Raw genomic sequence first — 72,089 nt, forward strand, 5'->3', positions numbered from 1 at the left:
AGACGTGCTCTCATGAGGAGAAATTCCTCTCTCCATGACAGCAGGTTTTTATAAAAAGGTGAAACAGGAAACTGGATGGGATTACTCCCGTATTGCGATACTTTCTCTCTGTCTTTAATCCCCTTGCAGAGAGTATCCCTGTGCAAACCCGGGATAACAGATTTATCTGGGATAACGTCCGTGTTGTTACATAGTCTCCCTCCTCTCAGAGGCCACGGGGAGAAATAATCCGTCTCTCGTTACGACGGGGACGTTAAACAATGCTAGCAGATGTGTCTGGAAGCCCGCGGAAATGAGGGCAGGCTTTCCAGCAGGTAGTCTTAATCTCTTTATTTTCCTGATCTCGCTCTCTCTCCTATGCACACACACACACACACACACACACACACACACACACACACACACACTTTGTCTTTCCCTGCACTCTCTGCCTTTGAGTGCCAGGACATGAACCTGTTGTCTCTAGCCGCTAAGACTAAGAGTCCGGTGGTGGAGGTTGGGTGCTATCAGCTGTATATGTGTGTGTGTGTGTTGGCGAGCATTCATGCATAAGTGTACAAGCGCAGTTTAATGGCAGAAAACTGTGCGGGAAAAATACATCATGCTGCCGGTTCCCCTTGCAAAAGCCGGATCAATACGGAATGCGAGGTGTTCGTGCCCCGGCTGACTGCAGGCGGGTCAATACCAAAAATGCAAGGAGACGCGGAGAGAGGCTCTTTGCAATTACAATTCATTATTATTCCATTAGGATCCATAGAGAAACACTTCTGTCGATACAGAGCGCCATGCAGCACCTGCAGGCCCGTTCCAGCTTCTGAACAAACTGTAAATGTTGTCCGTCCTTCCAATGGGAAAAGCCTTCAATCCCTCTAACTGTGTTAATCTTGGAACTTAAAGGGGTTAGAGGGTGTGGCTCAGCTGATTAGCCCGACCCTGCTGCAGCGCGGAGATGAAGCCGCGCTGATAGTGGCGTTGGCACCCGCAGTAGGGCATTAGGGCAGATTAGGGTCGGCCTGCCTAGCAAGCCCATTAACCCCCCACCCCCACCCCCGCCTGTTCTTGAGCTCTGGAGGAGGAAGCGTGGGGCAAACCACAACCCCAGAGGAAGGCATTGGAAAGATAGAGGTTACAGTGAGGCAAACAGGTCAGTGTAAAGGTTCACAAGACAAGGTGGCGTCCGGCCACGTCCAAAGACGAAACGGTATGTGGCGTTTAATGGTTACACTCTCACGCTGTCATACCTTTCCCCTGACTTTCATCCCACTGCCTTCTTTTTCCAAGAGCTCTGTGTCCTTTGCATATTCAAGGTTCAAGGTTCAAGGTACATTCTACAACCCAGGGCTGCACAATGGAATTAGTGGGATGGGTCTTTTAAGTATCCATTGGGCTCTGCGCAGACACCTCGCCTATCTGATATCACTGATGCTAGGTAAATGGGTACCACCATGATGCTGTCCTGGCTCCCCAGGTCCTGGGCCGTGCACACCCCATGCCGGTTTGTGATGTTTCCAGTCCAGGTGCTTTCTATTGCTCTGTAAAAGTTGTCCAGAACTCGGCACGCGGAAAGTTACAAAAACTGTCGGATCCCTTTGATTGGTCGGCGCGTAGGTCGATAGAGAGCTGGCGGCTTGACTGCGAATAACTGTGGACTGTGAAAACAGTCCAGTAGCCAAATTTGCGCAAGGTTGAAATTTGTTCCATATTCAGTCGCAAGCATTGAATTCAGAAAGGATTTAAAATGCAGAACTTTTTAAATTAGGTTTCTACAAAGCACATTAGCTTCAGTTCGCCATTAATAGCACAATAGTGAGTTTCTTACCAAAACGCTCTTGCGAGTCATACTCCTCCCATTACGTACACAGGCTTGTACCTGTGCGTATACCTTTTTTAAATTTATTTTTTCAGCCAGCATAGTTTTAAGCCCATTCAAGCCTCGGAAGTGCTCCAATACTGCAGAAAATGAACACGACTTGTGGCTTCAGCGAACCGCCAGACTCTGACAAGAAAAGGCTCAAGTTTTCATCAGGGCTTTAGAAATTGTGACAAGTGCTTAGACTGTCAAACTGTTTGATTACAGCTCTTCTCTTTTTTTTCCCCTTTCCGCTGATTTGACTTTGAGCGTGTTTTGTTTAGTGCTGTGAGTGGCTCATTACGGCCCAGTTCTTTGGGATTGGGGCATTAATAATGAATAAGAGCAGGCGTAGCCGTGGTCACAGAGGAACCTTCATCTCGGCAGAGGTGGACAACACCAAGCGGCTGATATTTAATAGATGGGTTGAACTACTCCGCTTGCGGCTGTCGCCTCGTACATCTGAGAAATGAATGTAATAATTCGCTGTATAGGTCTGAAAGGCTCACAAATGTAACCTGGCCACAGCCTGCAGACTTACTTAATTGAAACAGCTCAGTGGATCATTGGACCATGACCTGTATTTTACAACTGCACAATAACCTCATTGCAGCTACGACATGGAGGGGTCACAGAAGCACCTTGCTCATTAAAACCAAAACCATATACACATGAAAAGGCCTGGGGGCTCACACAAAGGAATTGCTCAAACACACACACACACACACACACACGCACACGCACACACACACACACACACACACACACACACACACACACAAAGCCCTCCCCAAAGCAGCATAAGTAGAGCTTATCCCTTCTTGGATCTGATCTGGTACCTCTCATCCCTCTTCACCCTATGGGTCAAACGCACACTCACTCACACACACACACACACACACACACACACACACACACACACACACACACTTCATCAGGGCACTGTGTGGCTTCCTTGCCAGCATGTGGATCAATGACAGGTGGACAAGGTGCTGGGGGAGCAGGAGGTGCGGGCCTCTGATCTGGGTGTGTCCCTGGCAAGGCTTAGTGACCCTACAGGCCTCCAATCCAGGGACACAAGCAGGACGTCGAGGGTTTTCAAGGGAACTGTGGGCAGTAATTATGCCACCGCTACATCACCTATTCATCCAAGACCCGGTTGAACAGAAACGTGCGCGAAGTTACGTATAAAAAATAACCCACCATCTCTTTAACATCCTGCAAAAAAAAAAAAAACCCAGTTAAAACCCTAAATTCACCACATGCTCCAACAATCATCAGAATCACATCACAACATGAAAGAACGTCTGCAACCAACACGGCCTTGTGCGAGGACCACTCACGTATATGTGGTGGGGGTGGGGTTGGGGGTGTAATCACAGTCCCTGTGTGTGTGGGTAGTCGCGTAGTTCATGCGTCAGTGTATTTGTGTGGGTGGGTTGCACTCGCGAGACCTTGACAAATTGAGGTTGGTCGGTCAGCTGTCGTGCCCACTACGGACATCTATACCGGTTTGACCGAATCGCCCGGTAATCTTAGGCTAAGCTAATCCCCTAACCCTAACCCTAGCCAACTGTTTGATCCACTCTAGGCTGTCTGATGGCACTCCAGCAGCCTGAAAACACTGAATGGCAACGGGACCTCTCCAAACAAGGAACATGGCTTTAGTCACTGAAATTACGCCGAGAAACAACCGTATTAATAACCAAAGCCTTCACACTGAGATTTGAGGGACATAAAGTACATGAATATGCACTGTCACCGTGGTAAATGGCTAGATTTACGCTGACGGAGAGCTAGCTAGCTATTTATACCTACTTTTAACCACATTTATGGAGGTAGAAGTCCATTCGAACTGATTTTTCCTACCTGACAGAATGCGCTACCCTACTTTTAATCCTATTTATAGGGACTGTATGTCTGCTTCTTGCGAATATCTGACATGAGTAGCTACTGAACAATGTTTTTTGCGAGGGTAGGTCCTTACGAGTGAGAGTGATTCATCCGACTAGTCTAGACAGGACGAGCTAGTGGTGGTTCATCCTGGGCGGGTAGCGTAAACTGTCAGAACACCGGCACCACGCCAATGGAAAGTCAATGGGGAGTCCTTCGTAGTGGTGGCCACACGAATTGGTTCGACCCTGGTTCAACAACGTTGCGCTGTTGCCTTCGTTAGGATTTTTTTGTTCTCTCTAAAAACAGTGAATTGTGTGTGATATAACCGCCATGTTGACTTCATGAGGTTGTTTTGAAGGAAGGAATTGAACATTTTCCATCCCTTACAGTTTTTTTTTAAGTCCATGGCACAGAAACAGCTCCTAATGTTGATCTCCTCTTTAGCTCTCGGTCATTCTGGTTTGTTTTCTAACCCCCCCCCCCCCACGATGCATGCGTCTCTGATCGCTCGGAAACCCAGATGATATGTTCCCATAATCTCCGGTTGCACTTCTCGTAGTCTTTTTTGCCGTCTTATTGCTAATCTCTGTTCTCGTGGTTGCACAAAAAGATCACGAGCATTTGACAATAAGTCATTTTGAACAGAATTGACTGCATAAAAAAACACTATGACATGTGCCACTAGTGGCAGATCGGGTTTAAAGGGCCAGCTCACCCAAATCAAATGATTTCCTCTCAATGCCACTAGGGATAAGTAGAAAAATATGCAGTTTTTTGGGGGTAAACTGGGTTAACTGACCCTTTAAGAGCATGGCCCGTGGCGCTGCAAGAAGTTAATACCAGGTCCGTTTGAAATGGATGGTCAGGGCAGCGGTCAGTGAGTGCGGTTCATTAGTTTGCGACTGTGATTGGCTTTGCAGGTATAGGGCTCTCCACTGAGTGACTTATGGCTGTAATTTAGCCTTGATTACATACACCATTACTTTAACTCTAATTAGGCTGTCACTCGGGGGAGGGGTGAAGGATGCAGACAAACTCAGATGCAGGGTTGATGACGATGTATGTTGATTTTAAAGAGGATCCTAGAGCTTTGCAATAGGGAAGCGTTAGAAAACTGAGCTCAGTTTATTAAGACACACGTCTCTAAAACCTCCTCATTGCACACATTGGGATGCGGGAGCGTATTAATCAGCCTGCCCCGTCCCCGCGTCGGATAATGAAGTACTGCCTGGGCCCCCCGGCCCTGACCCCGGGAGGCGCGGGGGGGGGGGGGGGGGGGGGTCGCGCTTTTATAGACGACCACTTCATCACGGAACAATCTGCTGGGCGGCTGCAGACAAAAGACGTGCAACCTCACCTGATGACCTCGTCTCGTGATCCATGGAGGGGCGCTGGAGAAAAAAAACAAACAGCACACAATAGGAAACACATCGATTTTATAGGCGGACACTTTATTACGTCTGTGTATAAATTTGGTTCTGCCCCGCTTCATAAATGTTTGTCATGTCATGGTGGAGCACCGGGGATACTTTAGGGTGACTTTGGTGGTGAGCGTTATTGAGTAATTGGGGTCACATAATGATTTTCTTATTTCAGGGTCAGTTGAGCACTGCATAGAGTTTTTACTGGACTAATACTTCAGAGTGTTGGTTTTGGACGTTTAAAAACTTCATTACAAAGTCATCAGACTTTTTTTTCGGGGGGGGGGGGGGGGGTGGGTATACATCATTCGGTTCAGTAAGCCCCTCGGAAACTAAACTCAATTAAACAAAGTATATAATTAGTTATGAAAACTCCACCATAAACAGGCCACGTGCCTGGAGCATTCCTTCCTTTTTGGGGGGGGGGCAATCTCAGTCAGGTCGGGGCTTGAACTCTCTTGGTTTAACTGAGGAAGTGTGTCCAGTCTGATGGCAGCTGATCAATAACAAAGTGTTAATGAGACGGCAGCATTGATAGATAATTGATAATATCTCCCTTTTTTCTTTCAGCACGTAGTTTTATCTTGTTGAAAACGGGCGGCAGATCTCATTGCAGGACAATGCAGTGGTTTTATGGCACGGGTCACATCTGCTATGGGATAATGACAGGGGGTAAGCCAAATGGAACATCAAGTGTGTGCGTATTTGTGTGTGTGTGTGTGTGTGTGTGTGTGTGTGTGGTTGGAAGGGGGAACTAATGAGTCTCCCATGAGCTATTATACGTACCTTAGCTCCGCACTCTGCAATAATAAAAGCTCGGCATTGCAGAGCTGCCCTAACAGGAGGCCGCAACAACACAACAACGCACGCCTCCCGTTAACACAGGCGACAAAGCGTCCACTCAGGAGGCGCCGGCCTCCTCCTCCTCCTCCTCCTCCTCCTCTGGATCAAAACCAGTGAATGGGCGGATCGTCTCTCACGGAACATCACTGTCACTGAGTCTGAGAATCCGCAGAGAGGAGGAAATGGAGTGGAATCGCCCCATCTCACGTTTGCTGGTGTGAGTCTGAGATGTTGTGGCTGATCCCGTCCTCTGGGGCCAGGATCAGCCCACTATCGGCAGCTGCACTATGTAGTCTAATGCTGCCTGACCACTAAGCCAATTATGCGATCAGTCTTAGAGACCTGGGTGTGATAAAGAACAACAAAACAAAAAAAACCCCAGCTCCAAATGGCACCAATGACCCACACTTGTTTACCTACTGATAGATCTGCTCCTGGATCTGCTGATCAGAGCGCTCCTACGGGTATTACTCATCGGAGAGGCAACAAAGCTGCAGAAGACCCAGCACAACATGCGACAGACCCAAGACCAATCAGTGACGTTAGATGAGAGCAATGATGGCACGTGTGAGGGTATGGGACTGACTATCATCTGCGCACCCATTCCCAATAAATAACACTGGAATCATAGGAGCCTCAGGGCATGACCGTCCAATCTAAGGTGGGGGGGGGGGGGGGGGGGGGGGTGGAGAGAGGCAGAGTAATCCAGTGAGAGAGAGAGAGAGAGAGAGAGAGAGAGATCCCGGCTCCAACATTAGAGCTTTACTCCCGGGTGGGTGAGTAAATGGGCGCACATTCTGGATGTCACGCAAAAACTATAGTTCCCCTTTATTTACTAAAGCGGGCGCGTTGGGTTGGCTGTTTTTTGTAGGTGGGGGCGAGGAGGAGGAGGGGGGGGGGATGCTCAATGCGCTCTGGGCTCGCAACATGAAGGAAGCGGAGAGCAGCGGCGCGCGCTGAGAGAGAGCGAGAGAGAGACTCTCCAAGAGTTAGCGGTGTGTTCACGGCGTCGGAGTATGACGGGATGTGAGCCGAAGTTGTGGTAGAATGGCCCCTCACCTCACATGGGTCTCTGAGGGATGGCAGCCTTTCACCACCACCACCACCACCACCACCACCATCACCACCCGAGCGCGGACCTGCGGCGGCTCTTCCACCGGCTCACCATCGCCTCCTCCCTGAGCGTCCTCTGCTTCTCCCTGGTCTATCTCCTCACCGGATGCTGCGAGTCGGAGCTGGCGGAGAGCTCCGACATCGGGCCGCCCGCGCGCCAGTTCCCGGCGTCGGGGTCGGGATGGCCGCGCGAGAGAAACGCCACCGAGGAGGTCACCGCCGCGGTCGGCGAGGGCGCGTTCAGCGGCCACCCGGGGCCGGAGGCGAACGGCTCCGGGAAGGAGTGGACAGCCGCTCGGAGGTTACCCCAGGCTCTGATCATAGGGGTTAAAAAGGGAGGCACCAGGGCCCTGCTGGAGTTCCTGCGGCTCCACCCGGACATCCGCGCCCTGGGGTCCGAGCCGCACTTCTTCGACCGGCATTACGCACGGGGGCTGGACTGGTACAGGTACGCACGCGTTACGCAGGGAATCCATCTCACTGAGGTCATTGAATGCACCACCGAGTGTCTAGATTGTGTTGCTCTATTTCTTTCCTTCCTTTATTGAACTTTGTATTTAAAGGAGAATCTGTCTCATTGTGGCCGAAAAACTTAGTGACAGACGCCCCCCACCCACCACCCACCACCCACCCCTCGTCATTCGCTTGAGTCCTGGCTTTTGTGTGTGTTTGTAGGAAGTTTTTTTTTTATTTTTTATTTTTTAACATCATTGAGTCGCAGAGCCAGTTACACCCCCCCCCCCCCAGCTTCCACCATGGAAGAGACGAATCTCTTTGTGCTGTTTGCATACCCAAACATATCCACAGCTATTCCGCGGAGGGTTAGGTGACAGTCAAAGAGACTCTAGCCATCTGGCCACGCCAATCTGTGCATGTGTACACGCGTGTGCCTGCGCTGCTGGGGCGTGTGTGTGTGTGTGTGTGTGTGTGTGTGTACACAGTAGAGAGAGAGAGAGAGAGAGAGAGAGAGAGAGAGAGAGAGACTGGGGCCTTGCAGGATGAGTTCGCGCAGAGCAGCAGAGTAATCATCTCCGGAGCCTGGGCCAGATGTTACTGTTGTCATGTGGCTTTGTTCTCAGCCTTTTTCCATGAAAACTTGGAAATACACAGAACACACACACACACACACACGCCCACATGAATAAGATTCAGGGGAGCCAGATTCAAGTCACTCAAGTCAACTCTTGAGGATGGAGGTTTTCAACAAACCCTGGGATTTTGTGACTGCACCTGCTGTAAGTGTGTGTGTATATATATATATATATATATATATATATATATATATATATATATATATATATATATTTATAGGCCTGCAAACTGCTCCAAATATGCCAGATTAAAAATGCATCCAAATATGGGCCACGTGGCGTGCTGTTAACCAGCTTAAGGTATATTACTGGGGCTCAATGGTGGCATTGGCACAGCTCTGGGAGCCTTTTTTTTTGGCATGTCAGCAACAATTTAAGCTATGACAGAGATAAAGTGGAGGGATGAATTTTGGGCTTCCTGGACGGGCGGTTCTGGCGTTGACGTGACGCGCGCACGCAGACAGGCGGAGTTGGAGAAACACACTGCCATGTCATGGGTGTCAACAGAGCTGGAAAACATGTGGAGGTCCTGGAAAAAAAAAACGCTGTGCAGCATGACGGCTGTGTGTGTGCGTGTGTGCGTCACACCAGGTGATGCGAATGTGACACCAGATTGTCACCCCCACCCCCCACCCCGGGGCCAGATGGGGCTCGCTGGCATGTCGAGCCACTTGACATCACTGTCAGCTCTGTCAATTGACCTCTGACTCCGGGTCACTTTACGCCGGGAGTTAATGATGTGTTCACACCAGCTCATAACAAACAGAGCACGCAGGCTGACAAAGGATGTGCGTCTTCATGTCAGCTCAAACAGAAAAAAGATGTTGCAAAATGCCTTTAAAGTTTTAGTGTATGTTCTTCTTTTATCACTTTTCTGCATATTTTCTCGTCTCTCAAAGTTCATGACAACTTGGGGCGTTACCTCTGCGGTTTTGTCTATTGCGTCTATTAGTTATGATTAATATTGTTTTCGCCAAAGTAAAAAAAACAAAAAAAACAAAACATAGACAGCTTGTAAACAAGATGAGCCGTTTAGCCGGATTACTGAACCACTTTATGCAGGCGGGAAAATAAAAGTACACCCGAAAGTTGTACCAGAAAGTCAGTCTGTGAACTGTGAAAGAAGACGAACTGCCACATGCTGCTAGCTGAGCTAGCCCTAATGCTAACTGAGCTAATCTGCTAGCAGGTTTACAGCCGACTGGCCACTACCTGCTGTGTGAGCTGTACAGTGTCTTCTTACGGACCACGCTGGGTGGTATCCGTGGAGCCAGGAGTCCGTGGTAGCCTTTAGAGACGGATGGACAATTCTGTCCGTAAAGAAATGAGAGAGAGAAACTCCCGAAGGAAACCTTTAAATGTGGTTTTTAAATGGGATTAACTATAAATTACGTTGGCTTGAACATTCATGAAAGGTAGTTTTTATTTTGTTCATTTGATAGAGCGCTGCGCTAGACTGAAGAAAAAGCCAAAAACAAACACACTTTACTGCATTTTTTTCCCCTTTGCTGCAAAGCCTTTTAGCTGTGTTATGCGCTTCTTAACGGAAGCAGTCTACTGACTCGTGACCCTCACCTGGCAGGTTGTGGCGGCCCATCAAGAGTCTCTGAGAGTGTGATGACGCTTCCAGCAGACATCGTGCGCTATAATTGTCTGTTTTGTTTGGCAATCAACTCATTAAATGCAATGTGTGTACTGCTGATATGAGCTATGGCCATAAAAATGTAGTTCAAACTAAACCAGAATCATCCCTCAAGGCAATGGTGCACTTTGATGCCCAGCAAACGGAGGGTCAGCTGTAGCGCTCACTGAGTCGCCATTACGTGCAGATACTGTTCCCTCTCAAACCCCATCACGGACGACATCAGAGAGGATGAGATGCAGCGTCTCTTCCTCAGAATCTGTCCGAGAGCAAAGCAGCATTTATCTTCACCGGGGCAATTGAGATCAGAGCCCCTGACAAAGATCCACTAATGGCGTTTGGAGCGGAGATTGGATCTGGAACAGCGCTGCGATGCGCTCCGAGATGGCCTGGAAGTTTCCCCCCTTGCTGTGCTGTCTGGGATCGATAGCTCTATCTCCTCGCCCTGACCTTGGGTTGACTCCAGCATTAGAGCGGTTAGCGTCGGTCAGCTCGGCTTCTGTTACAATTAGCAGGAAGCTTTATCCTACATTGGCATAACCCCCCCCCCCTCCTCCCGCACAGGCACACAGGGGTCATGTTACACACAGCCTTTTCTCTGACTGTAGCTCTGGAGGAATCCATTAAAATTGCTCAGCTGGAAATTCACATCTCACTTCTTTCTGAAAGATGGCATGACGGGCGGACGGCGAAAAGAAGGTTGAGATAAAATAGAGGGAGACGAGATAAGGCTCGGGTGAGCTGGAGGTCAAAGGGTGAAGTCAGTGTTGCCGCAACCTCACACGTCTCCGCTGACCTTTGCTTCAACCCGGTGGGACTGTCATCAGAGCTGGGCTGTGTATTTGTGACTTCTTCAGGTTCTGTCACAGTCTGGGGGCCGTGCTGTCCTGCAGAAAGTGGGGCAGGTTGTATTTTGTTCCCGAGGTACAGCGAGATTTATCGATGTTTTATTGAGCGAGAGTTACTGGCACGGCCTTAACCTGATAGGTTGCATTGTCAGTGTTTGCTGCTCCTGTTCCTTTCCAAGAAGTCACATTTTTCAAAAAATGCTAACATTGAATCTCTCAGCGTGAGTTTGTTGAACATACGCACGTGATTATATGCTGAAAGACTGAAGCGAAAGCTGCAACAGAAACAGATTTCAGGAATAGCCGATGACTTCAGCAAACGCAACTTCCAAAAACCAAATAATGTAGTGATTATTATTCTAGTTGTGGTGGTGAAAACCCGGGACAGATATTTGTCGGGACTTGGGACTCCCAGCTTGGAAGCGAGACAATCCCGGACAAACCGGGACGTCTGGTCACCCTCGGTAGTAAGCTAGTTAGCCGGACAGTCTAACGTTTGCAGCTTACATTAGGGCATCCTCACACTTTTGCACTTGTTTTTTTGGGTGATACCACTCTCTCTTTGGTTTCGTCTCGTCTCACTTAGGCAACACGTCTCTTTCATATGTTCTTGGTGGCGTCGTTTGTTTTTCCTTTCCAAAACCTTTAAAATTCCACGGGTGGGACCCTCGTCATTTCACCCTCCTCTTCGTTGCAAAAGTTAGTGTTCATCAGCTTGGGAATCGTTGTGGGTTGCAGGGAGAAGATTTTTTCAAGCTACCGTACATGAAGATGCGTAGCCGGGAAGTCCCTGAGCTTTATTTGTGTTTGGATGTTAACGACATAGACCATCTCTCAGCCCTCAGTTAGTTTTAATTCATTTGGAGACATGATGCCTCTCAGGACATACAATGACGAGAGGGGAGGGCCGAAATTACCCCCGTCTTTTTGGCGTCAGCTGCTCTGATGGCACAGCTCAATTTGCAATTCATATTGGACTCGTTTAGGGAGGCTTTTAAATTCATACCCATACATTGGCGGCTTTGTCCTGCTATGACGGAGCACATGGTGCTACTTGTGTTTTTGTGTTTGTACAATGGAGCATAATTGCCGCGCAAATCACGGAAGAATGGCTGCCAAAACATTTGATGTCCAGCAGGATTCAGTGGGCGGGAATTAGCAGCAAACACCGATAGGCAGATTTTTCTGATGAATCCGATTTGTTGACCAGCAAGAGGGGAATCCATTATTTTAGTCTTTCTTTTAGTTTCTTCACTGCAAAAAACAACAGCTTTGTGCTGAAGTGTGAAGTGATCCGAGCTGTAAGGACAGATTTGATTTTGGCTGCCCCGCTGAGTTTAGTTTGTTGTGTGTGTAACTGGGGTTCAGGTGTGGTCTGTCCTGTCCCCGTACTGTACTGGAGGTGATCACCATAAGGCCCAGACGGGTGGGGCGATCTGGCACTCATTAAGGCCCTCCCCTGGGGCATGGGAAGCGGAGGCGGTGGGGGTCTGGGGCCCCTCTATGATGGATGTCTCCTGGAAGTGGACAGGGCACAGCCACAATGGACCAACCCCTTAATGGTCCCCCGTAAAGAGGAAATGGATGAGCGGTCCCCCAATAACACACACGGTAACACACTCATGCATGCAAACGGACACGCAAATACACACTCAAATCTTACATCTGACTCATGAATAAGCAGTCAGGTGTATATAATGAACACAGCCAGTACTCTGCTCTTTGATTGGTTATTGTTTCCTCCTTGGATCAAACATCAAAGATAAACGGACCAGATTTTACTTTGATCCAGCACTCCCTCAAGCCCCCCTATCCTTTGCCTCATATATTCCTGCTGTACATGTGATGAACAGTGCAATTGCTTCACATTTAACACACACACACACACACACACACACACACACATCACATGACACAGCATGCTACTGATGGCTCCAGAGGGTCCTGGCTCCCCCGGTCTCCACCTGCCACTCTTGGTCCCAGCTGAGGCCCAGTGCGGCATTACCATTCTCGGTCCGTCCCCTTACATTTACACACAACACCTTCTCGCTTCACACACCCCCCCGAAAGCAGCGCCCATCCTAATACACACAATTCCTACTTTTCCTGGTTGCACACCATCCACACCCGCCTACGCGTAGTTACCCTAAGCCCTCATAGGATCAATAGCCAGTGGCCTTGGCTGGCCCGAGGTAATTCACCGGGGAGGCCTGCGGAAATATTGGGGAACGGACGACACAAGAGAGGTTCCTCAAAGGCAAACGGAGGCTTATTATAAGCTGTGGGATAATCCCTGTGTTCATCATACTGGATGTTTGATCTCGCACTCAATAGTAAATGAGGAGTGTAAGGATGTTGGTAAAACAGGCTTTTTAAACTGCCAATTAATTGAGCCATCTTTTTTTTTTTTGGTGGAGGGTGGGGGGGGGGTTTCCTCTGTAACACATGGTGTCACCAGCCGGTTCTATTCACCTGCCAGTGATGGGCCTGAATGCTCGGGAGGTTAATACCCACCCCCCCCCTTTTTTTCCACTCCCCCCACTGTGCAGGCACCCAGGCCAACCAGTAGGAGTCACCAGTGCGGTTAACAAGAAGAAGATCCCTCACTGGCTTCCCACCCCGGCCAGTAATTAACACTGCCGGGAATCGACCCCGCCCCGGCGGAAGCGGGCAAGCACTTCACCCCCGCTACCCTGAGACTGCCCTCTTCAGATATGCGACAACATTGACCTTTTGTTTAGGCTTGTAAAATCGAGTGCCGTATGTTTATCCTTTTTCACGACAAGCCAGAGTAATTCACGGCCCACTCAAAGGTGGAAGTAGCGTGATGTTTGGTGCACCGTTGCAAGACATACTGGTTGGGTTAACAAGTCAAGTGCCTTCGATTTAGGAAACTGTCGACAGTCAACACTGATGATGACTGGTGATGTATTCTTACCCCGGACCATGACCATGATCGTCCCCTGGCCTCGACCAAATGCTTTCAGCTGCTTAGACTTGACCAAAGCTTAACCATAGACTCGGCAGATCATGACCTGTTTCTTGGAACGTTCACATTCCAACGTGACAAGATGGGATGGCCCCAGTTTTGATTGGATGCGCAGTAGCCCGACTCGCCGGACGTAGACCGCTGGGATAAGTCTGCCATTGTCCGACTATTTCAGTCAGAATCCCCCTCCCCTCCCACTATCGGCGCGTTACCATATTGCAAGGGCACCGTCCTCCTGCATCCCGGGTGCAGCGCCACCCAAGGCGATGCGTGATTGTGGGAGTGTTTTTTCCCCTCTCCCAGAATGATAGTGGGTTGAGCCAGACCTTCTGGTACTAGTTAAGCCGAAAAACTTAGTAAGTGAATGGCCGCGATTGCTGGGAGGCTGTTAGTGATGCAACACCGACCAATCGAGTGCCAGTTGAGCCATCGCTGTGCAGCAGGTTCCCCAGTCTCGGTCCACCCACAGCATGGATAGAAATGAAAACTACCCAGGTACTCGGGTCAGTTTTCCATTTTTAGTCCATAAATCTAGAGTTACAATATAATTACATATATAGCATAAAACAAGTAAAACATTTTAATATACACTGACCTGATGAACAATACAATACCTTTTTTTAGATTTTTCTCACCATTTCAATTAATTCACGACGTTGGCAATCATGAACGGGCTAAACTAATTAGCTGACACGCAAAGCAATTGTCCCTCAGACAACTTTTTGCTGTATTTGTTTGTAATTAATTTTTCACACGTGAAAACCCAGGAGTCACGAGGAGTATGATGTTAACGACGTGCAGGGAAACGTGGCGCTAACACAGCTCCAGTCTGCATTTATTCAGGGAAAGAAATGGAACCCCCCCCCCCCCCCCCCCCCGGACTCACAAAGTTTTCTATGCCAAAAGTAGGATGAGGGTCATATTTAGTCATTAGAAAAACTAACAGCCATTTTGTCCGTCAATTAGTGTGTCTGTGCTAATCTTACGGCAGAAGCATATTTATAATAAATCTTTTCTTTTGACGGTGCTCTTAGGGGCGGTAATTAGCTCTCTGTGCCTGGATAATGGTGTGGGGCTCTTGGCTCTGAGGCTGCTCACAGACAGATTGCTAATGGAGGTGCGTTTGTATCCACTCCCATCATTCCTTCATCCGTCACCCACTCCTTTCATTTAAAACACTCTAGCAAATGTTCTGAGACACGCGCACACGCACACACACACACACACACACACACACAGTCGGATGAGCACGCACACACACACGCACACACACACAGTCGGATGAGCGCGCACACACACACACATGCACACACACACACAGTCGGATGAGTGCACACACACGCACACACACACAGTCTTTAAAAGGGTCTGGTAAAAATCCAAAAATATGTCTTCAGAGTGTTTGTGTGTATGTGTGTGTGATTTGTTTTTTTTTTTGTGTGTGTGTGTGTGTGTGTGTCTTTTCTATATATATGTGTGTGTTTTAGAGCATGAGAGATGGGGTCCATTTGGAGTCCAGAAGCATGATAGCAAATGTTTGACTAATGAGTGTATGTTTGTGTTTTGCAGTGTGTGTGCGTATGTGCATGTGCTTCCTGCCTGTGTGTGTGTGTGTGTGTGTGTGTGTGTGTAACAGACTGTGCGGCTCCTCCTGCTCAGGGTATTGGAGTTAAAGGGGAAGTCTTCAGGCTAAGTGGTGGTAAGCGCTGCCTCACACCGATCAGATCCAATGAAATCACTGTGTGTGTGTGTGTGTGTGTGTGTGTGTGTGTGTGTGTGTGTGTGTGTGTGTCAGATTCATAAAAGTGGGGCCGGTTTCGGGGCGGGGGGGGGGTGGACGTATTGACAGGAGGTAACGTTGCAGGCGCATCTGAAACCCGAGCCGATACCAGGGGACAGCCAGAGCATCCTGTCCTCACTGTATCAGCCGTGCGTGTCCCCTCTGGTCTCTTTTTGTCCGCCCTTCTTTTAGTAACGTCTCATTTTATAACTCCTCAGGAACATTATTTATTGACTCTCCCAGCTTTGTGACACATCCCTAAAATAGGAGACTGTGTGAAAGAGACAGAAACAAATGAAAAAAAAAGCGAAAAAAAAACAATAAAACCATAAAACCTCATGTAATACATTCAGCAGCTGAGGAACCATGTTTTTTTTTTTTTCAGGAGTTGGTAGAGACCAAAACAGAGGCAAAAATGTTGGACTTGTATTCGTTAGGTGGACGCAAACAAAACTCAAAATGAATGCTAATGTTGCTCTGTGTGGGCCGGGTGTTTAAATAGGCTTTTGTTACAGCCTGCTCCACTGTTTGGAAATGGAAACAGCAATTTGCGACATCACCTTTCACGGGGGGGGGGGGGGGGGAGTGGTCTCTTAATGGTGCTGTGCCGTAATGAGTCCATTAGTAATCAACGTCACGGTCAGTTGCAGTAATAAAGTCAGTTTCTGCTCTGTATATTTCATTTCAGAGGATTTCATTGATTGGGTGGTCAAATTCTGGACAAGTCATTGTTTGGCCATTTTCGACAACCATTGATTACCGTTCATGTCTTAAGAAAATGAATGGAAACCAGTGGCTGAACAGCAGCCATTAGCTTCTACTATCAAACTATAACTGTATTATGTAATCCGACGCAGTAAATACACACACACACACACACCACACAATATGACGTATACATGATTTCTAGGTAAAGAGATAAAACCGTTAAACACACACTGGTGTGGACCTTCAAGCTCAGTTTACGTAATCAAGCCGAGATGCTGATTCAGAGCTGTGTATGGCCACGCCGCCGAGGCTGTGTGTGTGTGTGTGTGTGTGTGTTTGGTCAGACAGTCAGGTGTGTTGGCAGATGTCCCCGAGTCCCCAGACGGTCCTGTGGGCCCTCTGGAGTCATTTATCTCTAAATGAGTCCCATCTGCTGTGCTTCTGGTGCGGAGGTGGAGGTGAGCAGAGCGAGACAGATTCAAGGAAAGACTCCTGTGTTTATGTAGCACTGGGGATCTACTCTGTTGACACTCAGTCTGCGTCTGTCAAAGTGACTAACGGGAGAAGGTGTTGCCGCAAAGGCATCACGGAGGATGTGCAGTTTTAAAGCAGCAGTTTGACATTTTGTGAAGTACACTCACCGGCTTTCCTGGCGAGAAGATCGATAGCACTCACATATCTGTCCGTTAATAGCCTAAATATGGATAAGAGCCAGGGAGCTTAGCATAGCGCCTGGAAGCAAGAGGAAACAGCTAGCCTGGCTCTGTCCAAAGCTAAAAAAACAACAACATTTGCTTAACCGCGCTTCTAAAGTTCACGAATTAACCAATTATATTTAGCTGTTTCCCCTGGCTTCCAGTCCTCGTGTTAAGCTAAGCTAACTTCTCCTTTACAACCAGCTTTTCTGTAGCCTATTGCCACCATATGTTATGGTGAATTATGAAATAAATTAGCACAAAATGAAACACAGTATGTCTGCGGTGTTTCCATTTGATGGAGTGGTGCAAAACAATCTGCCAATTTCTTCACGATTTAATGGTGCCTGCATATCATATCAGCTTCATGCCACTCATGAATGTAAGACTACTGTGAGGTCAGTCTTACAGTAACCCCGGTACAAACTGCAACTGCAGTCCGATATAAAACAATCAAATGCTGCTAATGACCGAGAGACCGGCTTCTGCTCTTCTTCTTCTTCTTCTTCATGGTATTTTGCCCCTAATTTGCCTTTGCAACATATTTTTCTTGTACTTCCAGAAGTATGATGCCCAAAGCCCTGGACGGCCAGATTGTCATGGAGAAGACGCCTCGTTACTTTGTGACCGTGGAGACGCCGGCACGAGTCCATTCTATGTCGCAGGACGTGAAGCTGATTGTGGTGGTCCGTGACCCCGTGACCAGAGCCATATCTGACTACACTCAGATCATCTCCAAGGCCCCCGACATCCCTCCCTTTGAGAGCCTCGCCTTCAAGAACCGCACCACAGGTACGGATCCTGCTGTTTGAGTTCAAGTGTTTTGAGCATGCGCGCTCAGTATGACGCTACATAAGACAGACAGAGCTGGTGTCTTCCTGGCTGCTCACATATGACACTGGCTGGATCCTGGAGCTTTTTTTGTTGTTGTTGTATATATCAGTCTCTTCTATCCTTCTCAACATTTTGATTTTCCTTTATTGTGCATGAGCGGGTAAGGGCAAAAACAGAGTCGTGCTTAAGAATGCGCTGAAGCAGCTTACTCCTCCTTAGAGCTAAGTGTGAGAGGAACATTTCGGAGCAACTCTCAAGTGTATAGTAAGTAATAATGTCTGTAATAGGAAATGTGTTGAAATGGAAACAAAAAGAAACCAGGAGCAGGAGAGAAATTCTACTGCTGGTTTATGAGGTACAGCGACGATGGTGACAGAAGCCACGATGATTTCGAATAAAGAGCTTTGGAATATCTCTGTTTTGTCTCTAGGTCAGATCGACTCTCTGTGGAGCCCGCTGTGGATCGGCCTGTATGCCCAGCACCTGGAGCGCTGGCTGGCCTGGTTCCCCAGGGCTCAGATCCATCTGGTCAGCGGAGAGAGGCTCATCTCCGACCCGGCCGGAGAACTGGGCAAAGTCCAGGACTTTCTGGGTCTCCAGAGGATCGTCACGGACAAGCACTTCTACTTCAACAAGACGAAAGGCTTCCCCTGCCTGAAGAAACCGGAGGGCAGCAGCAAACCTCACTGCCTGGGGAAGACGAAAGGGAGGACGCACGCCTCCATCGACCCGGAGGTGATGCAGAGATTGAGGGATTTCTACAAGCCGCACAACCAGCGCTTCTATCAGATGACGGGCCAGGACTTTGGATGGCAGTGACCCTTTTATCGTGTGGAACTAGAGGATTTTCTTAGCGTTACACTGCTTTGGGTAGAAGCCTGTGCAAATCGTCCATCTGACTGAAACAGATGCAAAGACTTGAGTGCAAAAGATTCCGAGAACAGAGGCAACGATCTGCTTCTGACCAGCAGAGGGACATTTCAGAGACTTGATAATGAAACCCCAGTGTCAATACGTTCACCCCTATCAACCGATCATCTTGTTCTAGTGTTTGAAAGACAGCAGAGTCAGTTTATCTATCATAGATGTTCAGTAAAAGAGGCGCTTTTGTGGTATTAAACAAGGGTGTCCCCTCGCACCTTTTTTGTTTGGTAGGCTACTTGTTCCTACCCCAGGTTGTTATATAAAGCATTTGTGTGCAAAGTTGGTCACGTGACTGTGGTTGCTATAGGTTACGGCTGTAAAAAGTTGAATGGTGAAATGCACAGTGTAGCTTTTAGTGTCTCTGGTCTGCAGTTTAATCCTGACGCTCTAGTTGGTAGGCTGTAGTGGCACAATGAACCCAGAACAGACGCGTTTTCACATTCCGCAATTTCCACAACTTTCTTTTTCTACCTGTTTGTTCTTCGGTCTCACTGCTTAAGAATTTAAGGGCAATCAGTGCATACATATTGAGTATCGTCCTCCAAGCATTGCTCCTGAAAGGGGGGGGGGGTGAATCTTTTATGTGGCGAGCAGCAGAAGGGTGAGCCAGAGAATCTTTATATGAGCTCAGATTTGACTGAGTGGTTTTGTATTCTTGAATAATGAATGTGGATAAATGGATGTAGGGGAACTGGTGTGGATCACTTGCCTCCTCGCCTGTTGGCACATTTATGTGCTAGGCTTAGGTTAGCATCCGGCTGCAAAACCACCCTACTGTACCCTGACAGACGTAAAGGGACCACTGGAGGACAACCAAAACAAGACCAGGTCAAATCAATGGGAGAAGGTCACCCTATCAATGGCCATTTCTCTGAATGTGATGTATGAAGCTTTCAGGCTTTACTGTTACTGTGTGAAGGCCTGTAAACAGGGTTGTTCAGTTTGCATGTATTTGCACTAGTTTGAAAGCATAAAAAAAAATAAAACTATTTTTAAGCAGAGGGCTTGCAATTGATTTTTTTCTGACACTCCTGATCTTTCTCACATTTGTTCTTTTCCTCATTGTTTCCTACAAAAATGCTGTTGTTTAAAGGGCTTATTGAGCCTTAATGAATGAGGTTTAGATTTATGTTGAATGTGAGTGCAGGCAACATTAGTGCAATTGCTTTGCAAATGTAAATCTGTTCCCGTCAGAGATGTAGGGCCTACAAACAGCCTTGTTGATAAAATGCAAGTCTGGTCCCCCTAACAATGCAAATAAAATGAACTTAATGGTGAATTGTAATGCACTTGTTTGCATTGGTTGTACTGTTGGTCTGTGTGGGTGATTCTAATTTTTAAAGGGTAAAAAAATGGCAATTAAAATGTTTCATCTGTAACAGAACTGTATGTGTGTTCTGTATATATGGCTGACTTTAAGATGATAAGCAGAGAGCAAATTTCATCAAAAACGTTTAAAATGGCCGAGAGAAAAGACATACGTCGCCTCTGCTTATGTCAGAGTTAGACAATGTCGCCATCTTGTGGACAATACAGGAAGCGTTTGAGAATGGTGGGAAAAGGGTCCAGCAGAAAACATGGTAAAAACAAGTTGCTTTTTGTTTTTTTATTATTATGATGTTCCCTCCTCTTTACCTTTAAATAATATTTTTTGTCATAGAAATGTAGTCATATCAATACATTAAGTTGCAAATAATTATCCACAAAAAAAATGTAACTAAAGAACACTACACAAAAAAGCACCACTGTAACTAAGTCTGACATACACAAAAAGACACAACAATCCATGCTTCGGCATATAATGCAACCCAGGCTGAAGAATTATATTATCTACAATACATTTCACTTTGAATTGAACAAATAAATAAGATACGCAAATATATAATACACATTTTCAAATGCACTTAAAATGACTGTAAATAAACAATCCTGGTCTGTCTTTCTCCACCAAATACAATTTGTGGGAATCCATAAGAAAAGTACCCCATTATCAAGTAAATATTACACAGAGGGCTTCAAAAGACGTGCGCTCCTCTCACTGACGGGTTTTGGCAGTTTGCACAGACAGCTACATGTTTCCTCTAAAGCACAGAGCATGCTGTTTGATCAGAGGCATGCTGCTGTAAGTAAAGGCACTCAGCATGACCTATAGGCAACCTCCACCCATGCAACACTCGCCCCACACTCCTGTGTGGGTGCAGCAACAGTCCCCAGGTCCACCTTCTGTCACTTCCCGCCTTCTACGGTGAGACAAATACTCTGTAAATACTGTAGTACAAGGGAGTAACACCTTGACGAGGTGTGTTCTAAGCTACTTAATGCTATTTGGTCCGCATGTTGGGTGGAGGCAGCGGATCAGCACTCCAATGCGCAGTATGCGTGCCACGTTAGAATCAATATGTGGAGCTCCTGATCACTGGGCTGCCTGGCGATGTGCGTTCGAAGTCACGGACGCACCGCTTTAGCAACTTTGTACATTTTCCCTCAATGAATAAGATCCAACGTGAGCAGCGAGCCAAGAGGCTTGAGAGTCAGTAGAGTGCGCTAGTTTCGGATGGAAGAGCGTTGGCTGAGGGGGACCACTGACCAGGCCACTGTCCTCTCCGCAGAGATTCATCTTTGTACTGAGTCGGCTCCGGGTTTGTTACTCCCGTCTTCAGCGTTACTCCCCTTTTAACTCACAGGGTTTTTGCGCAGTGACCCTCATAGCAGTATCGCTATGGTGTACTGCAGTGGCATACTGTAAGTTTACGCCTACTAACACAACTGTAGGGTCGACGTGGTGAGCGCCAGTGGCTAAAAGATATGGGTGCGTGGTTGAGCGCTGGTTCTTAAAAAGGTGCTACATGTAACATTTTAGCATCAATACATCATCGCCGCATCAATTCTGAGACGTCAGTATAGTCCCTGCAAACACCTGGGACCACTGCCGGAGAGACTGCCAACTCTTATCTTGCCATTTGCGCTTAACGCGTTTGGATTTGGTGGGGAATTTGTTGGAGGGCTTTGAAACAGCAGGAACAGGAGAGTTTACGGTAACCGTAAAAAAGACGGAGCGAGTTAAAGGCCGCTGGAAGAATCATCTCCTTTATAACCGTCTTCTTTGGAAAGCTGAACTTTCACCGGGGCCGTAAGCAGTACGTTAGAAACACAGAGGTCAAGAATCTTTTTTTTTTTACCTGGTTTGGTAATAATGCCTATGCAGTAGGTTTACAGTTATACTATTTGATCATAATAAAAAGGTCTAATTTAATGTAAAAATTATGCTAGCACAGAGAAGTACTGTGGGCCCCTTAAAACATTAGTTCCCAGTTAGTTAGTTTTTTGCTGTCCGTTAGCTTGTACTTAGCAACTCAATCTGTGCATTGCTGTTGTAACCTAGCTAGCTATATTGCTAGTTAGCAAGCTAACATGAGTAAAAACAAAGACATCAACAGTTTGACAGAAGTTGAAAGTCTCTTTCAAGGAGGTTACATAATACACTGTAATATCTCAATGTTTAGCCGACGAATTTGTATTTAAGCTGTAATACCCAACCCCCCCCCACTTCGGCTAGTCTGGAACAACCTTGTCAAAATAAAAACGGTCAATGGTGTGAAGGAGTACATTTTCCACACCTGATTTCCAACATTTAAAGTTACATGTAGTGACAAGTTGTCAAAAAGCCTCCATCCCCCTGAAATACCGAGGACACAACCTCAGTGTCCTTCATGGTGGCTCCGCCCCTGATTTTCACTGAAGAAGAAACATTCTTCACATAGGCAAGAAAGCCAAAATGGGAAATATATTTCAAACTTCAAACCAGCATTCATCCATATTTTCACATCAACGACGGCTGAAATGACTATGTGTAATGTGAAAGGTGTTGCTGGTAGTAGTACCAAACCCGCTGAGAATCATCACCAGACTCCATAGTTCCATCCAGCTCTGCACAATGTTTTAGCATCTTTCAGCTCATTGTTTTGGTTTCAGGGCCCTTGACTTTATTGTTTGGTTCTCGCATCATCCCCGTTTCCACCAGCTGTTTCCAGCAGAAATCCCTGCTAAACTCACCGTACGCCACCTACCCAGCACCAAACAGCAGACAGACGACGTTAGCAACTAGCTAGGGAACCTTGTGAAACATCTAGTGAGCGAAACACCCAGTTATTAAGTTAGAGCAGACCAAATCAGAGCTAAAAGTAAAGTGAATATATTTTCAGGCGGCCAGAAACATGACTTACCAAACATACCAAATTACTGGTAATGTTCCTCCGTATCAGCTAGGTTGAAGTTGTTTGCTAATACGTTAGCCACATTACCTTTATAGTATGTTATACGTGCCACTCAGCTTGATGTCGAGTAACAAATCACCAGAGCTCTCAACCACGGTCTCACTTTGTCTACAGCAATTATATTAGTGTACCACATTGAACATGACCATGACCTGCTGATGTGTGAAAATGCTACACGCTGGTCCTCTAGCAGTACTCCTCCTCCTGAGGGTCGGGCAGGTCGTTCAGGTCCAGGAAGATGGAGGTGTTGGACAGTTTACGACCATTGGACGACAGATCCAGCAGCTCCTCGGCAGTGCTCGGCACCGAGCTGATGTACATGTCCCACACCTGCTCTGGAGAGTCCAGCTCTAGCAGCTTCTGCTTGATCTTCAGGTTCTTCTCAATGTTCCTGCGCTTGTGCTTGAACTCCAGGATGGTTTTGGTGTAGCGGTTGATGGTGGTGACTGAGGACGCCATGCACGCTGTGAAGGAGCTCCACGCCAGACTAAAGTAAAGAGACAATATAAGTAACACAACAAAATATATCCTGGATTATGTATTAATTAAGATGTAATAGAGCTTCCTCCAAATTGGCTGAAAATATGGACCAGATAACAGTAAAGACTGCTTCCAGGACTAACGGATGAAAAACAAGAAAAAAGGCAGACTCCTTAAAACTTGAAATTCTCATGGAAGTTATTTTATGACCTTCACACATCAAGCTGGTTTTCTTGAAATCACAAAATAATAACTTACTGAAAACAGGCCGTCTTATTATTTCATTATCTTGACATAACAATTACTCCATTTCAGCGTAACAAGCTGTCAAGATAATTTTTGTCACGGTCGAGTAATAATTATTGTGTGATGGAAACAAAAAATAAAACTAAAAAGAAATATATTAAACTTATAAAAGTTGCTAATAAATATGCGCCGTATAAGACGTGTGCACTGGCCGTTTTTCACAGTTCCAATTCATTATCAACAGCGTGCCTCCAACGTTGTGCCAACAGTTTGTGTTTGGTCCTTCCCCGTGCGCAAAGCCAGGTCCATAAAGGAATGCTTTTCCCAGTTCCAAGTGTGGAAGAAAACTCGATTGACCTGACAGTCAACCCCATCCAACACCTTAGGGGTGAGCTGGAGCACGTACTGCGAGCCAGGCCTCATCAGCCAACGCCAGTGCTGGACCTCACTAAATGGGATCAAATCCGCGGAGCCTGGTTCCAAAGTCTGGCGGAAAAGCCTTCTCAGAGGAGTGGAGGTTGTTGTAGTAGCAGATTAACGCCCACGGCGTTGGATTAAGATTCAACTTTTGACCTCGTAGCGTATGTGTAGTTTAATATACCGTAGCTTTATATTATTTGGAACTTAGTTTTCTTTTGGTTTTGGACCGTTGGTTGGACAAAACAAGTAATTCTTCACTATTTTCTGACAGTCATTTATTTATTTTTTATTAAAAATCTCCAGCCACCTGTCCTGAAACGGTCAATAGGCTTTTGTCGCAAAGCTCATCTTATAAAAGCAAAGTACAGAAGAAAAACAAAAGACGTGCGTGTTTTGTGCGGACAGTCCAAAGCTGCAGGTGAACTCACATGTACGACCAGCTGTAGTCCCACGTTTGAGGTTTCCAGTCCTCTGGGCCCAGGCTGACAGTCAGCTGGAAGGCTGTGGTGAACATCATGTGGGCCACCATACCCAGCAGACCTGCCAGACGGAGAAGGGGACGAGAGACGAGAGAGAGAGAGAAAAGTCACATCCTCCCAACCCCGAGACCGGCCGCTGCACTTCTGTTCGGTCACCACTGGGTGGTAGTGTTACATTACGCCAGGCTGAGTATCCGCAGAGGCTGCACAGGAAACCAGCCTTCTGAATGAACCAACTACAGAATGAAATCGGTCACATACCACATTTCCTCCCATATACCAGAGCCCAGCCCCTATTTTATTTTCTGACAGGTGTTCAAATGAGTTTTCCTCTTTTGTGCCACCTTTGCTCGCCATTACCATCGAAGCACATTTACTCAAGTGCTATACGTTCCATTTCACTCCACTACATCTCAGAGGAAAACATTACAGTTTTTACTCCCTCTTTTTTTTTTCTTAGCTTGTGAAGCCTTGACAAACACGCAGCGTGTAGCTGGGGCCCCCTCGGCACATTTTCCCCTCTTAGCTCCCTGTTTCATTTAAACACCTGCTGGCGGTTCTTTAAGTTGATATGTTTACCTGCGTGCGTCTTCCACCGCTGCTTATTCCAAGTTAACACGAGGCACGCTCGGCATCGCAGCTGATTCTGAGGCTTGGCAGTGAGCCCTACCGCTGGTATCAGCGAGTCTACATCTTGGAACTAGAACTGTACAAGAAGGTCATTGCTCTTTCTTTGGTTGTTCAGGACACACTGAGGAGCGTAAATAAATCTTGCAGCAGATTCCGGCCAGCGCACAACAACGTGGACCGGTTACTTACAGTGCATCCGGAAAGTATTCACAGCGCTTCACTTTTTCCACATTTTGTTATGTTGCAGCCTTATACCAAAATGGATTAAATTCATTTTTTTCCTCAAAATTCTACACACAACACCCCATAATGACAACGTGAAAAAAGTTTATTTGAGATTTTTGCAAATTTATTAAAAATAAAAAACCTGAGAAATCACATGTACATAAGTATTCACAGCCTTTGCTCAATACTTTGTTGATGCACCTTTGGCAGCAATTACAGCCTCAAGTCTTTTTGAATATGATGCCACAAGCTTGGCACACCTATCTTTGGGCAGTTTCACCCATTCCTCTTTGCAGCACCTCTCAAGCTCCATCAGGTTGGATGGGAAGCGTCGGTGCACAGCCATTTTCAGATCTCTCCAGAGATGTTCAATCGGATTCAAGTCTGGGCTCTGGCTGGGCCACTCAAGGACATTCACAGAGTTGTCCTGAAGCCACTCCTTTGATATCTTGGCTGTGTGCTTAGGGTCGTTGTCCTGCTGAAAGATAAACCGTCGCCCCAGTCTGAGGTCAAGAGCGCTCTGGAGCAGGTTTTCATCCAGGATGTCTCTGTACTTTGCTGCATTCATCTTTCCCTCTATCCTGACTAGTCTCCCAGTTCCTGCCGCTGAAAAACATCCCCACAGCATGATGCTGCCACCACCATGCTTCACTGTAGGGATGGTATTGGCCTGGTGATGAGCGGTGCCTGGTTTCCTCCAAACGTGACGCCTGGCATTCACACCAAAGAGTTCAATCTTTGTCTCATCAGACCAGAGAATTTTGTTTCTCATGGTCTGAGAGTCCTTCAGGTGCCTTTTGGCAAACTCCAGGCGGGCTGCTATGTGCCTTTTACTAAGGAGTGGCTTCCGTCTGGCCACTCTACCATACAGGCCTGATTGGTGGATTGCTGCAGAGATGGTTGTCCTTCTGGAAGGTTCTCCTCTCTCCACAGAGGAACTCTGGAGCTCTGACAGAGTGACCATCGGGTTCTTGGTCACCTCCCTGACTAAGGCCCTTCTCCCCCGATTACTCAGTTTAGATGGCCGGCCAGCTCTAGGAAGAGTCCTGGTGGTTCCGAACTTCTTCCACTTACGGATGATGGAGGCCACTGTGCTCATTGGGACCTTCAAAGCAGCAGAAATTTTTCTGTAACCTTCCCCAGATTTGTGCCTCGAGACAATCCTGTCTCGGAGGTCTACAGACAATTCCTTTGACTTCATGCTTGGTTTGTGCTCTGACATGCACTGTCAACTGTGGGACCTTATATAGACAGGTGTGTGCCTTTCCAAATCATGTCCAATCAACTGAATTTACCACAGGTGGACTCCAATTAAGCTGCAGAAACATCTCAAGGATGATCAGTGGAAACAGGATGCACCTGAGCTCAATTTTGAGCTTCATGGCAAAGGCTGTGAATACTTATGTACATGTGATTTCTTAGTTTTTTATTTTTAATAAATTTGCAAAAATTTCAAAAAAACTTTTTTCACATTGTCATTATGGGGTGTTGTGTGTAGAATTTTGAGGAAAAAAATTAATTTAATCCATTTTGGAATAAGGGTGTAACATAACAAAATGTGGAAAAAGTGAAGCGCCGTGAATACTTTCCGGATGCACTGTACATGCATCACGGGGCCCCCTGCCTATGACAAAAACAGGATCAACCGGTGCAATGGGAGAGAGGCTGGGGGATAAATATGGTCATCGTTCGATCTCTGAGTGGTTTTGTTTGTGAGATGAGGAGAGAAAAAGAGTCAAAGAGAGAGGCAGAACCCCCCCCCCCCCATGCAGTGTAGCTGCTGTTGCTATGCTCCCACATGGTGCATATAGAGCTCTACAATGATAACAGGGGCAGATTTATCACTCTAAATCATACGCCAAGCCTGGTCAGCCAGTTAACGTGTGCAGTTTATGTTAGAGCAGAAGAAACGTGCCGTTCAGCCCGCTCCTTACAATTCTCGCTCTTTGTCTTTGGTTTTTGGAAAGGCAAAAAAAAGAAAAAGAAAAAATGCCACCACCACCTTTCAAACTATATACACAGAGTGGCACTGTTACTGCACAGTTTTTGCACGTGGAGAAATCCAGAGCTCGACAGAAACGGCGGAGCAGGTGAGCTGGTTCGAGAGCGCAGCAACTGGTTCTGTCGGTGCGTCTTTATCTTGGACTTGCTCATTGTCCTTTCTTTCCCAGCGCTTCCCCCTGATTTTCTCTACTCGCATCCATCTACAAGCACAGGCACTCTGAGGCTCTCCTCACACTGGACTTCTCATTGCCTATAAAATAGAGCAGGAATAAAAAAATAAAAAATAATAAATAAAATCAGCATGTGTAGCCTACCAATCCGATTACCACATAAGCCCAAATCCCTGGACTGAACAAGCGCGCACCAGATTCAGCACCTAACACCTAAACAAATCCCTATCAGCGCTCATGTTTATTCCTGAAGATATCCCGGCGCAGTATTACCATACTGCTATGCAGATCAGAGGCGGCTTTGTGTCAGCGTGAGTGGAACAAATCGAGAGACCTGCGTCTTGGCATGCTGTGTCGTGGGGAAATTATGCATGTTCTGCTCGCGCAAGGTCAGATTATTTCCCCGCGAAGTCAATAAGTGTCAGTCCGGGCCGTTTATTTTTAGTGCCAAAGCACTTAATAAAGACACCCAGCAGCACCACAGGCGCGACGCTCCGCACGCTGCTCAGCTGCATTGGAGACAGAGAGCGGTTTATTGTCATCAGGAAGCGTTGCCATGCCCGCCAACGGCCAGCAGAGGGCACAAAGGTTAACAACGAATGACAGCGTGAATCAACTAATGCATGAGAGGAATTTATGATCTATGAATAAATATACCACAAAAGTCCCCGTCTACCTTGTTCCTTTTTTTCCCCTGTTTTATGAGGACACGTTGTGCATAAGGCTCAATGAAAGCTATAACTCAATGTCACGTCTTCAATTTTATGATGTTGTGAATCCCTAATTTTATTTTGGTTTATTTTTGCATTGAATTTATCTGATGAAACATCTGTTTATAGAGAGACCTCGTCGTTGAGGTCGAAGATGATGCTCCAACGTCCGTTTCACTGTGTAATTCCTGTCGTAATTCTGATTGGATGGTTTGTAGATATGGGTCATAGCATTTTGTCCGAAATGTTGACACAGGCTGCCCTTTGTCACCAAAGTCCAAAGTCAGCCGCCGCTTGGACGCGTCGCAACGCGATCTGGTTCCACCATTTTGGGTTTGACAACCAGCCACCAACCACCACATTTCCCTTCTCGGCTGTCACCTTCGTTCTGGGACAGCCAGAAATTGCTCAGTGTGCCGGAATCTTTAAGGGAACACAAGCCAGTTCATTGTCATTCATTATTACGAAAGTGCAAAACATGCAAATGCAGGAGAGCTTGGGTGGCTATAAATAAAACCCAAAACTTTTTTTTAACAGAGATTGTAAAATTAATCACCGACACTGGAAGTTCCTTCTCAACAACAAAAGTGGGATCTCTTTTGTCTTTCTTCCATACACTCACACACCACCTCTTCACACACTCTCTCATCATACCCCAGATGATTGACAGCTATAATAAAAGGTTCGTCTGGTCCCTTCTATCGTTCCCCTGGACCTCATTACCATAACCCACTCTCAATCTATTCACCCCATTAAAAACAGAAACAACTTTTTAATGCCTTCCTCAAATCAAACATTTTACAAGACCACTGAACCCTTTGTGAGAAGCCGGGGGAAGCAGCTCAAATGCCAACAGGCTGGGACAGATGCTAAAAGAAAAAAAATCAAAAAGATAAAAACTACACTCAGCGTGAACTTAACAGGGTTCACCTCCCCCGTTTACGCAAACAGCTCACTCCTCCAGACAGTGAGTCACGTATAAATAAAACATAACGCATGCAGGCGGGGACGGGGGGGGGGATTTGACAAGTTCAGTTCAGCTGTTCGACTGAAAGTTAGAATGCCAGGGCGAGGGCATGAAAAGCACAGCTCACTCAGGCTTGAGTTTGAGAGGCTTCGGCGGCGGGGAGAGCGCGCCGGGGTTCAACTCCCGTCAGCTCAAAAAATGAAAACGAGGAGGACGCCGCGACTGGACGGATGGCGTCACCTCCCCGAACCTACGGACTGCCCCTGCCAGATGTAAAATGCACCTGAACCCAAATATTTTCTGGCAATTTTTCCTTGTCCTATCGTGTTGGGATGAGGAGAAGGAACTTGAAAGAGTTCCAAAAATTGTCACCACCTATTAAGGAAGGGAGGGATATGGGCTATGTTACATATCGAGGGATATGTAACAAGTCAATAACTAAAGGTTATGATGACTTACTTGATGGATATATGTTAATGAGCCACCGTCTAATAATTAGACATAGCTACCTGTGAATATGCATACTGAACAATTAGCTCCTGACTTGTCCCCGACTGGCTCTGAATCAGCCGCTGAATGACACATGGTAAATGGACGGCCCTTCTGTCCCTGCCAAAGGACACGGCGACATCAGACAACAAATTGGTTGTATAAGTGGTATTGTTGATGGAAAACAGGCTTTTCAAAATGTTGGTCATAAGAGCAGATGATATGTATTACAATAATGTAACATGCTGTGTGTTTACTAATTACCTGGCAAGCATGGAGCGTAGCTAATAATGGGACATTACAGATGTAAATATAAATGTATATGGGCTCTTGATAGGATGATTAAAATGTTGTTTTTTTTCTACAATTGTTTTTATAATGAATTTTGAAAAAAAGGCTAAGCAATGTCCTAAAACTGCTGGGCACTGTAGCTTTTACCAAATGGTAATCGAACAGGACTAAAGAGTGCATTTGTTGGGGACTAGTTTCAGCTGCGGACGAATACACACGCAGCGTACTTGTTAGCGTTTGCTGCAGCAGGATGGTGCGCGTGGGATCGACTGACGTGGTTCTTACTCGTTTCTGGGCGACTGCTCTGGATTTGATTTGCCCCATCGTGTCCTGACGTTAAAGGCGTAGAAATGTCTTGTCCAGTTAAGGGTACAACAAGAACAGATGAATGTCGCATGACGCTAATGAGGCACCAAGCAAGTAACACAAAGCTTGAAGGGTATTTAACCATTAAGGGCCACAGCCTGTTCATTGCTTCATATGCCAACAAGATCAAGGGGCACTTAGTTGACTCTGCACTTGCTCTGAAATCAAAGCATTATTCAGACTAGGAGAATCCTATCCCTCCGACTCCAAGCTGATCAATATGCAGCCTCGGGCTCAGCAAGGTTTAAATATCCCGTGTTGCACACAAGACCATCTAATCTTTGTTTGCTGATCAGGGGGCCTTCCTTTATAGACGCGGTGCTGGCTTTCGATTTCGCCTTTGTGCGCGCTCAGGGACACGTGTTCGCGATGATTCACTGTTAAAAAGGTTCCCCAGTGGAGTTTTAGGCCTCTAGTGGCGCTATGGAGCCGGTCCCCTGCGAGTGTCTCCCCGTTTTGTTTGTCTTGTGCACTCCTGATTCCGCTGACCAACAGGTGGCGGAGGATATGCTGCAATGCGCCAGCAAAGGCACGGGAAGAGGAACGAGGTCGGAAATGCACTCGGCACATTTGCTAGGCCTCAAGGACTACACGTTAAGCGTTTTGGTGAGTAACACTAAATGCTTGTTTACAAGAAAACCCCACAGGGCACATTTAAATTGAAGTTTTTAGGAAAGCTGTAGGAGGATCGTGCTCCATAACTTTTCAATGGTGCAACAACAAAACTCTTGCCTCCAAACATGATTGCTCCTCTCTGCCTGGTTGGTTCACTTTCCAGCATGATACTGACTCCATGCATGCAAGAATTCAGGCTACTGTGGAGTGAAAAGGCAGTGGAACTGCCGGGGTGTTTCTAATAAAAAAAAAAGATACCGCGCATGTGTTCTTCTTCAAAGAGCATGTTCAAAGTGTGGACCCCGGGCGTACAGGGGGGTACAATTCGTCAGCCTATGGCTCTTTTAGACATTTCCTGAGCCCCGACCTGTCGAGTCAGTGCCGCAGAGCAGAGCGCCTTTCACTGCTGATTCTCCTACCCAGAGTGCGGCGGTCGGGATCACTTCCACAGAGTGGATTAGAGAGAAGGTCATTGCTAAGTCCTCTGCCGAGAGCGGGGGGCAGACTGCGAACTGGCTGGAAGTCTTCTCGGGGGCTGGGAGGCTGCCACTGGCCTAGATATGTGATTGGCCAAGTGCCAGCATGGAGACAGAACTAAAGACTCAGTTTTTTTAAAAGAAAAAAAAAATCAGTGTTTCTTTTTGACTCGTGTCAAAATTGTACATTTCTTTTTTTTTTTTTCTTTTTGTACAAAGAATAAATGTAAACATTATATATACTGATGGCACCCCCTACATTAGTGTTCCCCGGAGAGGGGGCGTGAGTTTTTGTTTCCTACTGACAATGTAACTGCTAATTTGATTGGCGCAATAAGGGTGGGGGCGGTTCTAGGGTCAGTGGGGTCGTGTTTCGATCAATAAATATTGCAATAGTAACAAGTGCTATTACTATTACTTAAATTACATATGTGTAATTTAGCATAATATTACCATCTATCAGTTCTCCCCAGTGTTGAATGAAAAAACATTGTGGATCAGAATCCTTAGACTATACAGGGCTGTGACATTCTCCAGTTAGTAGCACCCCCCCCCAACAAAAAACGGTTTTATCCTCTTAAAGTTCATATTTCGTCACACAAAAAGTGAGGAGAATCTAAATTTCAGCTCGACACGGAGCAGATATTCAGAGATGGGGCTGATTATCTTGCTAATTCGGGCGTTGCTAATTAGCCTGACTAATTCCGACGTTTTGATTCGATTCGTTTAACTCATGGCGTCACGGCGCCGCTCACCTGAGAGCACAGTGAATATGGCGGCGAAGGCGTTGAGCTTGAGGCCGTCGATGACGTTGCCGAAGTGACACACCTCGATGGACATGAGGATGCCTCCGGTGGCCAGCAGGAGGATGTACAGGCACTCCGCAATGATGCACAGCCACAGCACTCCTGTGGGGAGAACCGGCTGTGACAAAAGGAATAGCAAAGAGGCAGGACATTCATGTCGTGGGGGTGGGGGTGGGGGTGAACACACGCTCGAGTGAATGACGGAAGGGGTGTAGTGATAGGAATGGAAAGAGGAGAGAGATAGAGGGGGCAGGGAATTGAGAAAAAAATATGGGTAAGCAAGGGCGAAGGGAGGAGACAGGGATGGGAAAAGAAGGAGAAGGAGCCGCTGAAAGGTGGACCACTGACCCCGTCACCCATATCATTAACCTTCGCAGTCAGAGACAGAGGATATATGATCTACCGGGAGACGCACAACATCCTGAGCTCATGTCGACGCGCGTGGTAGGACGAAATATCAACGGATTTAAAAACCCTGTAAGTGTAAGCTGTGGTGTAATCGCGTATATATTAGGTAGTTATTGTGCGGGTTAATGAATCACAAGGTGGACTAAAGTAATACGCCTGTTACCCAAAATACCCCATGCATGAATTATGAATAGAGTTACAGCCTTTAGTTTAAAAAAAAGGATTTTTTTTTTTACCTGCTCTACATTGAATCCCACACGTCATTAAAAAAGATTTCTTTAATCAAATTTCAATCCTTAAAACCGGCCGCAATTGAGTGCATTTCGCAAGAGTTTCTCCCTCTCGTTTTGCTTTGATAGCTGTGATATTTTCATCGTGTGATACCAGCATGGGGTAGAGCGGCATGCAGATGAAATTGCAGCGCCAAGAGGGTGATATGCCCACGCCAGTGTAGAGCGGACGGGATTGGGTAACAGCTGAGCGCTTCACTTTCTAAATGCTGTCGTTTCACTGTCTGAAGTCCTCGTTATTTCAGGGTCTGGTTTTTCTTTGAGGGGAAGTCAAGCATCCCAGACCCCCCCCCCACACACACACACACACAGCGATTTCCATGGGTCTGGCGTTGCGCTCACCGACAGTTGTTCCCCCCGCGGTTGGGAAAAGAACTGAGCCAATCGGAGGTTTGTGGGCGGGATTAAAGGGTAACGATGGTGTTTGTCAACAAATCCCATGAAAAGACCAAAACACAGTTTGTTAGTCCGTCTCTAAACATTATCTGACTTCCCCAGCCTGCCTGCGTCTCTCAGCTCACAAATACACAGACATATATTTTTAAAAAGGCTCAGTAAATTCCTAAAATGGCTGGGCGCTGTAGTTTTTAGCAAACGTTACTGCATATGCCGGGGACTATTTTCAGCGGTGGATTAATCCACATCTGGTGTTCTAGTCTTGCTAGTGGTGGGATTCTTGGGATGACAATAGTCTCGGTTAGGTCTGTAGGCCGGTGGCTCGCTCTCTCCAACACTTTGTTCCAGACTGACATATCCCGACTATTGGATGGATTGCCATGACGTGTTGCGCAGACATTCATGGTCCTCAGAGGATGAATCCTAATGCCTCTGGTGATCTCCTGACCTTTCTCTTGCGCTGCTTGTTCATAGATTTTGGTCTGTGGCACAGAGGCGCACTGGCCATACATAGGACATACTTGTTGTTTTTTTGTCTTCTCATTGGGTTTATTGTTGATGCGACATGTTACGTGCAGCCGTGTCCCTGAGGGAACTGATTTTGCCAAAATACAGTAATTAGGACGATGTAGCCTAGCGCTGTTGACTTGACGGCATCAGATGTAGAAAAAGGGAGCATTTATTTGTTTCAAGCCATAAGCGAATGCCTCGGCGCGGCGCGGCCGTCACACTTCCATTACCAGCAGTAAGCCTACCGAAGTGGCCGCAAATGTAAACGTACGCTTAAAAAGATAAAAAAAAGACAGCAAACACACGGCTCTCGGAGGTTAGGAACGACTCGTCCGATTGGGTACGGCCGTCGCCGGCGTTCCGTCACACCGATAGAAGACCCTTAAATTCCTTTTCTAGAAAAAAAGGCCCACTTCAGTCAAACTGGCCACCACAGAGCGCCACGCAGCTTTACTTAGAGCGACCGGAAAACAGCCTTTGCGAGTTGAGAGATGTCAGGCCTCCAAAAAATAAAAAGGTTTTCTTCTCCGCCCCTCATGACTCTAAAACCCACGGATTTTATTAGCGATCATTCCATGTTGCTTTTTGCGGCAGTGAGATGGGCATGGTTGCTGGATTAAGAAATGGACGAGGGTGCATGAGCTGTACGCACTGCAAGTGACAATATCATTAGATGCAATGCACGTGTTCTTACCTCTTTCATTCGAAGGTGCAACATAAAGGAAGCTTCTGCAGATTTCACCTGGAAAAGATTGCGAATCAGACACTTCAGTCTTCTGCAACATGCTGATAACATGGAGATGAACAATCACAGGTGGCCTGTTTCACTTTGTGTGGAAAAAGACAAAGCTGAGATGTAAACAAAAAAAACAACAACAACCAAAAAAAAAACAACCCCAAAAACAAATCACCACTTGATCCCATCTGTGAAGGGGATTTCCTTCCTGTGTTTGTGCAATAACACGCTCTGCCACTTTCCTCTTCAAGCATGTCATAAGAAATAAAAAAATCTCCCGCCTCAAATCAAGCTTGTAGCAGCGTGCTGGCCAAAATAAATAAATAAATAAATAAATCTGTGGGATTTCACTGCCAGCAGGACCAAAACGCTTGGTATGGCGGTTCTGGAGACGCAGATACCGTAGCCACACATTCCTAGATCCACAGTGGGGGGGGGGTGCTCTCAGCTGGCTTATCTGGAACTGACCCACAAACGAGCCCAACAAAGGGCTTAAACAGCACAGCAGTAAGCGCTGTAGCTCAGAGAGTCAAACATCAGTGCTGAAGTGGCATGACATTAAAAATACAGCTGCAAGGATCGACTGGGAGGAAGTTAATCAACTACTTTGATCCATTCGAGCCCAAACAAGCCAGAACAAGCTCTGAAATGTGAAAATGAGTTTGAACTGAACAGCTTGGGGGGGGTTGGGGGGGGGGGGTTGTTTAGACAAAACAAAGCAATTTGAACTTGGAAACTGACTATTTTCTGGACCTTTACATCCTCATGTTCTGTCCACTAAAACCGTGCCATGACAGTCCTGCTTCTAATATCCTTTGAATGACCACAAAAAGCTGAGGGGGGGGGGGGGGGGGGGGGGGGGGGTTTACCTGATTTTTTTTATATGGAAAATGGTACTAGAAGCATGACTTTGCCTTATTTTTTTCTGGGTAAACCCGCTGGATAGACGTGCCTCTCCGTGACGCACCTCCCCGTGCGCACAGCCCGCGCGCGCAACACCGGTCCCAACACCAACCCGGTTCCCTTACCTTTAAAAAACCAACAAAGAAAGAAAGAAAGAAAGGAAAACCCCCCCCCCCCCCCCCCTCACCGGTCATGTTAATGTTCTGCTCGCAGGAGAACCAGATGCCGGTGTGGAACTTCCTCATCAGGTACTTGTCCTCGCCGGTCTCCCAGATGTACTGCACCAGCCGCGTGTCGTTGATGTTGGAGCTGTTGAACCTGATGCAGAACGACTGCTTGGTGGTGACCGGGCCGGTGCAGAACGGCTTCACCACTTTGCGCGTGCCCTCGCACCAGTAGCTCGTGGTGAGAGCCGACACGGCCAGGAACAGCGCGAGGAAGTTCAGGGTGAGGGCCAGCGACGCTCTCCGCCGCCGGTCTATTCCCATGGCGGCGACTCGGAGGAGTGCGGAGGTGCCTAACTTAATCCTGCCCCCCCCCCGACCCAGCCCCTTCCCCCCCCTCCCCCCAGCCGCCTCGTGTGACACCGGATTTCTGCCGACTTCTCCTCCTTCTCCTCCTCCTCAAATCCTCATAATCCGGTTATTCCCGTTAATATATCCGCGGCTAATTATCGCCCGGCCCCTGCTGTGTGTCGCTCACATCTGCTCCTCCGCTGCAGCTGACTCTCTCATTTTGTAGACTGCGTCCCCCCCTCACCCCCACCCACCTGATACACCCCCCCTCTCTCTCTCTCACACACACACACACACACGCGCCTCTTCTCAGCCTCATGTCACCGAGGAGGAGATGAGCGGCGGAGCCAATGTGGTCCTCCTCCTCTCCGCCACACAACACCCCCCCCCCCCCCGCAAATGATGATAATTGTCTTTATAACTAACTTCTGTCGCTGGTGCCACCCATGCGGGGCAAAGCAGAATGCGCCTGCGTCGAGGCAATTAATGACTCTTATTTTGAAAAACAAAACAAAAGAAAGAAAAACAGGCTGCAACCCACTGGTGGAGTGTTTCTGTTGTTGTTAAACAGCCAATAAAAACTGTGACGCCGGAGACTGAGGTTCACGTTTGGAGCCATAACCGAGTGTTTTGCTGGTGCCCAAACATAACCCCAGGGACACAACTCACGCTTCAGCTGCCGCTATATTGTATTAGAAGAGTGGATATTGTGGAGGGAAAACAAATTATAGAAAGAAAAAAAAACGCCTTTGAACAACAAATACATTCATTAAAAATGTTTTCTCATTATGCTGACAAACAAATAAAATAAAAACTGTAATTCCGGCAGCATCGTGCAGCTCTCACAACATATCCGCTGTTGCAAATGAGTCGTGTTTCTAAGAGACAGAGGTGGCTGAGGATGAACCTCATCTTTTTGAAGATGAAGGATCCGGAGTGCACGTTTGGACGCGTGGACGTGAGAACCCATACAGCGAAGCGGCCCCCTGCATAATAAATGCACGGCTCTGTTTTGTTTTTTTAGGGGGCCAGAGCATCTGGGGCCTCCAGCAGACACCCCCGCTCCTCCCCAGTGAAAGGAAATTGCACCTGACAGCAAAAGTTTATCACTCGGCAAACAGACAGCTACCACTTCCGTGGAGCGGCCGCCAGAGGAATAGCTCTGCCGGTGTGTGGGGGGGGTCAGAGTGGGCCGGACAGCTTTCGATCGCTGACGGAGGCTCAGAGGAATCCATGGAGGGGGGTGAAAGCGTCAAACCTGAGCTCAGTAATATTTGGGACAGGGTTTGATCTTTAAAATCCTGCTCGTGTGAGCGTGTGTGTACGGCTGTCTGAGGATGTTCAGCACATTGTGACGTCCATCAGTGATTTCCTCTGACTACATGCTGTAGATATGAATACCAGTGAGGAAAATGGCTTGTGTGTGTGTGTGTGTGTGTGTGTGTGTGTGTGTGTGTGTGTGGGTGTGTGTGTTAGAAGGAGGCTGTCGAGGAACTGCAAACGTTTGTCCCGGGAGATTAAAAGTCATCATTCTTTCCTCCTCGCCCTCCCACTTTCTTCTGACCTACACCGCCCCCTTAAACACACACACACACCCACACCCACACACCCACACACACACATATGGTATCAGTGCAGCAGTTTCATGCTGCTGTAACCCCAGAAGCGATACAATACGGCCGTTCAATTTCAAACCCCCCCCCCCACCCCTTGACATTCTTCCCAGCGTCAAACCGGAATCATAATTAATATCAGAGATGTTCGCGCTGCCTCTGCCTCCCATCACTCCCATGAGGCACCAGAGGTAATCAATAGTGCGTCGCAGCGTCCACGGTGCACGGATGTGACACACACACACACACACACACACACACACACACACACACACACGGTTTGATCCTGCATCCTCAGGCCTGCTATCTCGATGTGAGGCAGGCTGAGAAGTGTCCCGCTCTTCGTGACCTTCAGGTTGATCTATGGCGGTACTGTAGAGGAGGGAGGACTCAACTCCGACTGGAGTATCATTTTCTGCCCCAAGGCCGCAGAAGAAAGACTCCCAAGGACGGCCGGACAACCTTGCGGGGGTGGGGGAGGGGAGGGAGGGGGGCAGAGAGATAAATATTGGAGATATCCACTCAGGTGATGAGGATGCTGTAAGAGGAAAGAGCGGTGGGGAGGTCAAAGTCCTCCGTTTCTCCTTTCCAACATTATCAGCACTCGATTCATACACGTGATTTATTTGTGTACATTTAAATTCTCATCTGCGCCCTACATCCAAACACGGGAGACGCGTCAGTGGCAAAAGGACAGTGGCAGTTGATTCAGTTCAGCTGACGTGTTTACGTGAAGGTGACAGCGCCCTCTATCAGCCGGGGTGTTTATGACGGGAGCAAAAGGAGGAAGTCGGGTGATGTTATTATAGATAAGTCCACAGAGGATGGTGGGGTGGACGGGTCAACAAAACATCGGACTTTAACACGGTTACAGCTGTAGTCAGTGTTTTTTTTTTTATTGTTGCCTAACCTTAACCCACGTCAATGATGGCGAAGGTGCCCTGACCTTAGAGAAGTACTTAATCTCGATCTCACGATCTTTCCCAAAACCTATTTGTAGCGTTTACTGAAGGCACGGCCAAAGGACGTCGTTCCCGCTGATGCGGCCATCAAATCCGAAAACACTTCCAAGTGTCGTTCTAGAGGGCGTGAACAAACAACTCGATCTGCTTATAATTCCGAGGACTTGTTGGTCTTTTTTTCGGCGGGGGATTGGGGCACTTGCTGAAACGACCGATGGCATTGTTCCTCTTGGGAGGATCTGTAAATAGTGTTCAAGTCGCGACTACAACTGATTGGACTCATTTCCTTCTTTTCGGAAAGCTTCGATATGTGCGACTTGGCGGTTCGATGATAGGGAAGTGCACTGAAAAACCAAACACTTTTCAGGGTTGGGGTTAGCAGATAGGGTTACTAGAATGGAAAGATCGGTCCCTCAGGTGCGACAGCGGATGTCTGGCCCACGCCGTCAAAATGTCCAGAAATGGCACTGACCCGATGAAACGTGGACGCCCCACATCAGCCAGTCAGTTATTAAACCCTAACATTTCAAAGACATAGTGACATTGACGTTGTGTATGTTGCTCATCAGATAAATAGAGGTTATATAGATTTATTTACAATTAACCTGCATAATATAAGCCGTTATGAATTACACCCTCAGTTCATGTCAAAGGTTCATAGCCACTGATGGCTTGTTCCTTTGATGCTAACGCTAAGGGTGATGCTTTCCCTTTTTATTAATGCCAACCTTCACCTTAAAGGGGTTTTACGGCGATTTAGTCGAAACAGATTTAGCAGAAAGGACGGTCAAAATTGAAGCAGCAGAGGCCAAGACATCTTGAGACTTTTTTTTACCTCTCGTTTAGGCCGCGCCCCCAACCCTAAACCCTGGATCCCAAGAGTCCCATCATGCAACTTGGTCTTTCGTTCTGTTCTCCCTGCCTGAACTCCACAGCTCCAGTTCGTAAACCTAAACTTCCCGTTATAAATTTGAAGTCTCGAAGCCGAAACTGAGGTAACCGGGGTTATTTCTTTCAAACTAAAAAAACCTGACAAATCCTGACAACCTCTGAGCGGCTTCCTGGTTGTAGACTTTCTTGACATTGCCTCCTCTATGCTATGCTTCCCGCTAGCCGTGGATTTGAACCCACAAACACATCCGCCTCACCTCCCTGCGTTGATACAGGGCGATAAAGAAAAAAAAATCGAAATAATGGAAATGATTATATAACGGGAGAAGTTGCATCTTTATTGGCGGTTAATTGCAATTTTACAGACCACTTTTATTGCAGCGCCCGACTGGTTGACTCCTTATGACGCGCGTCGTAAGCGCGGCAGACAGATTTACATAATGAAGATAATAAGACTGAAAGCAGTAATGTTTTATAGTCAGGGGCGTGGCGGCATTCTGGACACATTTTTCCCTCAATTATCTAACAGGCCCATTTGCATAAAAGGCGCAGTTTATGTGGCTGCAGAATACCTTGAGGTTCATTTAGCTGATTGAGTTCTCCATTCATTTTTCACTTATCTGCATGCCGGGGTTGTGATTAGCAAAACAGATTTCCACGATAAATATAAAGACGTCCGTTGTGCCGTTTTTGTTTGATTAAAAAGTGGCTGACGGGCCTCACGGGCTGTGAGGAGCAGGTGAGTCCCCCCCCTCCCCCCCTTCAGTCTCTCGGTCCCTCTCTGTCCTGGTTGATTCATGTCTGTGCTGAATGAGTCCGAGCTGTAACTAACAGACAGACGCCGGCAGCAGACTCATCCCTCTCACTCCTCAACTGCATTCATTTCCATAATTGACTCCCTCGCCGCCAACAGTGGCCATATATACCCACACACACACGTTAAGTATGAATGCAAATACACACCTCCTGCATGCACGGCTCACGTACAAACAATAGGGCACACAAAAGGATGGCAGCTTTTTTATTTCTGACGGAACACTTCTGAGGTTTAGGTTTAGGTTTCGGCAGGAGGTACACTCAAACCTTAGATCATATTCAGTGACGGCCGAGGTATGGTTAATGTTAGGCAACTGAACACTTGGATATGGTTAAAAGATTGTGGTTACAGTCAACAAATAGATGAAACCCCCCCCACCACCCCCCCCCCCCCAAAAAAAAACAAAATCCATCAGGAATGAGGGCTGTCGCTCATTGTCCACCACAGTCTGTCAAGCGTCCGTATCTCTACTTGGCACCCCGTCCCTGGAGTCTGCCCTCAGGCCGGCTCATATTCTCTAAGACACGCCCTCTTGAAGCTTGGCAACCAATGAAAATGACAACCTGTAACCACGACGACAACTAGACGTGGTACACGCCCATCCACCACCTCAATCTTTGCATCCCCACCAAAACCATTTGTCACCGAGCGCTGGCACTGTGCATCAGTTGTGAAGGGCATAATCTTCCTGTGTGATTGCAGTTCCTAGTAATACCGGGCTGCAACCCGCAAATATCAGTCTTCTCAAGCATTTGACCAAGCTTTTAGTGGGCAGTGCACAGCCTGAGGAGAAGCACTGCCTGGGAGTCTCAGCTCAGGGCAAACAAGCCTCCAATATCATGGCCAACCAGCCCTCATTTATTCCCATCTGATATTTTCACTCACCAAGACTGAAATGTAGATCTCCTTTCTGTAGAATTTGAAAATGTCTGACTTTAGTGACTCCTAGTGGTAGCATCAAGAAACACAATATGCCCCGCCCCCCTCCTCGCCCATCTCATGTGCGTCTGTCAGAACAGATACGCTACGCAGGCCGTGGTATGATCTGGTATTTTCACACTGCGGGTCTATTTTCTTCCATTTTTTACGTGCGTAACTACAGTGATTGTGTACTGGGCGAGTGATCAACACTCAATACTGACCCTGAATGCATCCCGTGTAGACGCAGACAGGGGACTGCAGCTGCTAACGTGCTGCTCGCGCTAAAAACAAAAACATATGCCATCAGGTGAACTACAGTCACCCAAAAAAATTGTACATATAAAATCCATTACTTGCAGGGGCCACAAAGTGCCATCTGCTGCATTTCACGCCTTGAAATGCATTTCATATCTGAACGGAACGTTTTGTGGGATGACACGCATAATTGTGGGAGCACGAAATGCAACTTTAATGCGGCGTGTGTATTGCCCGCACAAAATAAAAGACAGTAATAGAGTAATTACCACGATATCGAAAAAGCTGGAGTAATTAAATTCACAGTGTAATTAGCTTTCTGTTTCTATTACGTGGGACAACGGCACAGGTACGACAGGACACCAAACATCTGGCACCATTCCATTGTTCTGTGGTCTTAATGTTGTGGCACGTTTGTAGAAATGTATTCTGTGTCGTGAAAAGGGACATTTAGTGACTCCGGTTCATTTTGTGCAAATTATACATTCACCAAAACATACATTTTTTCTGGCACGCGATGGCACCTCACTTTGACACACTGTCTGGCTCATTGAAGAAGAGGACACGGCTCGTTGCATCCAGTCCACCTTCAGCCCTCTGCCGCGCGTTGGTCCACCACCGCCGGCCGAGGTCGTTGCTCTTATCCGCCGCTTCCCGTCCGGAGCCTCGTCACCTCGTCCCCGCCATGTTCCCCCACCACTGATGATGTCGGCTCGCTCTGGCCGATCCTGAGCGCCTGTAATGACTCACGGCTCTAATGCGCCGCATTTGGAGAAATGGACAATCGCGCTCAAGGTTGAGAAAGTGCTTTTCCGGTGCGGGCTTGTTTGTGAGTGTGTGTTTGTGTGTGTTTGTGTGTGTGTGTGTGTGTGTGTGTGTGTGTGTGTGTGTGTGTGTGTGTGTGTGTGTGTGTGGGTGGGTGCATGTCAATGGCTCTGTAAATGTCAACGAGTTGTTCGAGTTGCAACGGGGTGCATCGCAGGGTGCCTCTCCCTCTGTCTTTGCTGAATGTCTCCTAATAAACTAACCCCGCCTCAGGTTAAAATTTGATTTTACGGCTGACAATAATGTCCAAAGTGAATCACCGACTCGTTACCTCGCTGGCTAATGGAGACGCCCGCCCCTGTCTTCCCCCGAGCTAGTTTGTGGGAGTCATTACTCCTTCCTGCCCCGGCTCAGGCTCCTTGAGCTCCAGTTCAATACGCACCATCAATCAATCTGAAACCGCGCTGCATTCACTGCTCCTGCGAGCCTGTCAGAGGCGTGGGGAATGGTAAAAGACAGCAGCACCCGTTTGATGAGTTTATTGGCTTTAGAAATTTGACCTGTAATTGTTCCTTTGAGGCGAACTAATAACTCCAGTTGCCACAACGGACATATTTCCAGGAATGATGCAGAGCAAAGAACAACCCTGTGTCCTACATACGATTTAAGTTTAGCAACCGTTAACTAGGCACAGCGGGCCTGTCAAGCTTTTGGATTTCCAAAACCATAAACACATGAGCCGAAAGGTCCAAGGTCAAAGAACACATCATTAAAATAACTGTGCGTGTAGTGCTGGACGCTATCAGAGCTTAGGCTAATGTTGTTAATTTCTTTTTCATTCCCCAGATGCAGGCGATGATTCGATGATGGAAGGAAACTCCGCTGATACTGACTTTTCACATAATATTCTTTATTTGCATCAAAGATCAGGATCAACAGGCCTGCGCATCTTAGCCTGGACAGCACCCATAGCCAAATCAGTACTGCTGCCCTGAACACTGTTCAAGCTCGTCTTTTATACCTTTAGACATACATGGGGTCCTACTACAACACACGAGTCTGTAAACTTCCGTTCCCTATCTAGGGGTCAGGAAAAGAGACCTCTCAGAATGATGTTTCACGTACCTTAACCTCTCAGAGATAACCTTTCACATACCAAGGAAGATCTCGTCTAAACAACAATACATCTTATCTTTTATGGGGCCCAACATCTGCTAGTTGTTTACCTGGAATACATCTTATCTTTATGGGACCCCAACGTCTGCTAGTTGTTTTCCTGGAACATTGCATACGTAGCAACTTTGTACTGCATATCATTGTCTGAAAAGACTACTTTTATGATTAGTATCAAATAATACACATCACTAACGTTAGCGCTTCTGTTTCCACTCCGGCGACCCCGGCCAACGTAGGTACGATGGGACACTTTGTGACTTTGTGGCGGTTCATTAAAAACATTTTCTCGCTGCGCTGATAAGAGCCTCACTTGGGTGGCATTGTGACTCTCTCATAACAAAATTTGCCGCCACAAATTAGTGGTGAACAGTTCCATTTCTAGGAGACAGGGTTGGGGCTCAGGTCTTCCTGTTAAAAAAAAAAAAAAAAAAAAAAAAAAAATGGGTGTCTAATATGCATCCGGAAATGGCAAGGAAGCCTGTTTGCTTTAGAATATACATATAATACATATTCTCAATTGAAAGAAAGTGCAATATACAATGAGTAACACATTAAACTGTTCTATGGGATTCCAGACATCATCACCGAGGGGGCCAGCCGGCTCGGTGGCCCACTTTTCAAGGAGCTGATTTCGCGGAGAAAGAATCTCATCCCCCGTCCTTTCACTCTTCTCTTGTTTTTTTTTTTTTTTTTATTGGGAGGGGGAGAGGTTAAAAGGAGTCTCAGGTGGCGGGGCACACTCGCCAATTACACAGCGGATAGGGGTGTAACAGGAGAGCGAGGACAGCCGTAGGACTGGCAGGAAGAAGAAAACAGAGAAGCGAGGCCGACGGCAGACGGGACAGACAGGGATTACAAATGCCTCTGAGAGCCACACATGCACACATCCATCTGCAAACTAAAACATCAGCCAGGAGCGGAGCGACGACCGGAGAGGATGCCAACGTTAATCCGCGGCTTCAACAGATTGGGATTGGGGTTTTTTCTTGCGAGATCAGAGCACCTGTTTGGCCGCTTAATGAAAACGGCAGTCAAGTTATTAAGAGTCAAATGTCAGCCAGTGTAGTAAATGATTGTGTCACGGGCTATTAGAGCAGCACAGCCTCGGTTGCTCATTTAGATCAAGGGTGCTCCAACTTTTTGACATGACAGGCTAATAGATGGGGGGGGTGTGGGGGTAATGGGCACCAGGCCAACAACACTGGAGATGTAAAAGGACAACCACACAACCACACGTCTTATCTATCGTGGTATCTTCGGTTTTGAGGGATCTGAAGAGGATGTAAATGTAGATATACACAAGAGTACATATTAATATATATAACAATATCGAGCAAGTAAGGTAGTGCTTTTAAACGCGTGTTTAATCGACATTTCACATGCCTGCTCATCGTTCGCGAGGCCGCCACTCAAACGGCAGCGTTTCCGCCTCCGCACCCAGCGAAAGGTGTGCGACTACAGATCTAAATTGAATATTTTAGTCCGGGTCATTTCTAAATGAAGTCGCTTGCGAATGTTGGTGGCGGAACCTTATTCGATTCGACAGGGGATTCAAAAGGATTACATTCAATAAGCGCATTCGATGCTGCATTTGGGTTCAGAAGGGTGACAGAATATGTCTTTTTGAATTCATTCACTATTTGGAAATATAAACCCAATGTATCAAGACAGCCTAAATAAGGAAACGTCATGCTTGTACTCAGAGGCCCAGTTCCTTGTACTGCAGGACTGTGGAGGGGGAATACGACCGCAGCTGAGGTCAACGTGATAGCTGACAGCACGGTACGCGGTTCTGTGGCATTTCTCAGCGTCATGTAGCTCCTTTCATACGTGGATCACATGGTCCGTTTATATGCCCCCTGCTTCACAGATGCGTTGTCCGTGAGCTCCATTCAGCCGCCTCCACGCAGCAGATGAGATATTAGCCAATATGGCAGCTATGGAGGGTCAATAAGCTTTTAGTTTCGGTTCACTTAGACCCTGGCACCGGCCTGAGATGTATGACCAAATAACACGGGGACCGCTGTATCAATCTTACTGCCAGTTGGCGCTCGGCTAATTCAATTAAAGCGAGCCTGCCGCGTTTCCCCCCTCGGGAGTTAGGACGTTGATGAAAATCACGAATGCTTTAGCTCCATTGGAATTGCAAATAGTGGTATTTCTGTTTGAAAGCGGAGCGCTTGGGTTCGTCGTGATTGTTTTTGCGTGTAAATTCAGCCCTAAAGGACATTAGAGCAGTGCTGATGAGTATTTATCTCTGTGCAGTTTTGGGTAATCAACTAATAATGTCTTTATGAGTATTTTCAGGGATTTTGTGATGATTAACAGATGACTTCTTCAGCGATCAGGGAGAAAGAGACGGGATAACTGTTTTAGATGTGGGGCTACTAGAGATGAGAGGATGGACACCTCCCTCATGTCCGTGTGCTACATACAGGGCATCGGAATTGTGGAGCTTTAGAGATGTTGGCACTAACTTTGGAGAGCCATGCTTGCCGTTCCCCCTGCTTCCAATCTTTATGCTAGGCTAGGCTAACCATGCATCCGACTCCTGCTCTGTACTTAACCCACAGAGTGCTATTGATCTTTTCATCTCACTCTCAGAGAAAGAGAGAGAGCCAAGAAGCAGATTTCCCCAAAATGTCGAACTATTCTTTTAAAAAGGGAATGCTGTGACAAAACGACCCCCCCCCCCCCGCACCCCCCAACAAACCCCCCAGGACTGTGACCCAAGTCAAGTCAATGTCTGCATGAGCAACAGATCAGGACATTTGAAAAGTGAGAGTGTGAACTGAAATGAGGGCGCTAGCGTAAAAGGTCATAGGAAAAGGTCAGAGGGCCAAAATCAATAGGTTTCCTCCTCTGGGAACGTGAATGTGCACAGAAAAGTTCATGCTATCTGGCCTTCAGTGCACTGTTTGGCGGCGATAACCGGGCTGCCGTCCATACCTCCGCCACGCCTTTACGGACGGATAGTCAGAGACAGAGAGGACGCTGATACGTTGTGAGTTACTTTCCCACACGTCATCACTTTTCTAGTTTTTGAGTCTTTCCCCTGCTTTACGCTGTGTCGCTGTTACCTATTCATGTGACAGCCACATCGCCGCCCCTCCACGCTAGCAGCAGTAGCTGTGCGGCACTCAACACAAAAAAAAAGCAGCCGTCAGCACATTAAGTCGCGGAGCCCCCGCCCACCCCCCCGAAGTACGAGAAGCTACCTGCTTTAATACTCCAGCTCCTATGACGGCAATTCAGCATAGGCGCTGTCGAGGTGATCGTTTCAGCATGTTTACTGTCAATTAAGTGGTTGTGCAGCGTTGCCGGCTGCTGCCACATTTCACCGTGCCACCGAGGACGGTTAAAAACAGGAGATCCGGATGCTGAACCGCCTCAAAATGTCGAAGGCATTTAATTAAAACTCACGACGTTCATTAGCTCATTACTGTGGGGCAAAATGAAACTCCAGGGAAATAATATACATGAGTTGACAGCGACGGCACAAAAGGTAGACAATAGATAACTTACTGTAATGCAGTTTATAGAATAATGCTTCCTCGGGGGGATCCTGTTCCAGATCAAGTTTGCAGAGGTGGAAAACACAAGTGTGACTCTATCTTTGTCAGATTACACGGAGGATTAGACTACTCACACTTAACCCTGCATATAATATTGAAGGATGTCTGCTGTGGTTCACCCAAATTGTAAAATTACGATGATTTTCTCACTTAACCGATAGTGGAATCGAGCCATGCAGTTCTGGTTTTACCTGCTGAAGTTTTGAAATATACATATACGTATATAATAAAACAATGGAGGCTTCGTATAGTTCTTTTTATCGTGGACTTGCCAGAGTTAGTGCCCCTGTTCCTCTGGATAATCCTAAAGGCCACTGTGCGAACTGTGTTCATGGGAACTATTTCTTTGGCAGAAAGTTGTCCCACAGAGAGGTCTGTGGCTAATCCAATGTAACGAGTACATCGTTTCTGGAGGGATACATGACATAGATATATATATATATATCTTTTTTCAATGCTGTAAGCACTTTGAATGAAATCCCATTTGGAAGATACCCACCCTCCCAAGCGACAGAGGACATTATAAAACTGCTTCTAATGATGAGGAAACTCATCTTGACGCGTAAAAACCCAGTGAAGTGCCCCATTAGGTGAGAGTCTCTGGATACGACTGCAACCATCAGACAGAAAACTGTGCTTCATGAAGGTGGCTGCCTCTCTCCACCTCCAGACTACATCTCAGTAACTCTGCTACTGGCTTGCGTGTGTGTGAATGCGCCACCAGTTCACTGTCTCTTCCTAATTACCCCGAGATTTCCAGACACTGTCTCCACGTTGTCAAACAAGGACAGTGAAGGAGTGAAGGAGTGCGCCTCAGTCCTCCGTCACACCCCCGCGAAGAAAAACTGCTGTCTTTTCCCTCAGTCTCCTCGTCTTGTCCCGTATCTCCTCAGATGAGCAAGTTGGTAATCTTGGCAATATCTTTGCTGCACCAAAGTAAAGTTATTTTTAGGCCATTATTTCACGACTTTTATTACATACACCTCGGGGAAAAAATACAGAGTTTTCAGACCTCTGTGAAAGCAATGGTGGGGTAAACAAAGTGGCTGCAGACGGCTTTCAGGACACATAGTGGGTGGGTTGCAAACATCCTGAATTACAAAAGGTGGGTGAGATATTGTGTCGCAAAGGAGCGAACGGATAGGAGTGTCTGATAGTGTAAAGTAGAGAAAAAAAGGGAAAATGACAGGGCTGAGGGGAGAGGACAAGGCAGAGCTGTGAATGGGAGAATGGTTGGTAGTCTTGACTCTTAAGTAAGAGAAGCAATGGGGGCTGAAGGAGACACTCGAGTGGTGAAGGGCTAGATTCGGAGGCTGCTGGACAAGACAAGTGAGGTTGGTGGGGGGGAGGGGGCACCTTGTTGAATTGTGACAGGGCAACTCATCAGCAGCTAAGCTCCTCTTAAGCTCCGAAAATATCACCATAATGAAGATGGCGGCTGATTTTGTCTCAGAGGACTGGCCGTAATCAGAAACGTGCATTTACTTGCACAAAAGGGGGGGTTCTAAGTGGGGCTCAGGAGAAATACGAAGGGGATTTTTACGGTACGGGGGAAGTGTTTTTTGGCGCTGATAAGACCTAGCCAGGATGCAACAGCTGCCAGGTAACCAAGCTAACTAGAGGGACCTCGCTTGTGACATGAGACGGTTCTTCCAGGCAGGCAGGCAGGCAGGCAGGCGTCCCCGCGTGGCCCGCCTCATTAAATGTGATGCCGCAAAACGACACAAGTTGTTTCCTTGTTCAGCCGTGGTTTTAAATCCCTGTCTAGGACTGATTTATTCCGTTGAATATGAGCTCTTGGCGGAGCCAGATCAAAAGAACTTTGGATCTATAGCCGAGTGATTTAACAACAGCCTAAAACATGAATAAAGAAAACCATTCACCTTTCTTTTTTTTTTTTTTTTACATAGAGACAGCAAATCAGAGGAGCAAAACAATGATTCTACACAGTGTCTTTGAAGTAAATGCGTGTACTTGAATGTGCATTTAAATTGTAGATCTTTTAAACCACGCTTAGCAGTCCGCCTCGAGGGAAGGCGACGCCGGCTGGCCCGCCGCTTTGACGCCGGACAGAAATATCTCGGCAAATATTGGATGAATTTGGTACCCGACATTCACAATCCCCCGACTTTCCATCATCCAGCACAACTAGCAGCTGTTTTTTTTTTTTTTTTTTTTAATTTTATAGCAAAAAAAAATCCCAACATCACACACATTGGCACAGAATTTGGGTACAGAGGCTCATGGTCTGATTTCATCGAGTGCCATCATCAGCTCAGAGTTTGTCCAGCGCTTTGGTTTATGACCAAATACCTGCAATTACTGCAAACTACTGACACGCCCGTCACACCTTGTACAGTGCATCCGGAAAGTATTCACAGCGCTTCACTTTTTCCACATTTTGTTATGTTGCAGCCTTATACCAAAATGGATTAAATTCATTTTTTTCCTCAAAATTCTACACACAACACCCCATAATGACAACGTGAAAAAAGTTTATTTGAGATTTTTGCAAATTTATTAAAAATAAAAAACCTGAGAAATCACATGTACATAAGTATTCACAGCCTTTGCTCAATACTTTGTTGATGCACCTTTGGCAGCAATTACAGCCTCAAGTCTTTTTGAATATGATGCCACAAGCTTGGCACACCTATCTTTGGGCAGTTTCACCCATTCCTCTTTGCAGCACCTCTCAAGCTCCATCAGGTTGGATGGGAAGCGTCGGTGCACAGCCATTTTCAGATCTCTCCAGAGATGTTCAATCGGATTCAAGTCTGGGCTCTGGCTGGGCCACTCAAGGACATTCACAGAGTTGTCCTGAAGCCACTCCTTTGATATCTTGGCTGTGTGCTGAGGGTCGTTGTCCTGCTGAAAGATAAACCGTCGCCCCAGTCTGAGGTCCAGAGCGCTCTGGAGCAGGTTTTCATCCAGGATGTCTCTGTACTTTGCTGCATTCATCTTTCCCTCTATCCTGACTAGTCTCCCAGTTCCTGCCGCTGAAAAACATCCCCACAGCATGATGCTGCCACCACCATGCTTCACTGTAGGGATGGTATTGGCCTGGTGATGAGCGGTGCCTGGTTTCCTCCAAACGTGACGCCTGGCATTCACACCAAAGAGTTCAATCTTTGTCTCATCAGACCAGAGAATTTTGTTTCTCATGGTCTGAGAGTCCTTCAGGTGCCTTTTGGCAAACTCCAGGCGGGCTGCTATGTGCCTTTTACTAAGGAGTGGCTTCCGTCTGGCCACTCTACCATACAGGCCTGATTGGTGGATTGCTGCAGAGATGGTTGTCCTTCTGGAAGGTTCTCCTCTCTCCACAGAGGAACTCTGGAGCTCTGACAGAGTGACCACCAGTTTAGATGGCCGGCCAGCTCTAGGAAGAGTCCTGGTGGTTCCGAACTTCTTCCACTTACGGATGATGGAGGCCACAAATTTTTCTGTAACCTTCCCCAGATTTGTGCCTCGAGACAATCCTGTCTAGGAGGTCTACAGACAATTCCTTTGACTTCATGCTTGGTTTGTGCTCTGACATGCACTGTCAACTGTGGGACCTTATATAGACAGGTGTGTGCCTTTCCAAATCATGTCCAATCAACTGAATTTACCACAGGTGGACTCCAATTAAGCTGCAGAAACATCTCAAGGATGATCAGTGGAAACAGGATGCACCTGAGCTCAATTTTGAGCTTCATGGCAAAGGCTGTGAATACTTATGTACATGTGATTTCTTAGTTTTTTATTTTTAATAAATTTGCAAAAATTTCAAAAAAACTTTTTTCACATTGTCATTATGGGGTGTTGTGTGTAGAATTTTGAGGAAAAAAATGTATTTAATCCATTTTGGAATAAGGGTGTAACATAACAAAATGTGGAAAAAGTGAAGCGCCGTGAATACTTTCCGGATGCACTGTATCTCATTTGTGTACTTAATACGAACACCGAGGTGTCAAAACGACTGTCGTGGTTTTACAAGGGGTTACGTGGGGGACTATTTCTTGGCCAGGCACAGTGACTTCCTTGAGTCAACCGGACCCGGAGTGTATTTCCTTAAATGCCCAGCTATTCCTTTACATTCCCTTCCCCTTCCCCTGTAACTTATGCCCCTAAGCAGGAAAACTGTAGAATACATATTATGTGAGCCAAACACAGTATTTTTTAGGGATGCTGCTTTTGGTTCATTTTACCTGCTTTGAACCTTGGCGCAACACACACACACACACACACACACACACACACACACACACATAATTTGTGTGAATGTTTCTCACAGTGTGATCATCTCACGAATCCATCTGGTTTGTGAGGCTACTTTCAGTCCTAACAGGAATGAAGAAACGCCCGGGGGGGAAACGCCGAAAGGCTTCTCAGCTGATGAAATGTTGAAGACTCTCATCTGACCTCAAAAAGCCTGCATCAGTCCATCTTCATTTTTGACACCACATAACTAGGCTGAAACTGCGTCCGGCGCCGGCTCTGCGACTCATCCGTCAGAGAGGCTGAAAGTTCGGGTATCGGGCGCCGCTGCATGTCAGGCAATGGCCCCCGGGGGAGCCACCCCGGCAGGACAGGTTCCTGATAAAGAGTGTTTCAGTGGAGGGAGGAAAGCAGATCAAGTGAGGGGGATTAAGAGAGAGTGGTGTCAGACCGGGACACACAGCTGTGATTGGCAGCAGTTATGTAATGAGCCGAGGGTCGCGGCTGGACGACTTCCTCCGCTGAACATGAACATGTGCGTGGGGAAAAAATTGGTGTCAGTCACATGACGGGGTGATGATGCAGGTCAAGCCGCCGTGCAGCCAACACTGCTGTCGTAACATCTGTACAAGACAGAGCTGATGCGTTCAAAACACACCAGCTACTGTATGTATGCAGAGGTATGAACTACGTAGCTATCAGCTCGTCTTGTCTGCATGTTTGTCGTGTTTTATATTCATTACACAATGTAATAAAATGTACGTGTTGTGTTTAATCTCAATGGGTTTCATAGGTTTACATTGCTTAGAAGGAAACAAAATGATACCTCCCTTCAATGCGTTCTGGCTTTTAAAAAGCTTTAATTCTGCTTTATTGCAGTTTACTCGTAGCTTTGGTCGTTGTTTCTACCAGTTATGACAAAACTGTACTTGCTCACTAATTGCTGAGATCTGGGAACGCGGCGGCGACAGTCGACAGAGCAAGAAACGGGACAGTCAGACCGTCAGGCAGGTTGCAAACAAGCTGAGCCAGATTACCTAAAGCTACTTAAATGTTCCGGAATCATATCCAAAAAGATGGGAATTTGTACGAAACGCTGCTGCCGGGCCTTTAAGGCAGGAGGCAACCGCATTGCACCGACCCTCGCTGCTCTTCACTGGTTACTTGTGAGCTCTGGAATTGATTTTAAAAGCCTTGAACGGTCAGGCGTCTGTATCTGTGATCTGCTTACTCCCTATGTGCCTGATGGCTGTTTGAGGATTCCTACTAATGATTCCAAAATCTCGACTTGTCGCTAAAAGGTGACGGAGTGACCTCAAAACTCACTTTTATCTTATGGCTTTTTCTTGACTGGCAGGAGTGACGTGGGCTCGGGTTGTGGGCGCTGGTCTGAGGTCAGTACATTAGAGAACCGCCCTGACCCTGAACTGACAGAGAGCAGGGTGTCTCTTGTGTTAATGCTAATACTATAAATGTAATACTATATACACACAGTATATCATGCTTCAAAACTACTACGACTCCTGCTCCTGTAGTGAAGTAAATATTGGAACTAATTATGCAAATTTTGTAGGCAAAAGAAAACCAAACAAAAAACATCATTATCTTTTTTATAATTAGCCTAAATGATCATCTGAAATTAGGCATTTCCAGTAGTATTAGAGAGTGATTTCTTCAGTAATCTTATTGTTGTCATGTGTTTGGAGGGACCTGGATGTGACACTTCAGAACAAACTGATCTTGTATGGTCACTCATGAACCTTCCCCTGAGGAAGACCATCTGTGGTTGAAGCTATGTCAGTCAGCATACTCTTCACTGCTAGCACAGCTAATGGTTCAGTAAGTGTGGTTAACCTCCTTAATTCATCCTGAAGTTTTGGTTTGCTTTTGACTTTCATAGAATTTACCTCACGACAATGGCTGCCTTGGCAATCAGCGGCGGTGTCCCTTGCTAACTTTGTTTTACCTCCAAACATTTGGAATATTGCACTACTAGAGAGACATGCCACAGAATATAATGTCTAGAACAGGGGTGACCAATACGTCGATCGCGATCTACCGGTCGATCGCAAAGGTAGTGTGGGTAGATGGCATGGCATTAAAAAAATAGACGTCAGCCTGTCATCCATCCTCACTATGAAATTTGTCACTTGATTGACATACAGGGCAGCCAGTCTGACATCTGATCTTTTCTGACACATGGGTCACCATGCATGCGCGTACAAGCGCGCCAAGTGCGGCAAAACTCTAGCAAGCTACCGAGTTGCCTAGTTAACCTCCAATTTATTTCTTCTAAACTTAAGAAAGGGTATAAAAATGAGTGGGGGAGCTGGACAAAGTAAGAAGCCAAAAACCTACCACTTCCATACGGAATGGGAGGAGGACTTTTTTTTCACAATGTCATATTCGAAGTGCGTTTGCCTCATCTGCCAGTCTACCATTGCTATTCCGAAGAAGGGAAATGTGGAGCGGCATTTTCGGACTGTTCACAAAAACTACGACACTGACTTCCCTCCGAAAAGCGAGCTGAAAAAAAGAAAGGTGAAGGAACTAAAATCCCAGTCGCTACATTCATGTGCTACCCTTTTCGGGAAGATGCTGAGGTTGATTCACTCGCATCAGAAATTGCAACACTGTTTCACCTGAACTCATCTGGAGTGGAGGATGAGATTTTGACACTACAAGCTGACATTCAGCTTCAGTCCAGGGCTCATGGACAGTTCTGGAACTTACTCACAGAGGAAAAGTACCCCAACATGAGGAAATGTGCTACCTCCTTGACTGCATTACTCGGCTCCACTTATTTATGCGAGTCAGCCTTTTACCACATGAAGATTATTAAGTCCAAATACCGTTCCACCTTGACTGATGATCATTTGGAAGTGTGCTTGAGGCTGGCTATCAGCAGCTACTGTCCGGACTATGCATCCCTGGTTGATTCCATTCAGTGCAAGTCATCAGAATAAGGTAATGACAAAAAATGTACAGAGTTATATTGTACAATATGGGTTCATGCAGTTATGCAAGGTACACCAACATCTATTGTACATATAAAGAATACTCAATATATTTATAAATAAATATATGTTTTGCATTTTTATAGTAGGTAGATAATTTTGACTTGGTCATTTTATAAGTAGCTCGCATGCTGAAAAAGTGTGTACCTCTGGTCTAGAATATATGTCTGCTTTAGAAAGGTGATTAAAGACAGTTCTTAACGTGTCAATTCTATTGTAATCCTCAAAAATTCAAAAACTAAAAAAAGCTCAGCCGCACAAGATGAATGAAAACAGATCAATTTGATGAGAAATGAAAAATGTAAAGAACTCAGCATGGCCAGATTTTCCATCAGCCTGGTGGGAGTGGCGAGGGGCGGCTGAGCCAAGATTATCTGGTCTAGACAACAGCAAGAAAGCAATCAGGCTCTGTTGGCAACAAGGTGAAAGCTCAGTGACCGTGTTGGGGCAAGAATGGTGTTTGGACGCAATGGGCATGCTGATCCTGTAGGACGGAGGGTCAATCTTTAAGTTGTTTACTTCCGCAAACTGAGACGGCAGCCTAATGAACTGTCCAATTGTGGCTTAGCAACCGTAACTGCACTCGGCAGGCCTCTCAAGCAATGGATTTCTCCAGATGCTGACGCTGTTTGCATGAATCTCTTTGGTGAGGGCATTTAAAGAGTTGGGAGAGGTCAATCACAGCCGCGTCCACCAATAGCACACCCACTGTGTTGTATTTCCCCGCTGTATGGAACACTATCCAAGTTTAGGCTAACTTTAGCAGCTCCTGCTCTGCTTTGGATTTTACACTCAACCCCACCCGACATTCATCCTCACACCACTTTTAGCACGATATCATGCATGCAAACGATCAAATTCATATTTAGGACCTTGTCAATTCCCGTTTTAGACCAAGACAGCTGGAAACCAACTCATGGAGCTAACATTAGCTTAATTAGCTAGCTAGCTACAGCTGATGAAATCTACCAGCGACAGTTACCATTTCAGCCGGCAAAATCGGCGGTTACATGAAAAGTTGTTTGTCTACCCTGTCTGAAATCAAGGAATCATTGTTTCAGAGATCACCAAGACGTTTCAGTACCAAATCGATGGGAGGTTTTTTTTGTCGTCTTTCTTCAAATGACAATATGGCATATGTGCTGTGCAAGAACGGAACGCTTGGCAGGTGTTTGGGGGGGGGGGGGGTCTCACTAAGGTTCAACTATTGCATCTGAAAATATGTATCTTCCCCTCATGCGTCAGGCTGACATCGTAGTGACAGTATCAGGTACTGATGCTCTGTCTGGATTGTTGGGGAGGAAATTGTAACTACTGATTTTAGAATTTAGCTACATTATGATACATTCAGCTGAAATTTCTCTCGAGGGCGGATGCAAAAAAACTAAGCAGAGGTAAACAAGAATGATTCACCAAAACCCCATCCCTCAGAGCGGCGGGCCTCCATTGTTCACCTCTCAAACATGATCAAACAAAACTGCTTTTGACGGACACATGCAGCACGGGGGCAGGCAGCAGCTTGGCTGGCGCTGCGGAGAGCGCAGTCAATCACATTTTTGCTATGTATGGGAGCAGCAGGGGATATTATGGCTACAGTGTAGGCTTGGCAGGCTGAGCTATATTAGTTAGGCCGGCTGGTTCTTCATCCCTGCCCACACTGAATTCCCCAGCTGACTGAGCTGAGTGGGGCGCCTGGATGATTGCCTGGGACCTTTCAATTTACCACTCTTCACACCTGGTCCTGGGGGGTGGGGGGAGGTGAGGCGGAGACAAGTAGAAACTCATAATACCCACATGAAATTGTGTGATGGTGCATTGTATACAGTTTTAATAGCTCACATACAGTATAATATAGCTCATTACAGGTCTTAAAATATGAGCAAACACATATTAGAGGGAGCCTGTAGCAGGTCCCAGGGGACTGGCATGATCCACGTTTTGTTTTACACATCTCCCGCGCAGCGCAGCACAGCGCTTTGTAGATGATTGCCCTGCATGGTATTTAACACCGGAGCACATTAAGAGCACGCTCCCATCGACTGTGGTGTGGAGAAGCGGAGCCAGAGAGGCGGAAAGATCTAGGGAATCACAGTGCGATCAGAAAAGGCGCTCACACACCCCGAAACCATGCAGCGCGCTGTACCCTGGGGTTCACCGCTGCTCTGACCTAGATACACTACTTAAGCTTGGGAGCACTGGGGCAATTACTGAAAAGAAGATTCCACGGGCACAATGCCTTAATTAGACATGCGGTTTTAACTGCCGGCTGATACCGGTGAAATTAATCAGAATAGAGAATGGGTTTCAGGATGGAAAAAATGAGAGGAGTGGGGGGAAAAGGAAAAGATTAAAAGCTATGAGATGGAAGGCGAAGTTACCATGGGAAAAACTCTCTGTTGTGTTACGTAAACTTAACTACAGTGCTGCCAAACAAAGGAACTGACTTCCCTTTATATACTCCCTATACTTCGTTGGGAAATGCACCTGTGTGATTTGTTGGATGCAGGTTATATTTGGTGTTTTTCTTTTCTGTCTGCCTGTCTGTCAATACCCTTGTTACTCTCGGGCATTCAAAATGGATTACTTCTGTGTTTTGCGCATCCCTTCATTCCTGCTGTTTGTTTCTTTTTGATCAGCCATACAAGCTGAAAAACAAGCAACAAGTATTTATGTGAGCCAGAAGTAGGTCAAGATGGCTGCCTCTGCCGTCTGGAGCCACTCGTCTCTTTGTATTAGCTCCCTTCCGACAGTATGAGCCACTGTGCTGTGGCCACAATCAATGCAATCAATCCCATTCAATCCCAGACAGAGAATAATGAAGAAAATGGGTTTTAGTTGAGTGTGCTATTGTGTGGTTTGACGTATGGAGAGGAAGAAGCAGAACGTTGTGGAGGTGAGCCTGGGAGAACCTACATTACGCTTTCTGCTTTATGTCCTCCCGTGTATCCCATCCAAGTACCAACCTCTGAGTGTGAAAAATGAACCTGCACTCTTTCTAATGGCCAGCAGGGGGCCACTCCACTGGTTGTAAAAAGAAGTCCGATTGTATAGAAGTGTATGAGAAAATGACCCTACTTTTCACTTGATTTATTACCTCAGTAAACATTTTCCTAACGGGTTTATGGCTTCAATCGCTAGTTTCAAGTCTTCTTCAATACAGCATGATGTTCATTTTGTAAATTATGCTCCCATTTAGAGTAGACGATAAAGCAGGGTATGTGATTGACAGGTTACTACAACGGGGACCTGTCAATCAAGACAGCAGGATTCGGCTGGACTAAAAGACACTCTAGGGGGACGGCTGTCCATTTCTTCCGGGTAAGTACATTTACAAGCTAACTGGCGTAGCCAGGAGCCAGGTGCAGTCAGGTTGCCGATATAGGTAGGTATAGCTATTGTCTTTGGGTTCTCAGATCCCCAGCTCCACCCTCTCGTCCAAATACGGTCACTTCTGATTCCAAGATGGCGACGGCCAAAATGCCAAACACGTGGCTTCAAAAGTAGGTTGCACTAGGACATAATCTTGAAAGTGAGCACTGACTCAAAACCAACCACCAAGTAATTTACTCAAGTAAGCAATCTCAGGGTTACAAACCATACCAATAACAAATAATCCATTATATACGTGTAGCTCAAATTTAAATCAGCAATTAAAAAGTCATGGTTCAACATACAATAGACAGCAATCCAATATGGCAGTTGTTCCTGGGGGTTACGACCCCCCCCCCCACAAGCGGTCCCATATTAGCCTTTTGCAAAGTACTGGATATTTCTACGTCTTAGAGGGCAAAATAACTTTCACATCTTACGTCAACAGCAATGCCAAAACCTGTGTATTGCGGGCACCACACATGTGCGATGTGAGCTAGTTCAGGCCGCCACGAAGCTCACGTGAAAACTATGCTCTCGCTTGGTGCTACATTATCCTAGTAGAGAATGTATTATCGCCACTCCCCACCCAGTGGCAAGGTCAGAGCCTAGATACCAAATATTGTACATATTTGTCATGAGTGGGCCGACTGAAGTCAACATTACTTCATTTTATGGGGGTTGGGAACCACTACATACTTCAGTGGAATTCATTGACAATACGAGGGTTTAACCGACAGCAAAGGTTCCTGGCAGAGCGCTAATTGACATCCAGAAAAAAATGCAGCTGGTCAGAGTGTTTTTTAAAGATGGCTACCCCAGGAGGGCACAGGCGGGCACAGGCCCTATTTCATCTTTCTATTTCTATTTCAAAAGTGAATGAGCACGAGAGGACATTGTGTGATACTGCAACCACAAAAATGTCTTTCTCGTCAGATTCGAATGGGCGCCATTTCTTTCAATCACTGCCAACTGCCAATTGGATCCCATGTTATAGAGATATTTTGAAGAGCCTATGTCGGCTAAACCATGTTGACTGGCCAGATTGGTTGAATGTACATGAGTGATAAGCTGCCATCACCTGTAGTGCAGGAGCATACAGCTGGATTTTGTCACATTTATTCCTGCTGAGAGAGGCACTCCTTGCAGAATTAAGCATTTATAAAAGACAATAAAAGAGTTACTTCCACGCTCGCTCGTCCGCTGCTCCTCCCGTCCCTCTCTTTGTGCTTTGCTTCTGGAGGAGGATCAGTGAAAGCGGTGAACAGGTGTGAGCAGGTGTTCTGAAGGGGTTTGATCTCTCCCTCTCTGGCCTCATTCATCTCTCTCTGTCATATCCAGCTGTGGCGCTCCGCCGCCCGCCTCATTGTCATTCTGGGGAGGGATGTCTGCCCTCCAGACGTATCCGCGGAACAAGCCGGGCTCTTACACTGATTATACGGACCCTCCAGGAAGAGGAACCCGTGGCCGGCACCCATCTCAGGCATTATCCCCTCCTTGTTGGAGGTGACAAAAAAAAAAAAAAAAGAAGCACCAAACATGAACAGGCAGTAATTGCATGCTTCATCTGATGAGGGAGATTCAAGACCATGACAAGACATGTGTTTTTTTTACTCGCAGTGCATTGAGCTCTCAGGGCCACCGTAGGAAAAACAACCGCCTGCTGTGGCGGGAGAATGAACCAAGTTAAGCTGATAAAATCGAGTTAAAGTCGACGTCATTTGCATTTGCTCAGTGACACCCTTCACATTACACACGTCACGTGACTCTTTGTTCATATTACAATATTGCAGCTTTAAGGATTTTCATAGACAGCCAGTGTGCTGTATTGTTTCTCAAATAAAAAATGCATTACAACAAATCGTCAGTACTGCACCAAAGCCATCAAATTGGAGGTGAGTGACAGACTTAAAAAAAAAACGAAAATTATACATAGATACACACATGCACACCGATGTAGTGTACTCACACAAACACACTGCTGCACAAGAATGCCTTTCCTTGTTCTTGGGGAGAGGATATCTGACACCTCTGACTAGAACGGCATCATCCTGTTCCAGGAGAAATAGGTGAGGGAACAAAGTGCCCTTCAGACAGCCACATGGCATTGGACTGACGTCACATGAGACAAGCCACACAGGCAGCGGAAGACTGGGATGATACCGTTGGGTGTGGGAGCCCAGCCCCATAAGGAAAATGAACGAAATGAGGAAAAATTTAGGAAGTAATAAAAAAAAAATTGATAAATGAATGAAATAATGAAATGCATGCAGTGTCATAATTATTAGAGATGTGTCTCTACCCTTCTCAGGAGATTTGATGTCTAGATACATGATCTATCAATCAATACAAAAAATAGTCAGATATAGATACATTTGTAACGGTACAATGCACTGATTTAAAATATATTAGGTAACATCTTTGCCAGTTCCCAAGAAGGACAAACCTTTCACCTAAAAAAGTAGCGAGGCATTGTTTACCTTGGTTTCGGGGGTCGCTGTCATCCCTCTAAATGTGGTATTTTCAGCAATGTCATACAGGAGTTTGTCCTTGTAAGAAAAAAAAATAGCACAAGCTTCAGTTATTCACTTCAGCTAGGAGGAGTTCAGCACCCAGTGTCCCTGGAAAATCCCGTTAGCTGCTAATGCTAACGTCACTTGCCTCACGGTGACGGCCCCTGCTGCTAGCATTGACCGTCACTGCCCAAATTAGCTTCATTTTGTGTGTTTTGCTGACCGTAAAGACCGTGTAAAGATTTCCGTGCGACTCCATCTAACTATTGACATTCCTGTATGTTTAGGGGATTCTTTTCATGCACAAAATAGCTATGTGATTGCCAAACATAGCTTGTTAGCAAATAGGGGGGAAAACAAAAGATATTCATCTTTACACCCCTAAATTTGTGCAACAAAATCCTAGTTTTGACTCGATATGTAGGCTAATTATTAGGTAGTGATGGTGAATTTGTCTTCCATGGATGGGTACCTAATTAGCCAATGGGGGGGGGGGGCATATAAACCTCTGCAGCTTTCCATTGCTTTGACAGATGGGAAAAAGTATGATTCATACTCTCATTTCCTCTACGAACACATTTTGTCAGATAAGCACGATCGCTGATATTTCTTCAAAGGGAAGTGGGATGTTCCAATCGGCCGACATACCTTGACTGGCCCAAATTACATCCTGCCCTTGCCTCCTTCTTCCTGCTGTTAGACATAACCAGATGGCAGCATGATGAAATCAGCAAAGATGGTGTCAGTGTCCAGTCAGCACATTTTCCCCTTAGGCTACACTGAGCTGGGGGATTAACCCAATGGTTAGCACCTCACGCTTAATATTAATGGACAAACACTTATTTCCAACGAGACTTTGAAGATAAGACTGCTAGGAGAGGAGATAAGCAGACATTCCGGTATTTCTCCGGGCTTTCGTGCAATGAATTTATAAGGGGGGGGGGGGCTGTGGATTCACTTACTCTGGATTCATTAGGTGATAAGTACTGGCTAGTTTTGCTTTTTAGCAAAGATCTTTCATCATCCTCGGGGATGGTGGTGGATTAGCGTGAGGCGATTTTTACCTTAGCTCGTATGCAAGATGCTTAGCTATGCAACAAACATCATTGCTGAGCTGCTTCCTGTCACTTTCATCTCACTCAGGCAAGACTGTAGCATCCCTGTATATACACATATACATGTATATACATATCTCTGTGCATTATAAAGACTCACACCATATATTTTCACAGTGCCTCCCTTGCCTGTTAAATTGCTGTAATAAAGAACCTCTGTTTTATAGGGTAATTCCGGCATTTCTTTTTTTTTTGACACATTTTGGGTTCTAAATAACTAATAGGTACAAAACTTTAAAGAGTAAGATCCTTTTTGTTGAACCAGTAACAGAAGTCTCGCTCTGAAATCCCACGAGAGGCGGGTTGTTGCAGGAAGACAAGGCTGGAAATGTGAGTCAGTGAATCATCTTATTCTTTTAAGAAAAAGCTCTATGTTTGTAGGCGGTGCAGGCTGTGCTCAGGGCTCAGAGGCTTCTCCCTGCCCCTTTGTAGGCTTTTGTTGTCGGCCAATCAGAAGAAAGTGGGCTTTTAGGGAGGAGGACCTTGAAGAGGCAGCTAAAATGGCTTGTTTCAGACAGAGAGGCAACTGAGGGGCTGCATAAAGGGCCAGTAGAAGATAAAAAAGGACGTTTTTGAACTGTGAATCATGCAAAGCTACTCCAGTGGAGTCCCAGAATAAAAAACATGGAGCTGGAAATGAGCATAATAGGTCCCCTTTAAGCCCCTCTACTTCTTTTGCCCTCAATATCACATCCATTATGGTTCCTGTGTGGATATTACAGCAGTTAAATATAGTGTAATCATGGGGATAAGAGCCAATTTTCAGCTGCAGCCACCACCTGCCAGCCTCTGCGCTGTCATGTCACTGAGATGAAGAGGCTGAGCTCACAAGGAGGCATTGTCAAGGCAAAGAAGAAAATCTTCCCCTCAGAGCAGAACAGCCGGGTGCCTTCACCCCGGTCTTGTCCCCGTGTATAGCTGCGTAGTTAGCCGAAAGGCAAATCTGAAGGAGGTTAATATGAGGTGCAATGATGGTATCTGCGTTATCGGGGTGGGGCCTGGCGCTGCTCCAGCTGCCGAGTAGCTCCGCTCAAGTCTGCAAATGAAGCCGCCCTGATACATTTTAATGACGTGCACTTTGGCAAAGGAAAATTCACCTTGGGGAGGGGAGGACAAATGCAAGGCCATTCTTCGAGGTCAACCAAGATGAGTCTAAAATTGCCGCCTGCCTTCTGCGTGATAATGTCTGCCGGCCCCGTGAAAGCGAGACGTGAGAAAGTGCTGCTATTTGAGAAAAAGATCCTTCCCGTCACACTCAAGCAGGCCAAGGCCACTCAACCGTGCATTGAATTGTGCTGCGAGCTTACTGGATACTGCATATATTTATGGTAATGAGTACATGCTGTTCACATACCTAAACCACAAAATAAGTCTTCTGTTAGTAGCTTCCAGAATTATGACCATTTGGCAATGTTTGAATCAAAATCTGATGACAGTAATGGGGTCGTCTGCTCATGTTGCCAACACTGTCGATCAAATCTGATCAAACCGCGACCGCACAGTCCCCATGTAGCAGGGTTTTGATGCGGCCCCCCATCGGCTTCACGGGCACACAACGTATAATTTGAGCTCCAGTTGTAACTACAGCTGCGACAAGCGAGCAGCCGATTCTTTTTTTTCCATGATTAATCGTTTCGTACGGAGGCCGAGAAGGGGCCGCGCTATCTTGAGATCACGAGTGAATTATTATCCCGAGATAACAAAGCTTGTTCACTCATCTCACAGTCTTCTCCTTAAAAGACGAGGTCTGAATGTTATCTCAGAACCGGAAGACACAATGCCACAATGCCACAATGTCAATGATTTGACATTTTCAGCTTAAAATCAGTCGCTGCAGTTGTCGAGACGCCATCTACGCATGCTGGCATGACACGCTCTTGATATCCGATAAACATCATAAGTCGGCTAATAAGAGGAAACAACCTTTTGTTTTCTCGCAATGACGGTTGATTATCTCGAGATAACAAAGCTTGCTTTCCGGAGATAACGATAATAATAATATAATAATAATTAACTCGTTATCTCGAGATAACGGCATTAAAATTTTTTTTATTAATTGCGAGCAAGGCCGTTCTCTGCTTCTGTTAAATGTCAGAAAATAATGAAAAATGCCCGTTAATGTGTGACAAATCCTCACGTTTGAGAAGCCAACGTTTTGCATTTTGGTTTAAAAAATGACTAAAGCGAATATTTGGTTATCAAAATAGTTGGCGATTCATTTTGTCAGTGGATTCGTCGACTGATCGCTGCAGCTCGTACGTCACGTCCACCTTTGCTTCAGAACGATGACCGCCGTCATTCGCATGACCACAAGACAACATTGTTGTTTTGAGCTTTTGAGCAGACCGTTTTATTTCTTCGTGGTGTGTGTTTTGTTGTAATCACACCGTCCGTACAGTTAAGAGTCAACCTCCCCGGCACTCCCGGACTGTACTGTAAGTGTGAACTTCTGATCTTGTCGGTCGTGACAATGACTCAACACAATCCCAGCCCGAGAAAGCGTGAACTCTAAAAAGTTAAATGGGGCACTGTAGTTGAAAACTTCAACAAACGTGATGGCACTCTAACTCGTACTAGAGTGTCATCACATTTGCTGACATAACTGACGCTGACATGAGATCTGTTGAAATGATAAACATCAAAAGGACAGAAAAGAGTGGAAAAGGCCACGGAGGCATTTCTTGAGCCTGAGACCGCAATCAGTCATCAGTCAGTCAGATATATGGGACAGAGGGGAGGAATCTGGCAGCGCTGCTCCTCTCCGAAGAGAGGCCGTGCTGCTAAGATCACTGCAAGAATTATGTCAAAGCTCCAGCAGGGATTTTTGCAGACACCCCTCGACTTAAACTCGCAGTAGTGAATGCCTTTCTCATGAGTCAACGGTTAGAATAACGCCAAACCAATGTGGTGCTATGAATAAATAACTGATCCTATACATGATTCACAGCGATGCCGGAATTCGTATTCTGCCGACGGAAGGGAAGACCGTCGACATCGTTGGCCAAAAGACACTATGTAGTATTGGTGGGTTAAGTCCTCAAGCCCCAAAGCGGCGTAAACAGAGCAGGGCTACACCGTACTCTTCACAATATTTGTATTAGGTAAATAAATCCAAGCGAGCCAAACTGCATCACGTTTTCATACTCCGTGTGAAACAAGGGGAAAACGAATCAACTGATGAGACCAGAGCAAACGCACCACCGGTGTGAAAAGGCTCCTTAGTGTCCGAAAGGTGGTGATTTTGCAGTTAAATGTCAGCTACTTGAGCAATTATTTCAAGTTACCCGTTTTTTTGGATCATTACAACTACCTTTGGCCCCTTGCCAGGAAGCACTGTAGGTGCGCCGCCATATTTGTTACATTTATTTATATTTTGGGCTGGTTGGTTTGTTATTTTGGCCATATCTGGCAACAAAAAAGTAAAATACCGTACAAATTGACTCCTCATATTCTTCCTCTGGTTTTATGTTCCTGCCCTCCCCTACTTAGGGTTATAACAATGGTCTCCCACATTTTGGGACCATAACGTGTCCCTTCTTCGTGGGCTGGCCGGCCAATTGACTAGCTAGTTAGTTTAAAGTTTAAAAGTGAATAATACTGAGACTAAAGCATAAATCGAACTTGTGTGTTTGTGGTTTCATTTTGTGAGCATCCAAACAGGGTTACGTTAGAACGCTATAAACAGGTCAGGTCTTATGTTACATTTTTTTCCTTCTTCTGGTGAATCTTCACTTTGATGAGTAGAAGATTAAACTCCATGAGACTTGAATATACACACACACACACACACACACACACACACACATTTATTACAACACAAATCTGAAGATCTGGGTACAGCTTGTATGCATGGACATAGTCAAACACCAAAAAGCTAAAGTCACATTACGTTTTCTCAGCTTTATACAGTACGTCCCACGTCTCACTGGGTCACGTATCACACCACCTGGAAGGAGGCAAACAATTTGGGTTACCATCAGTGGGTGCCACTCCTCATATGCTTGACTTTCAGAGTCTGGAACGTAAGGAAGGTCCCACCTTCTCTCCGGGCACCCAAAGCCATAATAAAGCACTCCAAACTCAAAGAACTGTGTGAGGCCTTCAAGATAATAAACCACTACGCTCCTGCATGGATTAAACATTCCCTCCATCCGTACATTTCTACCATACGGCTTGTTTATCTCCGTGGCATGAATCCTCGACTGGGGAGGGAGCCGGGGACATGTAGCGTTAGCATCAGCCTCTTGGCATGATATCAGCCATTGAGTGCACATATTAAACGCCCTTTTGCAGGGTTATCGCTTTAAAGTCAAACGAGTCAACAGGACACAAACTAGTTAACGCTAATTAGCTTGCTGGAGCTGTTAAAATCTGCTGGCGACCAATTTAAATTAACGGTTTGCTAGCTAGATAAAAAGCCTGCTTTTCTGTAGCTCCGTCTGTATTCAAGAACCGTGGCGTTTAAGTCTGACGTTAGGGCTTGGGGAACAGTCACTGCCGGTTTCCAGGCTATGCCCCAAAAGGATTCCCGAACTGTCTCAGATCGGAGCAAAGATCTGGCCGCCATTTCGACTGTGAGATCCGAGAGACGCGCCGTTTGACGTCCATTGTGGCAGAGGCGGGATTGCTCCCCGCAGGGAATGCGGCCAGTGCCGCGGTAATGTCACCTGTCACGGTGCTGCCAAACTTTTGTGTCCTCAGTGGCTTTCGTCCGCGCGCTTTGCTCCAGAAATCCAGGCTATTACCCTGCTGTCTGAGAGACCTCGGCAGCAGCAACCTTGACTTTGTACTTGTAAAATAACAGCCATGTATCAGCGCTGCTTTGATATTGACTCTAATGTAAAATGTGTTCCTCTTGTTCTGCACAGCCCCTGCGTTGGACCGCGCTGATAGCAGAACAAGCTGTTTCTCTATGCCACAGCTTGCGATGCACTCGAAGCTGTCTGGCTTTAATGCCTGTGCCCACATTAGCATACCGGCGTGACCTTTGACCTCCCGGCCAAGTGGAGCCGTAGCGCTGACTAGCCGCAGTGGGAATGGTCGGGTGTCAAGGAGACCGAGGTTCAGCAACAATTGAAGATGACAGCTCATTCATCATGGCCGAGGCATCCGTTCCACTGAATGGAGCGCATTCTCCACCCTAGACTGCGTCTGGCTCGCTTAATTAAAAATGGGAACACAGTAAACAACTTCGATGATTTCTTCTCTTTCGCGGTGCGACTTCATTAAAAAGCATACTTTTGATGTTTGGCATCTTTTTTTTTTGTGAATGAAGAATGGGATTGAGCTCTTCATTTCGAGGACATGCTTTGATTATTCCTTTTGTTGCTGCAGTCCTGCGTGGGCGCGTTAAGTGTGTTTGTGCGTGAATGAGATAATGCCTTATTGTCCACTACAAGCCTGAGGAAGCTGGGGGTGTGTAGTCTGGAGAGAGTGTGCGCACACTCACACACACACACACACACACACACACACACACACACACACACACACACACACACACACACACCTGGGGCTTGTTTTACAAAGGCAGACTCCAACTGTGGCCTACATCCTACAAATATTCTGACAAACAAGTTTAGGTTGCACAAAGTTGTCTACCTTTGAATGTCTTGAGCAGGACCAATCTGCTATGAATTCTGGGTAAAACATTTCAAAATAAAACCCACCCTTCTGCACAAGCTTCAAACTGTTTAAGCGAGACTATATACGTTTCCTTTATAACTATAATTACAGGAGTAGTGCCAGATTGAATTTAAAAAAATTTTCAATAACTTTATTGATAGGATTATACAAGTTTATAAACAAACCTCGAGTGTACAGCTTGAGTCTACGATCACAAACACGCCGGGGGGCAGGGCTAAAAATTGTAATGAAAATAAAAAACGTTAAACGTCTTGTAAAGCTCACAGTGATTACAGGCTTTAACAGCTTTTTTTTGTTTGTACATTCAGACGTAGAAGAAATGCATCGCTTGAAATGGACAGTCAGTTCTGAAAAGTTTGGCTTTTTGACGGAGAATTTGCATTTGTGAAGTGACAAGCAAGTGAAATCACTGCGAACAGAGGTTTCTGTCATATTCAGTGAATCCCCACAATGCATCTTTTCCGCAGTAACGGAGGGTAGATACAATTTTAATTTGAGATATCACAAGCAAGAAACAACAAGCCAGTAATGATTTCCTCTAGCCTAAAAGGCTAGAAAGAATGCTGAGTAGCACTGACACATGCCGTGTTTTTGTTGGTGTGTTTGTTGAAGATTTTGACAACTTCCTTCAACAAAACCATAAGATTTCCCCAAAAAAAAAGTATATATTTTTTTTTTAAAAGTAGGCCGTGGTCCGGCCACAAGCCCAGTCACACGGTGCATAATGATGAGCTGAAACAGAATCAGTTCTCCTCTCTCTTACGTAAAAACTTATGTCCCCAAACTGTGTCGCACCCTGACTGCTAATTCGTGATCTGACTGCCAGCTGAAAAATATGCAGACCAGAACCGGGTGTAATCCACTTTCCAAGCCCCTCCGGCGACAGCGGCGCTCCCCCCAGCTGTGTTACTGACACGTATTTGCCTGAAATTGCTCGTATTATCTGCTTTTATGAGTCACACACACTGAATGCGGGTATATTCACAGCAGCAGACTCAGACCGGTCATAAAAACCGAGACCTTTACTCTGAGTGAGGACTCCTTCACCACAGTTTTTTTTATTGTTGCTGATATTTTACCATGAATTGCACCACTGGGCTCTGAATACATTTCAAGGCTGCACGGCCAGTAAAACCTCTTCAATAAATACTCTTTAACGTCATAATGCAAGGAAGTGAATGGCCAGAAAGTGAGGCTCTTTTCTAAATTACTGCAATACACTTACCAAAAAGAACACAAGTAAGTTCTATTTATTATTCTGCTGTCATAGCCCCCTCCCCCCCAGTTAGTTCTTCAGTGGGGCAGCTAGACCCATGTATATGATATTTAGAATCACTACTGACATTAGCAAGCTAGGGTACCCAGCCAAGCTAGATAGCCTGCTAGCTTATATTCAGTATCTGTATTCTGATAGAAAAGCGGAAGTTGGCGTTACCTTAAAATCAGGCAAACGTTGTATTTTCTAACCTAGTGTGCATTGGCTATACAATAGTTATTCCTTCAAAGCATCACATTGATTTAATATTGGCATTTAATTCATTATGAAATATATTTTCACATCCTTGTACTGTATGTATCATCCCTTGAAAAATGGAAAAATTGTTTTAGTTTATATTTTCTTACACACACACAAAAATACAATTTCAGACTTTAATTTGAGAGCAGCAGGAATAATATGCAACAACAGGACCGCGTGTACTTGTTTTTGACCCGTTAAAAATCAAACAACACCAAAGAGCCTTGGGTGACGGAGAGCAAACAGCGCTTTCAGACACTTTAAAGTCTGCACAGCAGACTGGTGGGAGACTGAGAAGAAGAAAAAAAACACTATACCCATACTACTTGTTGATTTGAAATGAACGAGGACGTGGTCTGCGTGACTGTGTTAGTTGTCCAGCTGACATCTTTTTCTTGATTCCTGCAGGCACCCTGCACCTCTCGCCCTCTCTTATGCTTCCAATCTGTCGGTTAGCCCCCGACTCTTCCTCTCCTTTCACCCTTTTTCTTTGCCGGTCAGCATTGTGTCCGTCCTTGGACCTGAAACGGAAACCATCCCAGGCCTCCTAATCTCAGGTAATGGAAGAAAATTGGTCTCATCCCCCTTTCCTCTTCCATCATGAGCCTCCTGACCTCCAGGGAAGCCTCTTCTGCTATTTTAATGAATGCCGAGTTAAAAATAAATGGCAACATTAAATCCTGTAAGCCATAGTCTGTGCAGTCTGCTCGCAAGTCCAGTTTTAAAACAGCATTAGAGTCCTGAGGTGCACGCTTTTCCCTGGCCAGGTGGCAGAACTTTGCTCATTTAGACTAAATCAAAAGTTGTACACGACATTATTTTTCTATGCAGAAATAATTAAATTGTTTCATCCCTCAATTAGTCCGATTCACGAGCAGATTTCGTCAAATGAGAAGGAAACTGAAAGGCACTTGGCTTCATTAGCAGAGTAATTTACGGCACAATGACCTCGAATTGAACACGTTTGCCTTAAGACTTTTTGTTTTTTACTTCTTCGCAGTAAATGCCATTCACTCGCGAATCAGCAACAAATGGGCACAAACCAAGAGCGTACCACACACAGAGATGATTCTGATTGTACAAAACATCTGCTTTATTCTGTACCTACTGAATACGTTTTCTTTCATTATTATTGTAAATCTGAGAGCAAAATGAATGTTTAAAATACATATACACAATAGATTAAGAAGAAAAAAAAAAACAATAGGCAGTCGGTAAAATGGCTGTGAGGCCGCTTTAAAACTTAATGCGAGATTCTGTAGCTTTGCCCTTATTTCAGTCCGATTTGGGCTCCATGAGTCCAGAGAATAAAATGGTCATGCTCAAACGTTAACTTTTAACAGCTTCAAACTATCTCGAAAACCTCCACGCTGCATTTATTAAGTCGTCTTTGTGAACTTACGGCAAGCCATTTCACCTGATGGCCTGCAACCTACCCGTCTGATAGACTGATGAATGGTATTCACATGTAAACTTTTCGGTTGGACATGCTGTTGCTAATTTAGCTAATAAATGACATCCATGTCACGCTGACCCCACATAAAAATGACTCTACTTGTGATCCAGTGACCAAACATTAAAAAAGGCCACACAAGTTGAGAGATGTGCCCATTTTTTCTTTTTTTATACCAGCAGACATTTTGACTGATATCATAGCAAAGGGAAAGCCAGATGTCACCAACAGCATTAACAATGGCTCCGTTCTATTCGGGTGTCTCAGTAAGTCAAGAAAGTGTGACTGCGAGCAGGACCCCTCAAACTGGAGCAGCTAAATGGAATTCAGCAAGCATTCATGTTATTGTTCCCACCTGTGACATGTCAAAATATTTCACTAAGTTCCCTCTTACTTACACTTTGGTTCTTTTGAAAAGAGAACACACCTGAAATGATGAACTAAAGCCACTGCTCAGTTACAAATGCAAAACAACAAACACAGTATGTTAGCCACTTTTCCATTCGCATTACCGTAGCCCAACACTAGCTCGCGCTAAGCTAACGCTAACTTGATTAAACTAAGCGTTAGAAAGAGTAGAAAATAGTTCAAAATGAATTTAAAAAACAAACCACATCTTAATATTTCAGTATTACAACAGATGCTAACCTTGTGCCTCTTCGAGGGGTGGGGTGGGGGGGGGGCTAATATATTCAACGTTTCAGTGCTTTCATTTGACTGTTTCTCCTCTCTACCGTTGCGCACAGGAGGAACTTCTTGTAAGCAACAGGGTCATTTTCAAAATAAAAGCCCTTCTAAAACGAAACAGGAAATACGACAATATGCGCTTAAAACGGGGGAAACCCCCCCCCCACATAAAAACGCAATGAAAGCAACAAAAAAGACAGAGATAGCTCTTTTCTAGAGCTAAAACATAAATTGGGTTATTTACTATCTGAGGCTAATATGAGGTTCCAGCGATCAGTTCCAAACGAAAACTGACCAAAAACTGTTTCAGTATTCATTTGGGCACTGACTATTGTTTTAAGGCGGACGCAAAAAGAAATTGTGAACCTATCCTTTAATGCCAATACTGCAGCTAGCTGACAATGCGTAGCACAGCACTGATCAGGCTTCCCCCATATCTCGCTCTTCCACTCTCCATCAAAAATAGGCCACTTTTTTTTTTTGCACTTTTCATAGAGTTGAAATGCCAAGCACGCTCGAGACCGTTAAAAAATATTAGCAGGGACAATGCCTGAGCGCCTCCACATCCACGTGATCAGGCTCAAGCAGCTGGCCCCCGTGTTACACTGTGTTTTAATTAAGTCTTGGAGATCTACTTGATTAACTTTTCATGCATAATTTGGTGTTGCCGTCATAAAGTTGCTCCATTCAAACCACTGAGGTCCATTAGTTCGAGTCAGCTCAGATCAGGACGCTGTTTGTGTGAACTGCTGTCGAGCAAGGCTGAACATCTGAGAGTTTCAGAACACACACACACACACATACACACACAAGCAGGCCGTGGGCGTGTGTAGAGGCTGATGTGGTGTTCCAGACAGGCAGTGCTGCTCTGTAATTGGCTGAGCCAGCTCGTTAAGGGCTGTGTTCCAGCCCCAAGCGTGCCCCCTCCTCCCCAAAGTGCCCGGCAGCGGCTTTCATCCAGACCGCCGTTCTCGGCCTTCGAAACACACCAGACCCGTGACTCTGCAGCAATTACCACCCATCAGCCTGTAAACAAACTGCCAGGCCAGGCTGTGTTTAAACCCTACGTGTGTGTGTGTGTGTGTGTGTGTGTGTGTGTGTGTGTGTGTGTGTGTGTGTGTAAGAAGTATAGTTCATATACAGTACAGTATGTGGTTTCCTGTTCTTGTGTCTCCTCAGTTTTGCAAAAGGCAAATACAGCTCTATTACCATAAATGGAACCATAACAAGTCACACTGAGCCATTACAAATTAAAGGACTGGAACAGCAGCAGGAAATGGACCTCCAAATCACAGAGAATCAAATTACTCTGCGTGTGTTATTGGTGGAAGCGTGCCCCGCCGCATAATTAAATGGCTGCGTTTTGGGATTTGCGAGCACGATGACAAAGCTCGACAATCAGGCGAGGTTGCGGCGAAGGATCGCAGATATCAGACCAAAAGGAGGCCCGCTGAGGGCTTACCGCCGCTGTCAGAGATTTGCTGTGGGGGGGGGATTAACTGGAAATCTGAGGTTGTTTATTAGAATCCCAGGTTGTTTGTTTGGTCTCGTGCTACTTC

At 46.2% G+C, this 72,089-nt stretch overlaps 2 protein-coding genes across 2 annotated transcripts; one reads left to right on the forward strand and one right to left on the reverse strand.

The window, feature by feature from the left end:
- Positions 1-7,088: 7,088 nt before the first annotated feature.
- hs3st3l (heparan sulfate (glucosamine) 3-O-sulfotransferase 3-like) lies at positions 7,089-18,528 on the forward strand. The gene is made up of 3 exons (XM_070926865.1): positions 7,089-7,570; positions 17,438-17,667; positions 18,140-18,528. The coding sequence occupies exons 1-3, from the start codon at positions 7,089-7,091 to the stop codon at positions 18,526-18,528; spliced, it is 1,101 nt and encodes a 366-aa protein (XP_070782966.1).
- Positions 18,529-23,093: 4,565 nt separating this feature from the next.
- On the reverse strand, positions 23,094-36,012 carry gsg1l2b (gsg1-like 2b). Its single transcript, XM_070927158.1, has 5 exons — positions 35,712-36,012; positions 34,580-34,627; positions 32,231-32,383; positions 24,482-24,593; positions 23,094-23,394 (listed from the first exon to the last, which is right to left on the reverse strand). Exons 1-5 carry the CDS (start codon positions 36,010-36,012, stop codon positions 23,094-23,096), a joined length of 915 nt encoding a protein of 304 aa, XP_070783259.1.
- Between the last annotated feature and the right edge of the window lie 36,077 nt (positions 36,013-72,089).

Source organism: Enoplosus armatus, chromosome 20, assembly GCF_043641665.1.
Source record: "Enoplosus armatus isolate fEnoArm2 chromosome 20, fEnoArm2.hap1, whole genome shotgun sequence".
In the NCBI taxonomy this organism is placed as follows: Eukaryota; Metazoa; Chordata; class Actinopteri; order Centrarchiformes; family Enoplosidae; genus Enoplosus; species Enoplosus armatus.

What these genes read in the sequence shown, in the direction of transcription:
- gsg1l2b (XM_070927158.1), bottom strand. Translation starts at nt 36,012, where the DNA reads ATGGGAATAGACCGGCGGCGGAGAGCGTCGCTGGCCCTCACCCTGAAC. An exon ending in GCAGAACATTAACATGACCG is followed by an intron (nt 34,628 to 35,711) that starts GTGAGGGGGGGG and finishes AATCTTTTCCAG; the next exon opens with GTGAAATCTGCAGAAGCTTC. An exon ending in TGCACCTTCGAATGAAAGAG is followed by an intron (nt 32,384 to 34,579) that starts GTAAGAACACGT and finishes TTCTCCCCACAG; the next exon opens with GAGTGCTGTGGCTGTGCATC.
- hs3st3l (XM_070926865.1), top strand. Translation starts at nt 7,089, where the DNA reads ATGGCAGCCTTTCACCACCACCACCACCACCACCACCACCATCACCAC. An exon ending in CGGGGGCTGGACTGGTACAG is followed by an intron (nt 7,571 to 17,437) that starts GTACGCACGCGT and finishes TTGTACTTCCAG; the next exon opens with AAGTATGATGCCCAAAGCCC. An exon ending in CTTCAAGAACCGCACCACAG is followed by an intron (nt 17,668 to 18,139) that starts GTACGGATCCTG and finishes TTTTGTCTCTAG; the next exon opens with GTCAGATCGACTCTCTGTGG.